At 37.4% G+C, this 72,089-nt stretch overlaps 2 pseudogenes; both read left to right on the top strand.

Moving 5' to 3' along the window:
- The first annotated feature begins 20,514 nt into the window (after window positions 1-20,514).
- On the top strand, window positions 20,515-27,374 carry LOC149148545 (large ribosomal subunit protein uL10 pseudogene; annotated as a pseudogene).
- Window positions 27,375-31,066: 3,692 nt separating this feature from the next.
- LOC149148544 (uncharacterized) lies at window positions 31,067-60,362 on the top strand (annotated as a pseudogene).
- Window positions 60,363-72,089: the final 11,727 nt, after the last annotated feature.

The raw sequence follows: 72,089 nt of genomic DNA, 5'->3' as shown, positions 1-72,089 counted from the left end.
TGTGCAATTTGGTGCTTGGCCATCCTAAAGTTTCTTACGTCAAGATCCTTTTCCAGAAGTTAAGGCCTAGTGTGCTATCAAATGTTGTAAGATGGTACATAATGATCGCATCCCAGTCTTGACTCATTCATTTTGAGGGGTTAAGTATGCACTCACCTTTAGTGATGATTATGCCTCTCTTGGGTGTACCTTCTCAAGTACAGGAGCAAGGTATTATTCCTTTTAATACCTTTTAAGTATTTTACTAAGAAATAATTATCCCTTACTATGAAGAAAATGTCCACAAAAAATGGGGGGAGTATGTCAGTCAAGCATTCGAATATTAACATCAATGTGCACACCTTTGAGAAAAATAGCATTGCTAAATAAGAACTAGTCACTAAAAGAGTGACCAATTGTAAGAACACAACCCCTTCTTTCTAGGTTAAAAGAATGAATTGGGCAAGGAGAGAAGAGGGAAGCATTTTGATTGCAGCCAGAAAAAAGAGTAGTTGGTGGCTCTTAAGTTTGGTTGTGGAGGTTGGTGCTACCCTTTGATTGAGCTCTCAACCATTGGAAAGCTAGTATTGTTCCTTCGCATTCATACTATTATTCTCTGCATTTTGTGTATGAATGTGGTTTGGGTTGTGTCAATTCTAAATCAGTTGTTGCCTATATGCCCTTGTTGATTCTAGAGCTTGTTCTAGTATGGGGAAGGAACATTGAGTTTATAATAATTATGGACAAAGGAAAATTGAGTATGTGGTGCAATTACCATTTGTTGGGTATGTTGTGGAGTTTTAGTTTTACTATCCAACTTTTAGTCTTTGAATCTATTGGTCTCTCTAAGGAATTTTTCCAGTGGCATGCACACAAGGCTCACTTTTGAGCCTAGTACTTTAATGTTTATTTCAAGTAACTGTTGGAGTATCATTCCAGTAGGGTGGCTTTTGAGCCCGGTACTTTAAGATTTATTTCATGTAACTGTTAGAGTATATGTCTCGTCAGCAAGAGAAATTAAGAAGCTAGAAATGTTAATACAAAATTGTTAAATTTAATAATAATAATAATAATATTTTGAAATAAAAAGTTAATAAATTTTATGTCATTTTATTTTGTATAAATAATTAATGAAATTAAAGGAATTGAATTTAAATTTAAAAAATGATATTGTGTTGAGACAATAGTAACACTGGTTAGAATAATTAAAGAGTGACCTTGATTGGAAATCATATTGGAAAAATGGGTTGTTGAGGACCTTGCCAAGTGGTAACACAGCAAGAAAGTTGTGAGATACACTGCAAGGAATGTGTGTCCATCATCGATAGAAATCAAGTGAATGCAATGGAACCTGCAAAGAGTTCCACACTTATTCACTATTTCACCATAGTTACACACTTCTTTGAAAATGCTAAAAAATATTATTGGGATTTTGCACATTTATTTCCATCATATAACGACGTTAAAGGTCTCAAAAATTGTGTCGAGTTGAGCAATTGAGCGATCTCTCTCACCAAATTAAAATAGAATATAAAAAAAAAAACCATTTTACTTTATCCCTCCAGCTATAAGAAATGAAAATTTCCAATCAACAACCATATCGTGAAACAACACAAATTGAAAACAAGACAATCCTAAGCTTATTCGAATTTTTAAATTTATATTAATTTGCAATTTACATTATTATAAGCTTGTGCATAAATAAATTTAAAATTTAATATATTTGATAAAAAAAATTAAAAATTAATAAATCAGTATTGATCTCTCTTATTATTAATATTATTTAACATTTGATTAATTATACACATGAAATTGGTAACTATGATTTATTGATTGCTCTTGTTATTAATATTATTTAACATTTGATTAATTACACACATGAATTTGGTGACCATGATTTACAGGGACTATCCTAAAGATATCATTGTTCTATCATCATTGGCTTGCCTTATAAACATAGATAAGCGAGATTCTCAGATTTACAATATTTCTATTCAGGAAATACAAACGAGTAGTGTTGATCATCACACACATAATGAACAAAACATAAGTAGTAGCTATAAATAAATATATAGATAAATAGATAGATATGCTTATATAATCATAGAAAGGGACCAAAAAATGAGGATTACATGCTTCGATAAACAACAAGAGTGATGTGAAGTGGATTCGATCAGATGTGAGTGACAGTTATGACACGTATACCTAATCGGTGGTGATTGCGAGTCTCATCCCAGCAAGAAAGCACTGCCAAGCAAAACTGGAAATAAAGTAGTTATGACCCTTATTCAGGGTAATCACGTCGTTTCCAGTGCCGTAGAAATTTGAATTCCCTGTAGTACATGTTTTATAATCGGAAAGGATTAACGAGTCTGTTATTGGGTATTAAATGTCTGTTTAGCTGCAAGCTCGATAGTTATATAAAAAAGATGTGCGAGGTGTTTTTTGAACACTTCATCCCCACCCCCGACGACCCCTTCACATTTCACATGACTTTCACGCTCGCTTTCAAGCCTTAGAGAGGGAGTTGTTCAGTTAGAGAGACCTTACAAAAGGCCCAACCAGTTAGAGATGCCTCCTTTATAAAGGGAAGAAGGGGGGCCCAACGGTACTTGAGGAAGGAATTATCCCTTTTTCTGACAAAAGGCTCGACCAGTTAGAGATAGGGCGCAAAAGGCTCGAGATAGTTAATGGCTATCGAACTTGCAGCTAAGCAGGCATTTAATGCCCGATAGCAGGCTCGTTAGCCCTTGCCTTCGCGTCCACCACCACCACGTCGTGAAATATCCAATAATAATTGAACACTGCACGTAATGATTAATTACTTTAATTTAATTAAATTTAATTGTGGATTTCAAGAATATTTTAAAATGTTATTAAATAGAGTGAGACCAAGAAATTGAACACCTTCACTTCTCTTTGGCTAAGTTAATTACATTATCAAATTCAAGAATATTTTAAAATGGAATAAACAAAGTGAGATGAATAAAGTGAATTCACTCACGTCTCTCGGAAATGTTTTGAAAATTTACAATAATAAAGATAGATTGATTAACTATCATAAACAAAACTCAAAATATTAGAAAATATTCTATACATTTACAATAATAAAGATGGTTCCATTAACAATCAGAAAGAAAATTCAAAATATTCTAGAAATTAACAATGATAAGGATGACCCCATCAGGCGCAACAAATAGCCCTATTCATCAACCAGATGCATGGCCTTCAAAACACATTAAACTTACCAAGAGTGTCACCAGACTTGAATTTCTTCACGGTAACCCATTGAGAACATAAAAAGGTTTAAATTTCTTCCTCGTAATATCATTGAGACGTCAAATAACTAATTTTCCCTCCCACATTCTCTTTCCATTTTTCACTATTTGTAAGTACATGTAAGTACATAATGTTGATCCTCATTTCATGAAAATATGCTATTATACTACTATACAGTCCGCTTGATTGGGCATGCATATATTTAAAAAGCTCCATCCCCACTCACGAAATGGATTGAAGCGAAATGTAGACTAGAGTAGTCTAGACGAAGTCATTATTACCAACAAATATTCTTGGTGCAAGAGAAAATTCTAAATGAAAATGGTATTTTAGGCAAATTGAAGATGTATAAATATGTTATTTGGTATTGTAGGCACTAGCGTTATCTAGCTTGAATGGTTTGGGGAGGAAACCTGTCCAGGTTATGAAATTGTTTAACCCTGCTTCAACACCTGGTCGACTGTTGTTGCTTGCTCTCACACTTCTGTCGATGTTTGGACGAAAGTTGTTGCTCAGTCTCACTTGTGTCCATGCGTTATTTCTCATTTAATAGTCCAACATAGGATTCAATCGAGCAGAGTGGAGTGAGATGCCCGAATGAATCCAATGGTGGAAGTAAATCAAGGAGTTCGATTGGCAATTCAAGCAACATAAATCAATGAATTCAGTTGAGTGTAAATCAAGGAAGTCAGTTGACAGTTCAAACATGGGATCAAACGATTGAAAACTTTATAATCGTCTAACAATTGATCAAATGTTGCAGAATAGTACAGAGTGGGAATTGAGGGGAGTGTTTCTTAGAGGGAACACCTTATGACATAATAACTAAATATGAGGGGAAAACTCATGTACGATTCATACTCTTTTTTGTTTTCTTTTTGCGCTCTATAGCCCAGTATTGGGTTATATCTCAAGTAAACATAATATTTAACAATTAATATATGGGGTAGATCTCATGTAAACACGTAAACATGTAAACGTAAATAGTTAACATGTAATGTTTAACATTCAACATTTTTAATCTAATATGGCCCTATTTAAAAATCAATTTAATTATTATTATGTATAAACACTATAAATTTAAAATATAAAGAGGTGTACGAACACTCAAAAGATAGGTATTGTAATGTTGACAGTGCTAGACCCACCGAAGATAGGTATTGTAATGTTGACAGTGCTAGACCCACCGACATGTCAGGCGATCTCCCTGGTAAGAAGTCCTAGCTAGACCTCAGACCATTTGGTGTAAAGTCCCAACAGTCTGTAGTGCGGTATTGTAATGTTAACAATGCTAGACCCACCCAAGATAGGTATTGTAATGTTGACAGTGCTAGACCCACCGACATGTCAGGCGATCTCCCTGGTAAGAAGTCCTAGCTAGACCTCAGACCATTTGGTGTAAAGTCCCAACAGTCTGTAGTAGGGTATTTTTTTGTTAGTTATATTTATTTATCCATTAATAAAAAATTTTAAAAATATTTGATTTTAATAAATTAATTTAAATATTATTTTTCAAAAACTATCCATTTAATATAACGGTTTTTTAATAAATTAATAAATCAATAATGTAATTAAAATATTATTTTTCAAAAATATTTACTGTCTCTACAATGCTCTTTATTTAAGGCTTTGTCATGATCTCTCAGAACCACACCGGTTGGTCCGAAAGTGTCAGCCAAAAATTTCTTTTATGTAATTTCTACTGAAAGAATAAATCAAAATAAAATAATAATAAAATATTAGATTGATATTATAATTATAAATATAAATAGTAATTAAAGTATCCTACATTTTAACTCCCAACTTATCAAGAGTTTAAAGCAATCAAATCTAGCAAAATACAAACCCTTTTTTTAGTGATTTTTTTTTGGTAAATCCAAAATGATTTAATCATAAAATGATGTTTTAATCTAACTAAACATGAGAAAAATAAGTGATAAAAAATTATAGCTTTAGTAAAAACATGAGATAAGAAATGATAGCCTTGATGAAGAAACATTGCCAAAATGTTTTGGATAATTTTCCTCTCTTTTCTTCTTTATACATGATGAATTTCTAAAGAAGTTGGAGAAATTGCAAGCATTTGAGTTAAAATGAAGAACATATGCATAATCTTGGTGGTGAATGTAACTATCTAGCTGTAGAGCCACCAAGAAATTTATTTGTATGGTTATTCATTTCCACCAAACACTTTATTTGCATGGTTATTGATTTTCACAGCCAGTGATTGTAGATTTTCGCAACTAGTAGCAACTTATAACGTTAGTTTTAATAAATTAGAGAATTAACATCTTTTCATTTTTTTATATGAATGGTTAACAATGATAATGAAGCTGGCTAAAATATGTCTCCATTTCACTTTCTTCACATTCCAAGGAGAAATATTTTAGCAAACATCACTTATTGTAGCCAATCTCTTCATGGAAAATTTTGAAAAGAAAGCCCTTGACACCTATCCTTTAAAACCTAAGTTTTGGATCAGGTTCGTGGATGACACCAGTGTTGATTGGCCTCATGGGGAGGAAGAACTTAAAAAAAAATTAAACCATCTCAATAGCATGTATAATGACATTAAGTTTACAATCGAGGTTGAGGAGAATAATTGCTTACCATTCTTTAACATCCTCCTCATTAGAAACAAGGATGGTTCCCTAGGACACAAAGTATTTAGAAAGAAGGCACATACTGATAATTACCTTCATGCTGATTCACACCACCACCCAGCTCAAAAAATGGGTGTTCTTCAAATCATATTTACTAGAGCTTGTAGAATATTAGACAATATCCATACTGAAGAAGAGATTACTTACTTAAAGAAAATATTCATCAGCTTATGATACAATAATAAAAATATGATTAGCCATTCAGAAAGCCAGATCCGGAAGCAAGAAAGATAAATCTGAGAACCAACTATCTGCTAATGCTTACCTTTCATACATTCGTAGAATCATTGACAAGATAGCTAAAATTCTCATGAGGAAAGATATCAAAACTTCATTCAAACCCTTGAAGACTATTAAACAAAGAATGAGATCTGTTAAGGAAAACCCAGAGCAACTCCAACAGAAAGGTGTTTATATGATCAATTGCTCTTGTGGAGAACACTATATTAGAGAAACGGGTAGGTTTGTCAAGATCAGGCTCAAACAACATGGTTTAGATATCTGTAATGAAAGAACTTGTTCTTCAGCTTTAGCTGAACATGCATGAAAGACAAACCACCATATCTGCCTTGAAGACGCAAAGGTCATTGCCATTGAAAAACATCATTTCAAGCATAAAGTGCGGGAGGCACTTGAAATCATGAAGCACCCACAGAACATCAATAGAGATGGAGGCCTAGAAGTTAGCAAAAATTGGATTTCCCTTCTCCCCCACATTGAATAAATTGATTCCCCCTTCTCATCAACCTTACCATTCTTCAGCATGCGCACCGTCTGCCCCTGCCCCTCACAATTACCTCCTATATCACATTCCCCCTCTCCTCCCAAAAATTTCCCTATCAACCTCTCATGACTTCCCGCACCCCCTCACCCCCCCATGAATTTTAGCCCCCTTCTATACCCCTCCCTTCTTTGGACCCATCCTTGGTTTCCAACTCCACCCATCTCATAACCCTAAAACTAATATTAAGCATTATTAAGAAATACCACTTATATAAGCTAATAGCATTAGGTATAATTAAATTGCATAAGTGAATATATTAGCAATAATCTAATAACATAGGCTTAAATAAATCAGAAATCTAAGCATTAGTAAAATAATACATAAAACAAAAGAAAATATTATTTAACCAAAATAAAATAAAATTAAAAATATAAATTATAAAAGAATAAAAAAACTCATTACAATATTTTGAAAACATAAAAGTAACAATGAAATTAACAATATCATGAATTTTATTATCAAATATAATAAATATAATATCGAAATATATATTTACAATAATTAAAAGTCATAATTCCATAAATCTTTAGCAAAATGGTATTAAGTTTCATAGGGAGGTTTAAAATAAATAATTTATTAGCCATAAATTATCAACATTATATTACCTTGATATTAGCATGAAACCAATAAAATAACTTAAATAACTCTATAATATTACCTTGATATCAGCATTAAACCAATAACATAACTTAAATAACTCTATAATCTAGCAATAATGAAGTAATAGATTAACTCCCTTAAACATTAAAACAAAAAATATTATAAATAAAAAAAATATAAATATAAATAAAAAAAATAAAAATATAATTTATTACCATAAATTAAAAACATAATGGTATTTATATAAATAATTAATAGCATCAAAATTTATATTATTAAATATAATATAAGTTCATAAATCATTATTAAACCAAAATAAAATAACAAGTAAGAAATTAAAAATAAAAATAAATTATTTATTAAATAAATAATGAAATATAATAAAAAAATTCTTTTATTTTGACATGGTCAGCTCCCCACTTTGACATCACTCTAGATCATATTTATATCATATTTATAGTTTACTTTTTTCTTCTTTGTAAATTAGTCTTCAGAATGAATCTTATTTTAGACTTGAAACTTAAACAACAGGAAATTAAGATTGAAATATCGAAATCCAAAATCATAAAAACCACACCACAAAAATCTATAAACCACTAATTATATATATATATATATATATATATATATATATATTAAATAATTTAAATTAAAAAATAATAATAATTTTTAAATTAAAATAATGGATTAACTTAAATGGACCACAATGTGATAATCGTTGGACTGAGGCAAGGACTAAAAAGAAGCATAAAAGTAAATGGGAAAAAAGGAAAAAGGAAAGAGAAATCAATATGGATAGGAAGATAACGTAATATAAATATATGGGAAAGTTGATATAACATAAACATATAATAATGTTTTTCATATGATATAAGAAGCGAAGGTGGCCGAGCAGGGAGTCCTTATTGTTTGCATGCGATCGAACGGAGAACAGGAAGAAACCAGGAGTGAATTGCAGCAAGGAGAGGAGGAGGGTTATAATTTTGCAGCAGACGATGACAAGCAGAATGGCCGTGAACCAAGATCAGGGAGAAGGCCGGTGGACGCGAAGCAAGGAGGTGAATTTAGACAAGAAAGGAAAGAGTCTTGCAGAGGACTCCTTTCAGCGGATTTATCTTGACATCTCGGATGAGTCAGAGGAGGAGTTTGATATACGACATTACTTCGCAGACGACGAGCCGAGACGAGCAACAGGTGGGAAAGTAGGAAAGGGCAAGCAGGATAGCAAGGGAACGGAAGAAAGGGATGAGGCGGATGAGGGTCAGGAAAGTGCTGAGGAGGGAGCGGGTGGAAGACGCGGTAGAAACAGAGGAATGCGAGGATGTGGGAAACAGAGGGGTAGAGGGAGGCAAGGTGGATATGGCGGTAGAGGGAGAAGGGCCCAAAGAGTTGAATTTGAGGAAGGATCAGCCAGTGAGGGAAGAGGCAGAAAAAGAGGAAAGAGAGATATGAGGAAAAAATTGCAAGAGGCAGAGGAAGCATATCTTCAAGAAACTAATTCAAACATCAGGAAAATTATTGACCATTTAGAGGAAGAGGCCATGCAGGAACTTTCAGACCCTGAAATGGAGGATTGGGAGAGATTTATCACTGATCCGGGCCACACAAGAGGAAGAATGTCTTTGTACAAGCAGTCTTTACATGTTTATTGGGGTATGAAGAGATTATTGGCCAAAGTTATGGAACAGGTAGCAATGGAGATGGTGGAATTGGCTCAAGGATTCCCCACCCTCAAAAGGGAGCTAAAGAACATCCAGGTTACTCTTCTGATGCAAGACCGCAATATGGACAAAATTCTGCAGCTCTTTAAAGCAAGTGGATTGGAGATCAAGGCAGAGAGCGGACCCAAGCCAGATACAATGAATCGGTAGGATATGGAATTGCTGCAAGGAGGTTTTTCTCTGTTTCTTTTTGTTTTTTTGTAATCTTGGATGGTAATGATTCAAAGAAAAAACAGTTTCACTGTAGAACCAATAGTTGGGCTTTTTGTATGGGTAGATAGACTGGTTATATACTTTTTGTGGATGGTTGTTAAAAACTTTCCATGGTCACCGGGTTTCCCTTAAGGGCGGGTTGAGACCTGCCTATGTATGTAGTATCTTTTATTTTCAGCAATAGAATATCGCCTCAGTTTACAAAAAAATATATATATATATTTTTTCCCTCATATTAATTAATTGTTATTTTTTATTTATTTTATTTATTATGTTTATAAATATTTTTATTAAAAAAAATGAAGTTTTAAAAAAAATATTTTTCCATTATTTATATTTATAAATAGATAAAAAAAAAAAACAATTAGTTATCGCTCAAAAGCCCTCAACTATTGCTCCATATATTTGACAACTTCCCCAGCTGTTTGTCCTTATTTTTCGTCTTTCGCCTGAGAACTGGCCCTGCAGTAAACCAACGAATTGGTTCGTAGATTCTAGCAGGTCAACGAGTTCAGTGAAGCAATTTTTCAACATTCAACACACCAGAAGAAGCCGCAGCTGCAACAGAGATGAAGGAAAGATTGTCACAAATGAATTCAGAATCATGCAGTCTCAGGGCCTCAAGCGTTCCAGATATTCATATTATTAAAAGGGAGCCATGTTTCTATAACAGGGCAGAGGTGGATTCGAAAACTGAACCTATCGACTGTAAGACCGATTTGGATTCAGATTTTATGGAGGAAATAATTAGCGACAATGATACGTACTTCAGTTTCGTTAGTCATAATTATAATATGGATAATAGCGATATCCCAAATTCTGATGATGATGATGATGCAGCTTGATTGAGGCAATTCATCGTGGTTTATATTTTAAACCTGAAGAACTCAAGTAGTATCTTGAGAACAGTATTACAAAAGCTGTAGTATGATGTAGATTTTCAATCATCTTATGAATTCAAGTATATTTTCGAATTTTTAAAGATTTAATACCGAGTTGAAATAATTCAATATCTATATTGTTTCATGATCTCATAAAAACTAATTAACTAATTTAGTTTTGGCATACTGAATTTTATATTCAAATATGTTTTTGAAACTTTAATATATTTAGTTTATGTCCTAGTTTTATATTTTGATACCAAGTAATTTAGTGTTTTATTGCAATTAAAGAATTTAGTAATTTTGATACGAAGTAATTTAGTGTTTTTATTTAGTTTATGTCCTAGCTTTATATTGTGATACTAACTAATTTGGTTTTAGGCATTAAAGAAGGCAAGTGATTTTATTTTTATTATCTGTTTAGGTAGTTTGAGTCGTAATGATTCATTGGCATTTAAGTTGTCAAAATTAATGGCAGTATATCTTACTTGGACCACACCGGCCTTTGGTATGGCTGAATTTTATTCACAAAGTTGTAAACGTGTGACTTTCACATCACAATGTACCTTAATAAAATACTCTATCACAATCTTGGACCACACCAGCCTTTGGTATGGCTGAATTTTATTCACAAATTTGTAAACGTGTGACTTTCACATCACAATGTACCTTAACAAAATACTCTATCACAATCTACTCTACAACCTATGGAATTATAACACTCCATTTTATTGTACATTGTTTTAAATACCTTGAATAAAATTTTAAAATATTTTTTGTAGTAATCATAGGTTAAAGGTTGTCATTTATCCCAAAAATAGTTATTCATTTCTTAAGTTTTAATTAAGTTAATCAATTAAAACAATGATTGTTGTTAGGATATTGTGACACATACGAAATAGTTAAAGTATAACTTGGCCTAGTGTAGAGTTAGGTAAAGTGTGTTTCTTTACTATGTACTTTTGTAACTTACAATCTGACGGTCACGATATGTTCTAGACATGAAGTGATCCAAATGTTCATTCTCTCCTCAATATTATCAACACTTGATCTGTGGCTTAACACCCGATTGGTCCATGATCTCTATTTAAAGAGCACGAAGGGTCATTTGCAGTGTGGCCGTTCATAAGAGAAGCTTATGTAAATTTTCTTTCTTTTATTAACAAATTGTTTGAAGTGGCCGCGTTGGCTCAAGCCATGGATTGTTTCCCTCTTTGAGGGTTTTAACCACGTCAAGAATATTGGTGTATTGATTTGTGATCTGTTTGTGAGCGGTGTCCTTTGGTGTTATATCTGAAGAACTTACCATGTCAATTCCTACATGGTATTAGAGCTATTTGAGGGCCGCATCCAATGGTGATCCAAATCTGAAGCCATTACAATCGCATCCGACTGTCATGTCCTAAATGTACTATTTCTAACTGCTTTCGAGCCGAGAGGGTTGCTCTATTGTGTTAAGGGCATCTGTTTCAGTGAGCAACCCCTTTCCTTTCATGAAAAAAGCTTTCGAGTAAGGCCTAGCTACACTATTTTTAAGATCTTGAGGTATATAGTCTTTATTTGCAATTTTAATTATTTATCTCTCTGTTTATTTCCATTTATTTATCTCTCTGGTTTTTTAATTACTGGATCTATACCTTTTACTTCTACGTATGCTCTTTGCCCTGCGACGTTGTGCGATCTAGGCAAATCAAAAACATAAAGGAAGGATTTTTCTCATGTGTGTGCTCTTTTCCATCGCACGTTAGTGTGATCTCGGAAAATCAGAAACATTGATGAAAATATTTAGGTTCTGGTGAAAGTTAACTTCAAGCCATAAGGTTTTTTTTTTTTTGTATGTCCGTGTTGGGTTGTGTGGTTTTTTGTTTTGTATGAAAAAATAGATTTTTAAAGTAAGCACACACCCCAAAGCTTCAAAAGAAAACTTCCTCTTTTTCAAAAATTACTAACCTTTTAAACTAACTCACTTGGTTCAAAGTTAATTTATGAGAATAGAGGTCTTGAGTTCAGGTCTTTCTTTTTGTTGAGTTACCTTTTCAAAAAACACATATAACTTATGTTTTAAAGTTACTTTATGCAAAAGTGTTCTCACTAATTATAAAAAGTGAGTCACTTATAATTCTAAAGTCTCTTTATCTTTTATTTAAGTTAGAATTTAATGGGTAGTTCATAAAGTAACATTGTAAAAGTGACTTTCAGTTATTTAGTCACATAAGTTTTTTAAATATAATATTATCATTCGCTTCCACACATTCATGCCCTTCATCGGAATTTTAAACAACTTTTCTTCAAAAAGCCATAACTTCTTCATTTGGAAGCCTTTTTCAGAGTCATTTTATTTTAATCGACCTAATTTTTGAAGATCTTTTCATTGGAACAATTAGTTTCAGAATCATCAGTTTCTGTTAAAATGGAAATTCCATACCAATTTATTCTTGACAGCACCAACTACTTCCAATGGTGGTCCTACATTGTGGATTTACTTAGAAGTAAAGGTCTTTACAAAATAGCCTCAGGCCAATAAACTAAACCTAAAGATGAAGATAAGGCAGCCAAATGGGAAAATAGGCAAGATCAAAAATGTGGATTGATAGGGATGTCTATTTCTGTAGTCCTTAGATTCCAGATCGCAGAACTTGATACCCCTAATGAAGCAATGAAATAGCTCACTAAAATTTCTGGAATTAAAAATGAAATTAGAGCCCATCACCTCAAAAACTAGTTGCTTACATTGGACCCCAATAATTTTTCTTCAATTGAAGAATTTTTGTCCAAATTCAAGACCTTTAAACTTCTCTTGGAAGGTGTTAAGGTAAAGAAAGAAGATGGTAGCCTTATCTATTCCATTCTTACTAAGTTGGGACCGACCTACTCTGTGTTTGTTTCCACCTTCCATTCTACTAGAGAAGCCTTTATTTCTCAAGGACAAGACTACAAGTCCCCCTCTTTTAATGCCTTTTATGATTATTTAATAAAAGAAAAAAAAAAATCTTACATCTTCGTCTTCTTAATCTTGGAAACTCTTCTAAGAGAGCCTTAGCTTCCCATCAACAACCAAATTCAAAGAATCCTAAGAAGCAGTATCCTAAATAGAATGTTCCTAAACCAAACAAGGGTCCTAAGCAATTTCAGTTTCAAAATGAAAAATCATTTCAACAAAATGATAAGGCAAGTAAAAACAAAGGGAGGAAGATTGATAGATATTGTCACTTTTATAATCGAGATGGCCACTTAGAATCCAAATTCTTTATGAAGATGGAAGCTTTGGAAGCAACAATGAAGATGCATAACATCCATTTGAAGCACTCTTCAACTTCAACTTCATCTTCAAAAATAACACTTTATGCATGTGGTTGTCGAGCATCTCGGTCTTTTTATGCACTAAATTTGTCTTCTTCTTCTCATTCTCATGAGTGGCTCATTGATTATGGAGCTTCTTATCACATGACAAAAAAAAGCCATGTTTTCTTCTATAAATAATTATAACAACAAAAATATATATCTTGGTGATGATAGATCTCTTAGTGTTGGAGGGACTTGAACTGTTTATCCAGACAATGGTAAATTTAATGATGTATTATGTGTTCCAACCTTATACTATAATCTCCTATCTGTATATCAAATAACTTATTCAGGTGAAGGTAAAAATATTGAATTTTCACCTCATGATGTTGTAATTAAGGACCTAAGAGATCCTAAACAGATTTTAGCTACTGGCATTTTTTATGATTCGACAACGTTGTATAAGTTTAACAAATTTGGGTCATCAACTCTTCCCTTGGTATTTGTTCCTCATAATGATGAATTGAAGAAGCTTTGGCATGAGCGATTTGGTCACTTAAACTATCGCTCCCTTCAAAATCTATGTAAAGAAAATATGGTGACAAGTCTTCTTATGGTATCTTGTAGAGATGGTGTTTGTTCTGGATGTGTACTCAGGAAACATCATCGGGATAGTTTTGAAAAATGTGCCTCTTGGCACGCCTCAGCCCCTTTACAACTTGTGCATAGTGATTTATGTGGTCCACTTCAAGTTGTTTCATTCTCTCACTACAAGTATTTCTTAACATTCATTAATGATTTCTCTAGATGCACTTGGGTATACTTTTTAGAACTCAAGAGTGAATTATTTAGCATGTTCTTGGCCTTTAAGGCCTTTGTTGAGAAACAATCTGGACATCAAATTCTTAAGCTAAGATCTGATAATGGTGGAGAATATGTTAACAACAAATTCATCAATGTTTGCACTGAGCATGGAATTCAAATGCAACATAATGTTCCATATACTCCACAACAAAATGGTGTAGCTGAAAGGAAGAATTGCACCTTAAAGGAAATAGCTAATTGTATGCTTCAATCTAAAGGACTTAGTCTTAATTTTTGGGCTGAAGCAATTAACTATGCTAATTACATAGTAAATCACACTCCTACTAAGGTTTTAAAGAATATCCCTCCAGAAAAAGCATGAAGCTCAATTAAACCAGATTTAAGTCACTTTCGTGTTTTTGGAAGTGAAGCATGGACCCATATTCCAGATGAGAAACACAAAGCTTTAGAACCTAAGAGTGAAAAATGTATTTTTCTTGGATATTCTAAAGATGTCAAAGGATATAGACTTATTCCACTTGCCACCTCTCTCTATCCCTTCTACTTCTGAAAATATTTCTTCTTCAGATGATGGCAACGAGGATGACAATCCTCCCACAGCTTTTCAAGAGCCTCCTTCAACTCCTCAGCTTCCGAAATGGGTTCGTGCTACTCGGGATGCAACAGGTGCTCTGAAAGGTGATCCTACAGATCAATGACGTCAAAGTTCTCAGTTTGATAGAGCCTCTTCTTTACTCACTCAAGCTTCATCGAATTATTATCCTGACACATTTACAGAAGCTTCATACCATCCAAATTGGGATGCAGCTATGAATGAAGAATATTGTTCATTATTGGCAAATGACACATGGGATCTTGTTCCTCTTACAAAGGGATGAAAACTTTTTAGATGCAAATGGGTTTATAGAACCACGTATGGACCAGATGGAAAATTTGATAAACATAAAGCTCGTCTTGTTGCTATGGGTTTTTCACAAGTTGAAGGAATTTATTATACTAAAACATTCTCCCCTGTTACCAAAATGAACTCTATCCACCTTATTCTTTCCCTTGCTACCTATTTTAAGATGGATGTTAAATCTGTCTTTTTGCATGGGGACTTGTATGAAGAAATCTATATGGAACAACCTTCTGGTTTTATACAAACATACTCCATCCTTGTGTGTTAGCTTAAGAAATCCCTCTATGGTCTCAAGCAAGCCCCTCGGGCTTGGTATGCCAAAATGGATAGCTTTCTTTTAGATTCTAGATTTTCTAGGTGTCATTCTAACAATACTATCTACACCAAGAAAGTGAGTAAGTATATTATCATTCTTTTTCTTTACGTTGATTATCTTATCCTTACTGGTAGTGATTCCAACCTTATAAACCATGTGAAGTCCAACCTTAAAAAGAAGTTTGAAATGACAAACTAAGGACACTTGCATTATTTTCTTGGTCTTCAAGTCTTGCAAACCAAGGAAGGTATTTCCCTTTCCTAGTCCAAGTATGCTTGTGATCTTCTACGCCATTTTCACATGGAAGACTATAATCCAGCCCTTCTCCCTTTCAATCTGGAGCAAAACTTTCAGTCACTTGTACTTCCCCTGAAGTTGATGCTACCTTATACTGTCATCTTGTAGGAAAACTTTTGTATCTGACCCATACTCGTCCTAGCCTTTCCTTTGTTATTGGCCTCATTTCTTGGTTTATGCAAGACCCACATGAAAGTAATTTGAAAAAAACTAAATGAATACTTCATTATGTTTGAGTTATAGTTTAGTTTGGGATTCATTATAGTGCAGAAGCATCTCCTCTATTAGTTGGTTTCACTGATTCCGATCGGGCTGGTGACCCTGATGATTGGAAGTCTACTGCAGGTTATGTCTTCACTCTTGGTTTTGGACCTATTACATGGGCTTGCAAGAAACAAAGTGTCCTTTCTCATTCTTCAACATAATCAAAGTATCGTGGTGCCATAGAAGCTAGTAAGGAAGCCCTGTGGCCTTGTCAAATCCTGTCATTATTTTTCTTTCAGCAGCAGCATCCGACTACACTTTGGTGTGATAATCAAAGTGTCATTCAACTATGCAAAGATCCAGTCCAACATCAGTATAGCAAACAAATTGAAATACACATCCACTTCATTATAAATCTCTTTCATGACCATGTTCTTGAAGTGCAATATTTTTCAACTAATGATCGAGTTGCATACATCTTTACAAAGGCTCTCATAGAGGTGAAGTTTACTAAATTTCGATTTATGGTTGGAGTTCAAGAAGTTGTGACTAGGGGGGATAACTTATAATGCCTCCTTCCTTATCCTATTTTTTCATATTTGTAAATTCTTCAATCCTATCCCAAGTTGTTCTTAAGGGGGGATGTTAGGATATTCCGACACAGGAAATAGTTAAGTATAACTTGGTATAGTGTAGGGTTAGGTAAAGTGTGTTTCTTTACTATGTAATTTTGTAACTTACAATCTGATGGCCATGATATGTTCTAGACATGAAGTGATCCAATGGTTCATTCTCTCCCCAATATTATCGACACTTAATCTATGGCTTAGCACCCGATTGGTCCATGATCTCTATCATGGAGGGTCATTTGTAGTGTGACTGTTCATGAGAGAAGCTTGTGTAAATTTTCTTTCTTTTATTAATAAATTGTTTGAAGTGGTCGCATTGGCTCAGGCCGTGGATTTTTACCCTCTTTGACAGTTTTAACCACGTCAAGAATACTAGTGTATTGATTTGTGATATGTTTGTGAGTGTGTCCTTTGGTGTTCTATTTGAGGAACTTACCCTGTAAATTCCTACAATTGCAAAATCTATTCTTAAAAGAGGGGTGAAAATTGGTCATCAATTTTTCATAAATGGGTATCAATGTACATTAAGTTTCAAAATTAAACTTTGACATAAATCAATAATTAACTATGAATTGGAAACACAACAACCCCATCTTCATGAAAAATACCATTGGTTCCTGGTAATTAAATGTTACTTTATGTTTTAATACATTTGTGGTCACATAATGACAAGGCCAAGGAATGAAAATGGATGTATTTTAGGTTGGTTTGCCTATCCTCCTAGTAATTTATTAAGTCCCTTAATTAGTTTCCACTGGTTTATTAATATATCTTTTTTTGATATTAGGATCTTCCTTTTTGTAGCTTCTTATGTGACTAAGAAGTGAAACACGTTAATCCTTATGACATGTGTTTCCACTCTTTACTCCTTTGTTTGTGGGTTCTCCACAACATCCTCAGGTTCTTCCTTTGGAGCTAAAATCTCGTCATCTGCATGCCATTGAAGCTCCCTCTCAAGGGAACATATCATGGTCTTATATTCATCAAACTTCATATCTCTACAAACAACTGTTATCCTTTGAGATGGCAGGTACATCCGATAGTTGTGAAGTGTATCAGTGTACCCCACAAATATGCCCAACTCAGCTTTTGGCTCTAGATTTTTCCTTGCATCCTTGGAAACATTAAAGTAAACTACTGAACCGAAGATCCTCAAGTGTGACACATCTAGTTTCTTCGTTGAAAAATCTTCTTCTCGTATACTCATCCAGAGAATCTGATGACAACTCATGTTCTGCACATATACTATTGTGTTTCATGCTTCATCCCACAAGTGAAACGATAGGCTCTGATCATGCAACATCGTCTGTGCATCTCTCATAATACTTTTTTTATTCTTTTCAACAACCTCATTCTATTGTGGGTTATCAGATTTTATTGAGTCCTGTTGAATGCCTTCTTTTGCATGGAATTTATTGAACTCATTCGACACATATTCACCATCATTATCGCTCCTAAGAGCCTTCATTTTCCCACCAACGTATTGCTCAACAAGTTCTTTAAATTCACCAAATTTAGAGAATGGCTAGTCTTTCTTATACATGAAGAAAATACAACACTTACGTGAGAAATTATTTACAAATATAACATAATACCTATGCTTGGTCGTGCAAGCTATCAAGAAAGGTCCACACACATTTGAGTGAACATTTTCAAGGACCACTTGCACTCAACTATCCTTATCATGAAAGGCGACTTTTTTGTACTTCCCCACTGTACACCCTTTACACATATCTCATTTCTCTAGTGCACCCTTGGGAAGTCCTGTAAAAATCTGTTGAATGATCTTCAAAGTTCCATGTCGAAAATGGCCAATTTGTATATTCCAGAATTGAGCGATGTCTTGGCTCTACACCTTCTATTATTTCGTGCTCAAAGTAGCACAGTCTTCTACATCCAATTTGTAGAGGTTCTTCACCCGAACCTTGATCCATTTTACATGTCATGTGGAATGTGACAAAGGAAAATCTTTCCTTTTCTAAATATCATGTCATAGCCACGATCTTCCAAAGTAGCAACTGAAACTAAATTAATCTTCAGATCCAGAACATACATGACATATTTTGATGTGAAAGGAGAACTAGTCTCCCTCTGAAAAGTAACTTTATCGATGTTGGAAACACTATACCTTCCATCATCTCCCATATCAATGTGCATCTGGAGGCCCTTCTCCTCCAACTCACTGAAAAAAATATTTGTTTCCCATCATATGGAATGAGGCTCCACTATCTAGATACCACAAACTAACCATCACTGATGAAAACAGGCATTTTTTGAATTTCCCCTTTAGCACACCTTATCGTAGCACTTCATGTGACTTTCCTCATATGACCGGGAGCTAGGACCAGAGGTTGAGCTCTCAGGCACTACGACCCTCACACCCGTTTCTAGAGACCTTTTCCATTTTTATCGATTTCTCCCCCATCTCGGTGTTGAATGCACTTAAATAAATAATTTTAATAAAAAATATAAATTTAATTATAGTTTTTAAATTTAAATAAATTAAAATAGTTGATTAATTTAACTTAACTACCATGTGATTGCTATAGTCGTGAGGTAAGGATTTGTTGGAAACCTAATCCTCTAAGGGTTGTTGTGGAAACTGAACAACCAAAAAGAGTCCAAGAGACCACTTATAATATGAATTGAAAGGTCACACCATGTACTATAAATGTATATCATTTGTACTCTCTTTCTTATCTTTAATATTTTGTTGCTACCATGTGTGTTTAACATGGTATCAAAGTTGTAGGCTTATTCCTACCCTGCTTAAATTTGAGCCATTGTTTTGTGGCCTTTGTAGATATGAGCATTTTTCCTTATCGGTTTTGTGCCTTTCGAAACTGCTTCACTGTCACTTCCGTTCTTCTCCACTCTGGATACTCCTTTACCAGAAAATTTGGTTCTTCTCTCTCCTGAGCTACCCAACGGCATAACTGTGCCACAACTGTCATCTTCCATAACCGTTCCTACATGAAATCATTTTCCATCCAAGTCGTTTCCTTAGGCTACGCCTACTTTAACGCTTCGAAATCTGTGGCTACTCCCTAACTCTAGTAGATTCCAGAAATGCTCTCTCCCATTGTAGAAGTGTAGCTCTACCATTCTGGACACTCTCTGACACACTAATTTGTTGCTAGCATTAGTCGTGGTATTCAATCCATTATGCAGGAGCTTGCCAGAATAGTGTGTCAATTTCGCAGGTGGATGTAGTGGCGGATGGAACCATCCGTTCGAACACATTACAAGGGTTTTCTGAAGGGAAGCTTTATGATTCATATTCTCAATAGATGAACACATTGTAATGATGCATATTCTCAATAGATGAACACATTGCAAGGGAGTTTTACGATGCATAATCTCAAAAGAAGGTCAAAAGATCCTTTGCCCCCCATAAAATTATGTGTACCAAGCCATTCCTGTAAGGATAAAATCGGCAGTGAAGCACTCTGAATTGGTGTGATCGGTGAAGCACTCTCAATTGGTGCGATCGAATAGTTGCAAGGGTTTTAGCTTTACACCAACTTATTTGCCCTTGCGTTGTCGTCTTTAACACGGTAAATACACAACTTGATGAAATTCTATGCTTTTCGAATTCGCCATGGCACTTTGTAATTGCAATTAGAGTAGATAATTTCTATTGTATCACCCAGGATTCATCGAATTGAGTATTGACCTCATAATCGCTCTCATCAAGTTACTTGATGAACGTCTCTGCCCAACCTTATCATTCGCTTCAATCGAGCCAAACAAAACTGTGGCGCATTTGAATTTTTTGAGCCCTAGATAACGCTGTGGTGTCTGCTTACGTCCAAAATTCTTGAGAGGAGTTATTAGCTAGACTAGGGGAAGAGGTTGTGCCTTTCTAATTCTCCATTATTTTTCTAGGCGTTTGTATCAACGAATTCAAGCTACACTGGTGGTGCAATAAACTCTTAACAAAGGTAAGGTTGAAAGTATAACACCCGTGGATCTTATTAGGAAAGGAGACAAGGTTGGTTATTCTGAGGAAGTTTTGCTAGAAAAGCTTGACATTCGGCCATTTTCCTATGGATTGATTGTGCAGCCTGTATACAACAATGGATCGGTATTTGATCCTAAATTTCTTGATCTCACAGAGGATGATTTAATAGAGAAATTTGTTGCTGGTATTTCTACTGTGACAGTTCTTTCTCTAGTGATCAGTTATCCCACAATTGCAGTTGTTCCACATGCTATCATTGTTATGCTCTTGACCTGCAAGAAGATACCTGAATACCAAATATGCGAAGAAATATACCCAAAACATAGAACAATAAGAAATAACAGCAAGTATTTTATTATTCAGAAAGGAAAGCAATGTTCACTTGCCTCTTCAAGGGGGCAACCTCCAATAGAGTTGGGCTCAATTACAAAATAAGACATGATGCTCCTCGAGGGGAGTCTCTATCCTTTATATAGGATTCATACATGCAATACCATGGGTCAATACCATGGTTCTTATTAATACCATCTATCTAATACCATGACCCATTTGCAACTAATTGTGGTCCCTTCCTTAAATGTGGGTCAACCACTTACAATTATTAATATGTGCTTTATTGAATCTTTACTTAACTATACTATGACTCGATCCTATTACCTAGATAAGGGGGTTAGGGTTGGACCCTAACATGCCCTCCCCTATAAGAATAGCCTTGTCCTAAAGGCTGAAGCTATAGAAACTGTTGAAGGACAGTGGCTGGTTCCCAAGTCACATCTTCTGGAGAGGTGTCTTTCCACTTGATGAGTACTTACTTGATCTTGCGGCCTCACAGGTGCCTTTCTCACATGTCAAGAACCTATTTAGGTTGGAGCCAGATTGACCCTTCTTCAACCAATTCGGATAGACTGGTTTGAATTTGGCAATGGTTCCCAATCACTTTCTTGAGGCATGAGACATGGAAGACGGGATGGATTTTTGCAATGGGTGGAAAAGCTTGCTTGTAGGCGACTTCTACGATGCACTGAAGTACTTGAAATGGTCCATAGAATTTTGGAGATAATTTCTAAAAACCCTTGTCTTTGAGTGATGTTTACTTATATGGTTGCAGCCTCAAAAATACCTGATTCCCTTCTTGAAATTGGCATTTTGAACGATGTTGATATGCTTGCTTCTTCATGCGGTTTTGAGCTTGATGGAGATTCTCTTTGAGGTGGGCCAGCATGGTTGTGTGGTTCTATAGGAGTTGATCCACTTCTTGTACCTTCAAGCATCCCTTGATATAAGAAGTAGGTGAAGGAGGGAGTTGACCATAAAATGCTTCATATGGAGTCATTTTGGTGGTGGCATGATAGTTGGTGTTATACCACCATTCGGCTAGAGGTAACCACTGCACCCATAGATGTTGCTTTTCTGAAGTGAAACACCTAAGGTAGGTCTCCAGACATTTGTCGACTGCTTTAGTTTGACCATCAGTTTGGGGATGATAGGAAGTATTGAGTTGTAGTTGGGTACCTTGTAGCCTGAAGAGTTCCTGCCAAAAGTTATTGGTGAAGATCGGGTCACGATCAAACACAATGGAAGTGGGCATGCCATGCAATTCGAAGATCTAGTCCATGAAAGATTGAGCTACCAAAGTCGATGTAAAAGGGTGGGGTAGGGAGGAAAAATGAGCATACTTAGAAAGTCTGTTCACAACCACCATGATGACTGACTTGTTGCCTGACTTCGGAAGACCCGTAATGAAGTCCATAGAAACCTCCATCTAGATTGAGGCCGGGATGGGCAATGGTTGTAATGTTCCTAGGGATTTGACTGTTTCTCCTTTGTGGCATTGACATACGTTGCACTCAGCTACAAAAGTAAGAATGTCCTTTTTCATGCCTATCTAAAAGAATAAACGTCGAGCGTGAGCATAAGTCTTCTGAAAGCCTGAATGGCCTGCAGTGGAAGATGAGTGCAACTCTGCCAAAATGTGACTTTTTTGGTTGGATTTTGGTGATATCATGACTCTGTCCTTGTAGCGAAGATTCTCATCCCGCCAAGAGTAGCCTGTTGTGGAATTTGGATCTACCTGCAATTTATTAATGAGTTAGGAGAGCAAAGGATGTGAAAACCATTCCTTGCGAGCCTCTTGAATCCATTCTAGAATGGGAAGGGAGATTGAGAGCAGGGTGCTTTCCTCCTCAAATTAGCATGATAACGCATCCGTCATGACATTTTCGCACCCTTTCTTGTAAATTATCTCATAATCATATCACAACATTTTGGTGAGCCATTTAAGGCTTTGATGGTCTGTGAAGATTTGGAAATGTTGCTCCAATAAGTATGGTGCCCAGGTATCTACTGCATGTAAGATGGCCATCATCTCCTTCTCATAGGTAGATTGTCCCAGATTTGTCCCACTTAGTTGTTGGCTAGTGAAGGCCAAGGGTCGACCTTCCTGCAATAAGACTGCCCCAATACCCATACCTGAAGCATCACATTCAATCACAAAATATTTGGTGAAGTCGAGTAGTGTTGATACGAGAGTGGAACACATGGCATGTTTGAGAGCTATAAATTCCTGTTGCGCTTCATCATTCCAGAGAAATGAATTTTTCTTGAGGAGGTGAGTGAGGGGTCTAGAAATGCGACCATAATTGCGGACAAATTTGTGATAGTAGCCCATGAGATCCAAAAATCCTCTCAAGATCTTCAAGGTCTTTGGTTGAGGCCAATCTTGTATTGACTGGATCTTTTTGGGTTCCACCCTAACACCTTCACGCCCCATAATGTGGCCCAAATACTCAACGTCTTCCATGCCAAAAGAGAACTTGGACATCTTGACTAATAATTTATGCTTCCGGAGCAGTTGCAAGAGTAGATCTACATGCTGAAGATGAGTGGCCCAGGTGCGGCTGTAGATGAGGATGCCATCAAAGAAGACAAGGACAAATTTTCTTAGATATAGTTTGAGCAGGTGGTTCATGAGGCTCTAAAAAGTGGATGGGGAATTACAAAGGCGAAATGGCATGACCAGGAACTCATAATGGCCTTCATGAGTTTGGAAAGCAGTCTTTGGAATATCCATAGTTTCTTTCATGTGGATTTGGTTATAGGCCGAGCGAAGGTTGAGCTTAGTAAAGAATTTAGCCCCATTTAGTTCATCCAGCAAATCATCGATAACCAAGATGGGAAATTTATCTTTGACCGTCAACTTGTTGAAAGCCCTGAAGTCTAGACACGTATGTCATTCCCCATCTTTCTTGATCACCATGACCACAGGCGATGAATAAGGACTAATGCTAGGACGAATGACGCGTACTTCCAAGAGTTCCTTGATGATTTTTTCAATTTCATTCTTTCGGGAAAACGGATATCTATATGGGCGCATATTTTGTGGTTGGGCCCCTGGGACCAAAATAATGTTATGATCACGTTCCCCTCTCGAGGGTGGAAGCTCATGAGGCTTGTCAAAGACAGGAAAATGGTTGTTTAAGATTTGTTGCATCTCAGGATGAATATGAAGAGAAGTGGGTTCGAAGGCCTGGATGGAATTAAATTGGGCTATAACTCCATGATGGCCCTTTTTTAACAATTTTTCCATCCTATGCAAGCTGATGATAGAGGGATCACCCACTTGCAGTCTGCAGAGGGTATGTGCGTGGTTGTTCTGCTTAAAGCTCATATATAACTCCTGGAAATCCACTGTGATCGGATCGAGTGTGTAGAGCCATTCATCACCGAAGACAATGTGACACCCTCCCATGTGTATGGCAAACATGTGGGTCTCTAACTGATGATCCCCCATTTGAAGTTTGACATTTTCACAACGGCCTTCACATTTCATTGTCTCCCCATCAGTAATTTGGACCTAGAAGTTAGAGACTGCTCTGACAAAACAATGCACTGCTTCTGCGACCCTTTGTTGGATAAAGTTATGCATACTGCAACTATCAATCAAGACTACTACAGGGTGATTCTTAATAAAACCTCTGATTTTGAGAGTTTGGGGAGAAGAAATCGCTGCCAAGGCATGAAGTGAGATAACTGGTTCTACAGGTACATTGTCCAGTTGGTCATCCTCATCTTCCTCCTCTGGTTCGTCAAGAGGCAAGGCTTCCTCTAATGAACTGTGATCAATAGCATCAATTTGAAAGAATTTGGGCTCCTTGCATTTGTGCCCGGGGGAGTATTTCTCATCACAATAGTAACACAATCCTTTCTTTATTCTTTCCACCATTTCCACTGGTGACACCTTTTGAACCTTGAGTGTTTGGGTAGTGCTTTGAGCCTGGGTGGGGCAACCCTTGGCTATGAAATTTGGGCGATGGGACTGGGCCACTAATGCACGTTCTACTTCAAGAGCTATCGTGCAAGCATCTAGCCATGAGGTTGGGTGTTGCAGTCAGACCTAGGCTTGTATGCCTTCTTTAAGACGTCTGACAAAACATTCCAAGTAGAATTGATCGTGTAGACCTCTTGTGCGGAATGCTAAAGCTTCAAAGGCTGTAATATATTCGTTCACTGTTCCTGTCTGTTGAAGCTTAGTGAGATGACCCAAAAAGTTAGATTCATGGTCAAAGCGATCCGTAAGAGCTTTTGAGAATGTCTACCAAGTCACGAACCTTCCATAGCAATGTTGATGGCACTGCCACCACTGTCATCTTTCATTATCCAAGTACATGCTACCCACACTAAGTTGAGTCACATCATCTCTGATGTGATTCAATGTGAAATATTGCTCCATTTGTGCTAGCCATGTGGCCGGATGAGAGCCATCAAATTTATACATGTCCAGCTTGGGTGGTTGTGTCTGGGACTATTGGTGGTTGCTAAAGAGGTGAAGAGAATGGCTAGACTTTCCCTCAATGTTTTCATTGAAAGCATATGCCTCCGAGTGTTCCTCTGACTTGCCCTTTGTGAGTGTGTCAACTACGGTCTTGAGCGACGTCAGTACTGCGTCCAAATTTTATTCAAGGGTGTCGATCTTCTCATTGGCCATAGCCTGAGCTCTGGTTTGTACCATGCACTGATCCAGTGCACTTAGAATTTGGGACCACTCGAAATTTTTGACGCTAACAAGTGAATGGTACCACCTTGCTCAGCTCGTCGACTTGATTCTTATGGGCTAAGTCTCCTATAAGCATCCCCGGAGGGTCTTAGACTTTTTTCTCTTTTTTTTTTTCTTTTTTTTTTTAATTTTTGGTTTATTTATTTATTTTTACTCCAAAAGGAGTTTTACTTGTTTTTTTTTTTTTTTTTTTTTTGCACTCCGAAAGGAGTTTTACTCCTCGCTTAGGAATACTGCAGTAGCCGAATCCCATAAAACTCAATTATGCCTAATGTCCTACGAGAATCATGCCCAGGTATAGGGGCCCACACAAATAGTTTGATTTGTCGACTAACCCTCAATTGCAGAGTATGAGTAGGAATGTGGTAGTGATCGAACCCCTACTACTAGATTTGAATGGCAGATCTAATTGTGGCGACTGCTACAAAACCCAAGGGCTAGATCTGAATGACGGATCTGATAAATCTGATTGGTGGATTTGATAGCTCTGAATGGCGGATCTAAGAGATTTGAATGGCGGATCTGAGAGATTTGAATGGCAGAACTGATTGTTTCCGCTGCGATAGAACCCCACCTGCTAGATCTGATAAAGATGATGCGTGATCTAGAGAGAGACAAGGGAAATATGGTCTCAAGGAGTGTCAGGTGCTACAGATCGCAATATACATAAGGGTCTGATAGTAGTACTCAGCCTAATCTTTTAGGGAACTAACCAATGAGGATCAACTGTACCCTTAATCATACGCCACAACTACCCTACCGTATGCATGAGTAATCTCACCGAGTGTTGTTCTCGGTGTACTGTAGTAGCAAGACAGCCGACGGTTTATCTATGACGAGGTTTCAAGAGAGCCTAGGGGGCTTCTGATATACCCAGAGGGTACTTGGAAGACATTCCGTGCGCGGTTTTATCTAATGCACTACTACTTGAAGGGGTACCCATAGGGGTTACAAGGGAGTCCAACAAGTGTGACCACCTTTTGTATTTCCTGTGTGCATGCCTCCACAAATCCGTAGGTTTATGCGCTCAATGACAGATCCTGTGGTTTAAAGACGTCGGAACACGTCTCTAACTAATTTTTCTTTTTTTGCTAAACATGAAGATCCCACCAGCCCTAGAAAGTGCTCTGATATCACTTGTTGTGCTCTTGACCTACAAGAAGATATCTGAATACCAAATATGCGAAGAAATATACCCAAAACATAGAACAATAAGAAATAACAACAAGTATTTTATTATTCAGAGAGGAAAGCAATGTTCAGTTGCCTCTTCAAGGGGGAAACCTCCAATAGAGCTGGGCTCAATTACAAAATAAGACATGATGCTCCTCAAGGGGAGTTTTTATCCTTTATATAGGATTCATACATGTAATACCATGGGTTAATATCATGGTTCTTATTAATACCATCTACCTAATACCATGGCCCATTTGCAACTAAGTGTGATCCCTTATTTAAATGTGGGTCAACCACTTACATTATTAATATTGGATTTATTGACTCTTTACTTAACTATAATATGAATCAATCCTATTACATAAATAAGGGGGTTAGGGTTGGACCCTAACAATCATCAACGGTTACAAGAATGTATTAGTAGTCACTATTGAACTTGACTATTCTTTTCCACTAGCCGAGAAACTTAAGGAGTATTTGAAGGATCCAACGAGTTGCCGATGCTACAGAAGTTGTACCTATTGTAGCTACTCCAGAGGAAGAGGAAAGGAAACCTAAGCCAGAGGAAGAGTCCGAAGAGGATATGGGTTTCAGTCTTTTTGACTAGATTGGATGATTGCACATCACAGATCATTAGAATTGATAATTTCAAGACAACTGTTATTCTTCAATTTTGTTGCAGAGTTAGTCGATCAAGTTAAGTTATATGTCAAGCTTTCGAATGATGGCTCTAATGTGGTTGTTCATGGCTCATTGTTGGGCTTGGTTCCATATACCACTGTTCAATTCCCTTACAATATTCCACCTCTCACTCCGGTTACAATATATCATTATATCATTGCTTGCTCCTCTGTGGTATTACCTCCTTCGACTCTTGCACCCTCTGACTCTCAATTCACACTTCAGTCCCTACCACTTCGGTTCGCACTTTGGTCCCTTGATGTGGTGTTCGTCATTCTTATTGGAATACTGGAGAAAGTGGCAAGATCAGAGAATATTGGTTCGTACCCTAGTAAAAGCATTTATATATGTGAGCATTCAAGTCTTGTCCATGACATGGTGCTATTGTTGTTGAAGTTTTGATAGCCATCATTTGTTCTTTGAAAGTGAATATGTTGGAGGATTAAATGGAACGACTGAGTTCAATGTTCATAAAAATTGGGGGCTGTTTAAATTATTTAAATTTGCGGTTATTTGGCATTGTGTGAGATATCCGTGCAACATTGTAATTAAACAAAGAAAATTGATGATGCATTACATTTATTGAATAGTCTAATCTTTTCCACTTTTGATGGGATGGTGAAAGTCAGTAAGGAGACTGTTTTTAACATTCAAACTTGCTTGCAAAATGTACAAGACAAAAAAAAAATTTGCAGCTTGAATCACAGCTACAGCAAGAAGAGCTAAATCAAAATAGACATCATTCTAAACCTATTTTTGTTCAGAACAATGAGAAAATGACCCATCAGCAGCAAGTCAATGTTGTTGAAGCTCATCCAGATCTAGTGCGCAATAAAGTAGCAGAGTTACATGCCAACACAGAAATTCAGCCAATACTTCTCAAGCCAATCATCAAACCCTTGGGAAGAGCTTGTCCACAACAAGCACAAAATTGGTCTTGGATATGACAAGGATGTGTCCTTTTATATTCTTGACTACTTCCAAACCAATCCAATTTAAAAGTGTTGGATTTCTTCTGGACAGTTCATATTCACCTACTCCTCATGACAGTTCACCTCCAGTTATTCCAGATTCTGCCTCTCTTCCACAACAACAGATTGTGAAATGCCAACACTGTGACCGAGTTGGCCATCTAAAAGATCAATGTTTTGATCTTCATCCATGTAAGCACTGTCATAAAACAAGTCATTCTTCAAACAGATGCTTTAGAAACAAACCTCCCACAAAAATAAAGATTCATCTTGGATGGATTGCTTCTTGGAAATGGGCATCAACAGCCAAGAATATATTTCAGTCATATGTCTGATCTTGTTCTAGAGTATTTAGCAATCTTACAGTTGAGTTTTCTCCATCATCTCACCTTGTATCTGACAGGGGGGGAAATGATGGTCATATACAAGCTTCAAAGCTACATCAAGCGAGCCTGAGCCACAACCTGTCACACCAAATTCAGAGTTGTAGCTACAGACAAAGATGCACCTGAGCATGCCTTCAGTTGCTAATGCCTCTTCAAAGAGTTGTGGACACTTCCTCTAGTATCTAAGACTTCATTTTTTTGTCAGTTTTGGAAGAGTTCCAGGGATTGCATTAAGCATTCTAGAGTTTTTGGTCATCCTTAAACCATCATAGGTTGAGACCTCCCTTTTCAGGATGAGGTTCTCCATTTTGTGCGGAGTGAGACTTCTCTTTCATGGTTGAAGGTTTCCCTCTTCAAAACATCAGGAACACTTCCTCTAACAGAAGACCTGAGCTTCATGCCAGACTTGGAAGAGTTTTGGGAACTGCACTAAGCATTCCATTGTTGGTGGTCATCCTTAAACCACCATCCTTTATACCAGCATTTCTGAGAGCACATTCAACCTAGTGCCACCTTGCATTTTTGCACTTTTTGTATTATAGCTCTCTTCTTGGACTCATACATAACCCTTCGCATTAAGGGGGGCAATGTTGGACACCTAATCCTATAAGGGTTGGTGTGGAAGCTGAACAACCAAAAGGAGTCCAAGAGACCACTTGGAATATGAATCCAAGGGTCGCACCATGTACTATAAATGTATATCATTTGTTAATAATAAATCTACTCTCGTGCTTATCTTTAATATTCTATTGGTGCCATGTGTGTTTAACAAGACCAAAAGAAACTATAAAATTCTAACTATTAAAAGAAAACATAAAAATATTATAACAAACATCAACCTAATCATTTAAATGTAAATGAAAAAAAAAAAGGAGGAAAGAGAAATCAACATGCATAGGAAAATAGTGTAACATAACTTTAAGGGAAAGTTGATATAACATAAACATCTGATAACACTCTTGGGTGCTTTAAATTAATAATTTTCATTACTTTGCTTAATTTTTTTATATTAATTGTTATTTTTTTATTCTATGTTTTATTATTTTTTGTTATGTTTATAAAAAAAATTATTTTAAAATGAGATTTAAAAAATAAATTATATTTTCATTATTAATATTTTAGTAAATAAATAATATGAAATTTTTAATTAAATTAATTAATTAAAAGATGTCATATGAAGTGAATATTTTAAGTAATATAGCAAAATTACAAAACCTAACATAAAATGACTAAGAACTTCTAGGCCTCCCACCGTCCACGTTGACATTTTTTTCTTTATAATTAAAAGAGGGTATTTTGAGCCGATTAAAAATTTAAAACCTAAGTTAAAGTGCTACTCTCTCTTATCGAATGAAGCTAAATAAGTTCCCCTTATTTTTATATTTGTGGAGTTAAAATAAGGCACTAACGTAGCAAATCTCACTGTTAATAATGGAATTTTTCTGAATTTTAAATAAATTCGGAATTAAGAAAAATTTAAATTGGTTTCATAATTGTTAATTATATTATTTACTCTACTCTATTTTATTTTATTTTATTTTAACTATTCTATTTTATTTTATTTTATTCTATACTATACTATATATAGAAAGAAATATATGGAGAGCAACCCTCTCAATTAAAAATTGGAAACTCTTGAATTTAAAAGTGTCGTTAACTATTAGTCAGCAAATACATCTTTAGTTCTTGAATTTATCTCGTAGTTCTAATATATATATAAAATAAAAAAACATTTAGTTATCGCTCAGAAGCCCTGACCCATCGCTCCATATATTTGACAACCTCCCCGGCTGTTTCTCCTAATTCGTTTCCTTACTTTTCGTCTTTCACCGGAGAACTCTATCGCCTCCAAACAACGGACTGGCCCTGCAGTAAACCAGCAAATTGGTGGGTACATTCTAGCAGCAATTTTTCTCTTAATGCGATCTTTCCCATGAAATTATCTGCTCCTCTAATCCAGAAGCTTCTGCACATTGATTCAAAATAATTCATCCCTGGTAATGGTAGTCTTTGATATCACAAAAATAGTATATATGTAATTTCTCTTAATATGTTGCAGGATGATTTTTTTTAATTTGATTGTTATTTGTGTAATTTCAGGATATTTTTGAAATTTCCAATCTGAATAAACTGAACATCTTTGCTATTGTTATTTCAGAAACAATAACATTAGAGACCAAATTCTGCACAGAAACTTGCAATCAAAAGCAGTTAGCAGTTTATTGAATAAGGTCGGAGGGTCAAATATGTCAAAGAAAAACATGAATTATAAAGAAGCCCAACGGCTTGATTCTTCAGAGAGGATGTCCAGAGAAGATTTCGTTGAAGGCAAAAAGGCAGGGAAATATAAAGGTGTCAAAAGAAATCCCTCTGGTCGTTTCACTTCACAAATTAGAGATTCAATAGCCAAAAAATGGCGCTGGCTTGGAACATTCGACACACCAGAAGAAGCCGCAGCTGCCTATGCTAACGCTGCAGCAGAGATGAAGGAAAGACGGTCACAAATGAATTCAGAATCATGCAGTCTCAGGGCCTCAAGCCTTCCTGATATTCATACTATTAAAAGGAAGCAATGTTTTAATAGGGCAGAGCTGGATTCGAAAATTGAACGTATTGACTGTAAGACCGATTTGGATTCAGGTTTAATGGAGGAAATAATTAGCAACAATGATACGTACTTCAGTTTGGATAGTCATCATTATAATATGGATAATAGCGATATCCGAAATTCTGATGATGATGATGATATGGGTTGGGCACATGCAAAATGGTTGATTGAAGCAATTCATCGTGGTTTATATTTTAAACCTGAAGAACTCGAGTAGTATCTTGAGAACAGTATTACAAAAGCTGTAGTATGCTGTATCTTCGATTTTTTTAAGATTTAATAGCGAGCTTGATTGATCTGATGGCTTCATAATCTGATGAGAAATAATTCAATATTTATATTGTTTCATGATCCCATAAAAACTAATTAACTAGTTTAGTTTTGGCTTACTGAATTTCCTATTCAAATATATTTTTGAAACTTTAAGTTTATGTCCTAGTTCTATATTTTGATACCAAGGTAATTTAGTGTTTTTATTGCTTCATAAGAACTAATTTGGTTTTAGCAATTAAAAAAGGCAAGTGATTTTATTTTTATTATTTGTTTGGGTAGTTTGAGTGGTAATGATTTATTGGCATTTAAGTTGTCAAAATTAATGGGATTGTATCTTACTTGGATCACACCAGCCTTTAGCATGGCTGAATTTTATTCAAAAAGTTTTAAACCTGTGACTTTCACATTGCAATGTACCTTAACAAAATACTCTATCACAATCTACTCTACAGCCTATGGAATTATAACATTCCATTTTATTATACATTATTTTAATTACCTTGAATAAAATTTTAAAATATTTTTTGTAGTAATTATAGGTTAAAGGTTGTCATTTATCCCAAAAATAGTTATTCATTTTTTAAGATTTAATTAAGTTAATTATTTAAAAAAATGTCACATAAACCAATGGGCATGTGGTATTAATAGGCCATGGTTTTGGCTCATGATCTTGTAATAAAGCCTAAAGTTAAGAAGCTCCAATTGGAATGAATCTCCATGGTTAATAATCTTGCTACATGTTTTTCCTAAATGTATATATCTCCAATTTATATATTAAATCTTTTTGTATTCAATAATAATAATAATAATTTAAACAACATTGTAATTTTATTAATTTTTATTGTTTTTAAATCCTAGCAATGCCAGATGTATTATGAAGTAATTGTTTTGATGCTTATCATGCACTGATGTCTATCTTGATTAACTTATATGGTTGTATTAGTATTTCTTATATATATATATATATATATATATATATATATTAGGTTGTGTTATATTCTTTCCATGACTAGCTCCTCTAGTTAAACCAAGGGGTTAGAAGAGGGATGGAGCCCCTCCTTCGTTGTGTCAATGCAAAGTGGAGGGGTCACAGGGGGTTTGAGGGGGGTGGTTAGGCCCCCCTTCATTGCGTCGATGCATAGCGGGGGGCTGACAAGGGGTTTGAGGGAGGTGGTTAGCCCCGCTCTACAAGGTCCGAGGCAATGCCATGGGGGAAATCTTTTTGGACCCTATATTAGATGGGCAGACCTACCTATGGTTTTGTGCATACTTTTCACACATGGTTTTGGGCATGATGATATATATATTCAAATTTTAGAATTATATATTAAAATTGACATTATTAAAATAATAATAAATTGTAGACGTTGAGATTTGAAATTCAGTGATCATCATTAAAACAATGATTGTTGTTAGGATATTCTGACACATCAAAAATAGTTAAGTATAACTTGGTCTAGTGTAGAATTAGGTAAAGTGTGTTTCTTTACTATGTACTTTTGTAACCTACAATCTGACGGTCACGATATGTTCTAGACATGAAGTGATCCGATGGTTCATTCTCTCTTCAGTATTACCGACACTTGATCTATGGCTTAACACCCAATTGGTCCATGATCTCTATTTAAAGAGCACGGAGGGTCATTTGTAGTGTGACCATTCATGAGAGAAGCTTATGTAAATTATCTTTCTTTTATTAATAAATTGTCTGAAGTGGTCGCGTTGGCTCAGATCGTGGATTGTTTCCCTCTTTGAGGGTTTTAAGCACGTCAAGAATACTAGTGTATTGATTTGTGATCTGTTTGTGAGTGGTGTCATTTGGTGTTATATCTGAGGAACTTACCATGTCAATTCCTACATGGTATCAGATCTATTTGAGGGCGACATCCATTGGTGAACAAAATCTGAAGTCGTTACAATCGCATTCGACTGTTGTATCCTAGATCTACTATTTCTGGCTTCTTTCGGGCCGAGACAACTGATCTATTGTGTTAGGAGCATCGGTTCTAGTGACAAATCCCTTTCCTTTTAAGAAAAAAGGTTTTCAATAGCTCTAGCTACATCATTTTTAAGATCTGGAGGCATACAGTCTTTATTTACAGTTTTAATTATTCATCTCTCTGTTTATTTCCATTTATTTAGCTCTCTATTTTTTTTTATTACTGGATTTATACCTTTCATTTATGTGTATGCTCTTTTCCCTGTGACTGTGCGATCTAGGCAAATCAGAAACATAAAGGAAAGATTTTTCTCATGTGTATACTCTTTTCTGCCACACGTTAGTGTAATCTCGGAAAATTAGAAACATTGACGAAAATATTTAGGTTCTGGCGAAAGTTAACTTCAAGCCATAAGGTTTGGTTTCTTTTGTATGCCCATGTTGGGTTGTGTGGTTTTTTGTTTTGTATGAGAAAATAGATTTTTAAAGTAAGCATGCACCCCAAAGATTAAAAAAAACACTTCCTCGTTTTAAAAAATTACTAACCTTTTAAACTAGCTCACTTGGTCCAAAGTTAATTTATGAGAATAGAGGTCTTGAGTTCAAGTCTTTCTTTTTGTTGAGTTACCTTTTCAAAAAGCACATGTAACTTATGTTTTAAACTTACTTTATGCAAAAGTGTTCTCACCCATTATAAAAAGTGAGTCACTTATAATTCTAAAGTCTCTTTATCTTTTATTTAAGTTAGAATTTAATGGGTAGCTCATAAAGTACCATTGTAAAAGTGACTTTCACTTATTTATAAAAGTGGATCACATAATTTTTTTTTAAAGTGAGCTAATTAGATTAAGTTTGAAAAGGGGAGCAGGAGATTATTTTTAAATATAACATTATAATTTGCTTTTGCACATTCACGCACTTCGTTGGCATCTTCAACAACTTTTCTTCAAAAAGCCATAACTTTTTCATCCGAAAGCCATTTTCAGAGTCGTTTTATTTTAATCGGCCTAAATTTTCGAGATATTTTCATTGGAACACTTAGTTTGAGAATGTACAACATCAGTTTCTGTTAAAGTGGAAATTCCATGCCAAATTATTCTTGACAGCACCAACTACTTCTAATGGTGGTCCTACATTGTGGATTTACTTAAAATTAAAGGTGTTTACATAATAGCCTCAGGCCAATAAACTAAACCTAAAGATGAAGATAAGATAGCCAAATGGGAAAATAGGAAAGATCAAGCACATGGGTTGATAGGGATGTCTATTTCTCGAGACCTTAGATTCCATATTACAGAACTTGATACCCCTAATGAAGAAATGAAATAGATCACTAAAGTTTTTGGAATTAAAAATGAAATTAGAGCTCGTCAACTCGAAAATTAGTTGCTTACGTTTGACACCAATAATTTTTCTTCGATTGAAGAATTTTTATCCAAGTTGAAGACCCTTGGACTTCTTTTGGAAGGTGTTAAGGTAAAGAAAGAAGAAGGTAGCCTTATCTATTCCATTCTTACTAAGTTGGGACCAACCTACTCTGTGTTTGTTTCCACCTTCCATTCTACTAGAGAAGCCTTTATTTCTCAAGGATAAGACTACAAGTCCCCCTCTGTTGATGTCTTTTATGATTATTTAATAAAAGAACGAAAAAAATATCTTACATCTTCATCTTCTTAATCTTGGAAACTCTTCTAAGAAAGCCTTAGCTGCCCATTAACAACCAAATTCAAAGAATCCTAAGAAGAAGTATCCTAAATAAAATGGTCCTAAACCAAACAAGGGTCCTAAGAAATTTCAGTTCCAAAATGAAAAATCATTTTAACAAAATGATAAGGCAAATAAAAACAAAGGGAAGAGGATTGATAGATATTGTCACTTTTATAATCGAGATGGCCACTTAGAATCCAAATTCTTTATGCAGATGGAAGCCTTGGAAACAACAATGAAGAAGCATAACATTCATTTGGAGCACTCTTCAAATTCAACTTCATCTTCAAGAATAACACTTTATGCATGTGGTTGTCAAGCATCTTGGTTTGGTTATGCACTAAATTTGTCTTTTTCTTCTCATTCTCATGAGTAGCTCATTGATTCTAGAGCTTCTTATCACATGGCAAAAAAAAAGGCTATGTTTTCTTCTTTAAATGATTATAACACCAAAAATATATATCTTGGTGATGATATATCTCTTAGTGTTGGAGGGACTGGAACTGTTTATCTAGACAATGGTCAATTTAATGATGTATTATTTGTTCCATCCTTATCCTATAATCTTCTATTTCTACATTAGATAACTCATTTAGGTGAAGGTAAAACCATTGAATTTTCACCTCACGATGTTGTAATTAAGGACCTAACAGATCCTAAATAGATTTTAGCTACTAGCATTGTTGATGATTCTACAAGGTTGTATAAGTTTAACAAATTTGGGTCATCAACTCTTCCCTCGATATTTTTTGCTCATAATGATGAAGTGAACAAGCTTTGGCATGAGCGATTTGGTCACTTAAACTATCGCTCCCTTCAAAATCTATGTAAAGAAAATATGGTGACAAGTCTTCCTATGGTATCTTGTACAGATGGTGTTTGTTTCGGATGTGTACTCGGAAAACATAATCGGGATAGTTTTGAAAAATGTGCCTCTTGGCACGCCTCAGCCCCTTTACAACTTGTGCATAGTGATTTATGTGGTCCACTTCAAGTTGTTTCATTCTCTGGCTATAAGTATTTCTTAAATTTCATTGACAATTTCTCCAGACGCACTTGGGTATACTTCTTAAAACACAAGAGTGAATTATTTAGCATGTTCTTAGCCTTTAAGGCCTTTTTTGAGAAACAATCTGGACATCAAATTCTTAAGCTAAGATCTGATAATGGAGGAGAATATGTTAACAACAAATTCATCAACATTTGAACTGAGCATGGAATTCAAATGCAACATAATGTTCCATATACTCCACAACAAAATAGTGTAGCTAAAAGGAAGAATTTCACCTTAAAGGACATGGCTAATTGTATGCTTCAATCTAAAGGACTTAGTCTTAATTCTTGGGCAGAAGTAATTCATTGTGCTAATTACATAGTAAATCATACTCCTACTAAGGTTTTAAAGAATATCCCTTCAAAAAAAGCATGGAGCTCAATTAAACCAGATGTAAGTCACTTTCGTGTTTTTGGAAGTGAAACATGGGCCCATATTCCAGATGAGAAACATAAAGCTTTAGAACCTAGGAGTGAAAAATGTATTTTTCTTGGATATTCTAAAGATGTCAAAGGATATAGACTTATTCCACTTAAGTCCAAAAATGTTATCATTAGAAGAAATGTAAAGTTTTTTTAAAATATATCAGCCTATGAGCCTAGTTCAGCGGATGTCCCACCTCTATCTATCCCTTCTACTTCTGAAAATATTTCTTCTTCAGATGATGGCAGTGAGGATGACAATCCTCCCACACCTTCTCCAGATCCTCCTTTAGCTCCTCAGCTTCCAAATGGGTCTATGCTACTCGGGATGCAGCAGGTGCTCTTGTAGGTGATCCTACAGATCAACGACGTCAACATTCTCAGTTCGATAGAGCCTCTTCTTTACTAGCTCAAGCTTCATCAAATTATTATCCTGACACCTTTGCAGAAGCTTCAGGCCATCTAGATTGGGACACAGCTATGAATGAAGAATATCATTCATTATTGGCAAATGATACATGGGATCTTGTTCCTCTTATAATGGGATGAAAACTTGTTAGATGCAAATGGGTTTACAGAACCAAGTATGGACCAAATGGAAAATTTGATAAACATAAAGCTCGCCTTGCTGCTAAGGGTTTTTCACAAGTTGAAGGAATTGACTATACTGAGACCTTCTCCCCTGTTGCCAAAATGAACTCTATGCGCCTTGTTCTTTCCCTTGCTACCTCTTTCAAATGGGAAGTCGATCAGATGGATGTTAAATCTGTCTTTTTGCATGGGGACTTGTATGAAGAAATCTATATTGAACAAACTTCTAGCTTTATAAAAACATACTCCATCCTTTTATCTTAGCTTAAGAAATCCCTTTATGGTCTCAAGCAAGCCCCTCAGGCTTGGTATGCCAAAATGGATAGCTTTCTTTTAGATGTTGGATTTTCTAGGTGTCATTGTGACAATACTGTCTACACCAAGAAAGTGAGTAAGTATCTTCTCAGTCTTGTTATTTGCGTTGATTATCTTATCCTTACTAGTAGTGATCCCAACCTTATAAACCATGTGAAGTCCAGCCTTAAAAAGAAGTTTGAAATGAAAAACTAAGGACACTTGCATTATTTTCTTGGTCTTCAAGTCTTGCAAACCAAGAAAGGTATTTCCCTTTCCCAATGGACCAAGTATGCTTGTGATCTTCTATGCCATTTTCACATGGAATATTGTAAGCCAGCGCCTTCTCCCTTTCAATCTAGAGCCAAACTTTCAGTCACTTGTACTTCCCCTGAATTTGATGCTACCTTATACCGTCAACATGTAGGAAAACTTTTGTATCTAACCCATACTAGTCCTGGCCTTTCCTTTGTTGTTGGCATTATTTCTTGGTTTATGCAAGACCCACATGAAATTCATTGGAAAGAAACTAAAAGAATACTTTGTTATGTTCGAGGTACAGTTCAGTTTGGGATTCATTATAGTGCAGAAGCATCTCCTCAATTGGTCGGTTTCACTGATTCTGATTGGGCTAGTGACCGTGATGATTGGAAGTCTGCTGCAGGTTATGTATTCACTCTTAGTTTTGGACCTATTACATGGGCTTGCAAGAAGCAAAGTGCCATTTCTCTTTCTTCAACAAAATCAGAGTATCGTGGTGCCGTAGAGGCTAGTAAGGAAGCCTTTTGGCTTCGTCAGATCTTATCAATGTTTCGCTTTCAGCAGCAGCATCTGACTACACTTTGGTATGATAATCAAAGTTCCATTAAACTATGCAAAGATCTAGTCCAACATCAGTACAACAAACACATTGAGCTACACATGCACTTCATCATAAAGCTCATTCATGAACATGTTCTTTAACTACAATATTGTTCAACTGATGATCAAGTTGCATATATCTTTACAAAGGCTCTCACAGAGGCAAAGTTTACTGAACTTTGATTTATGGTTGGAGTTCAGGAAGTTGTGACTAAGGGGGGATAGGCTCTAATGCCTCCTTCCTTATCCTATTTTTTCATATTTGTACATCCATCAATCCTATCCCAAGTTGTTCTTAAGGGGGGGTGTTGGGATATTCCGACACAGGAAATAGTTAAGTATAACTTGGTATAGTGTAGAGTTAGGTAAATTGTGTTTCTTACTATGTATGTTTTTAACTTACAATCTGATGGCCACAATATGTTCTAGACAGGAAGTGATCTGACGGTTCATTCTCTTCTCAGTATTACCGAAACTTAATTCGTGGCTTAACACCCGATTGGTCCATGATATCTATTTAAATATCATGGAGGGTCATTTGTAGTGTGACTGTTCATGAGAGAAGCTTATGTAAATTTCCTTTCTTCTATTAATAAATTGCCTAAAGTGGTCGTGTTGGCTCAAGCCGTGGATTGTTTCCCTCTTTGATGGTTTTAACCATGTCAAGAATACTGGTGTATTGATCCATGATATGTTTGTTAGCGATGTCCTTTGGTGTTCTATCTGAGGAACTTACCCTGTAAATTCCTACAATTGCAAAATCCATTCTTAAAAGGGTGAAAATTGGTCATCGATTTTGCATAAATGACTATCAATGTACATTAAGTTTGAAAATTAAACTTTGACATAAATCAACAATTAACTATGAATTGGAAAAGTGTGGGGACACATAACAACCCCCTCTTCATGATAAATATCATAGGTTCATGGTAATTAAATGTTACTCTAATGACAAGGCCAAGGAATGAAAATGGATGTATTTATGTTGGTTTGCCCATCCTCCTAGTAATTTATTAAGTGCCTTAATTAGTTTCAACTGGTTTATTAGTATATCTTTTTTTGAGATTAGGATCTTCCTTTTTGTAGCTTCTTATGTGACTAAGAAGTGAAACACATTAACCCTTGTCACACGTGTTTCCACTCTTTTCTCCTTTGTTTGTGGGTTCTCCACAACATCCTCATGTTCTTCCTTTGGAGCTAAAATCTCCTCATCTACATGCCACTGAAACTCCCTCCCAAGGGAACATATCATGGTCTTATATTCATCAAACTTCATATCTCTACAAACAACTGTTATCCTTTGAGATGGCAAGTACACCCGATAGTTGTGAAGTGTATCAGTGTACCTCACAAATATGCCCAACTCAGCTTTCAGCTCTAGCTTTTTCCTTGCATCCTTGGAAACATGAAAGTAAACTACTGAACTGAAGATCCTCAAGTGTGACACATCTGGTTTCTTTGCTAAAAAATCTTCTTCACGTGTACTCATCCTGAGAATCCGATGACGACTCATGTTCTGCACATATACCGTTGTGTTGCATGCTTCATCCCACAAGTGCAACGATAGTCCCTGATCATGCAACATCGTCCGTGCATCTCCCATAATACTTTTGTTCTTTCTTTCAACAACCTCATTCTATTGTGTATTTCAACATGTGGTACCTGTAAATGGTCCCATGTCATCCCCAAAAACACTAAAATTGTGTGAGACGTGTCATCTGCCATGTCATCAACTATACTGCCATGTCACTGTTGATGTCATCTTCCCTGTAAGCTCTAAAGACCAATCGCATGCCACCACGTGGTCCCTTGGAGAAGAGAGAAAAAAGGTCTGCAGTGCCCTGTTTTGCAAGCAATTCATTTGTTAATGAATTTCAACCTTCCCTGACGATACAATGTTAAGATCCCTTCCGAAGACTCACTGAATCTTATAGAAAAGTTAAGATCCCCTCCCAATATGAAGTTTTCAGTAGATGACAAGGATAGGTTAAGGAGGCGGTTCCAGAAAACCTCCCTTCCTTGGCACGACCCATAAACATTCATGACCCTGAAATCCATTCCTAATGCGGCTAAGAAAAAATTAATGCACATGTAACCCTTTCCTCCCCAAGTCGATATGGGTTTTATGGTATAGGGATTGTATCCCATGGCCAAACCACCAGATCGTCCCATGGAATCCAGAGCAGTGAAGATCCACCCAGGGCATATAGCTTGCAAAATCTCTATAGCATGACGTGCTTCCCTTAGGGTTTCTTGAAGGAGGATTAATTTGATCGGTTCCGCCGTGAAGAGTTTGTGAAGGGCTAGCTTTTTTAGAGAACTAGCCAAGCCCCTACAATTAAAGGAGATGCATTTCATGGGGGAACCATGTCTAGGGTTTGCTTTGCTCTAAGAACTAGATCTGAAGAGGATTTTCTGCCCGAGATCACCTCTACCCCAGCGCGAGGGGTAGCATGTGTGAGGTATGATTTGCGCCCTCTAAGAGGTTTAGCAGAGGATGCAGGTAGTGTCAAGCCAAGGCCTGTGTTGTAAAGATGAGAGTCCCCAAAGGGAGTTCACAAATGAAGGTTATAGGGATGAGAGGGTGCCAAGGGAGATGGATGGAATGAGGGGGATTTCACCGAGTGGATAATGGGGGGGGGGTGGTGGAATCAACCAAGTGATGAGGGAGAGGTGAGTAGGTGATGGAGGCAGGGGAGATGATACCATGCGAAAATGGTGCGATATGCATATGTTGTGCAGTAGATGCATTAACATAAGAAAGAGTAGGGGATGAGGGAAGAGGAGTACCCACTGAATGAGTTGCTTCTGCAGTTGGTTGAGCTCGAGTCAGAGGAGGGGATGGTGGTCCCGAAGATCTTCCAAATTTGTGCTGCACCGGCTTGGATGAGTTCGCCTTCTGGGGAGGTTCTGGGCCAGCCTCTAGATGCTTTCTACTGATGACAGGGGTTCCTTTGTCGATGCCAACTTCTTGTCCTGTTGCTGTCTCATGGGATTTCACTACCAGAGGGCACTCTTTGAATAGATTACTGACCTTATGACATCTTCGACATCTAAATGGCACTCCCTCATAGTCCAAGATTTGTACCGGGGTGAAATTCCTCCATTGCAGAGTTATCCTTTCTTCCAAACCCTCTCGAGTGTCCAAATGCACTAAAATATGGGCTAATGTTTGGTTTTTGGATTGGATAATGGATTTGTCATAATCTAGAAACATACCTAGGGTATTCCCTATTTTGATAAACACCTATTCTGACCAATACTGTAGGGGTAAACCTGGAAACCTCACCTAGAGAGGCCCTGCACCGAGCTGCTCTCTTTTAGGATAAAATAGAGGGCTCCATCTTTTGAGTAAAACCAGCGCCATCTATATGTGCAAAAATCAAGCCAGTGCCATATTTGTGTGTTCTTTGAGTGCAAAGTGAAGCGCGAACCACCCTCGACGTAGATTTTGAACCTATTATAGGTGAAGGAAGATATGCCCCCAAATCTTTTTCACCCATTGCCCTATTTGATCCACTGTATAGGTTCTGCCATGAACCCTACCCACCAGAACTTTGCTTGATCTGTCGGTGATATCCCCCATGGTGAGACCTTCGCCAGATTTAATAGTGAAATCTTTTCTGAATGCTCTGATGCACTTGGAGTTCTTCTTCCCTGTTGGAGGCGCAGTAGGATGGTCTTGTAAAGGATCTACTCGATTTTTTGTTGCGAAGGAGGGCTTCGCCGACCTGACCCTAATAACAGGGGTATCGAAGCATCCCGATGGAATTGCGGATTCCTGTGATTTATTGCCTAATCGGGGGAGATTAGCTGGTAGCTGAGATTGATTGGCCGCTTCAGAAGCAAGTCCATGGCAGGGGTTAGGGTTCTGAGAGAAAAAAAGGTCAACAAGGGGTGTGGGATCGAAGAGCCGAGATGAGCATGAGGCGAGGAGGTTGAGGGTTGAAAGGGACAAGGGTGGACTGTTGAGGGAGGGAGAGTCGATGGAGAGAGAATCGATGCAGAGGGAGTTGTCCTTATGCCTAGGAAGGGAGACAACTAGCGTCGTTAGCGAGCAGGACATGGCAGATGTAATGGTGGTCGATTTGGGAATAGGGACCCGACGAATAATCCACAATGTCAAGTTCCATTCCCTCCATACTTATCTGCTGAAAACGACAGTTGTGCAAGCTAGGGCCAGCGTGCTATAGGCTATAGGAGCATAACCGCTACGGGTGCCTGCAATAGTTAACCAGGGTCAGAGTAGCAGGTAGGGTGTGCGCAATAGTGCTCCATCCTCTCCCGCAATCCCACATGACCCTCGTCATATTCTTCCTTAAAATAAGAAAATTATATATATATATATATATATATATATATATATATATATATATATAAGTTCTATATGATATGTTTAAATTAAAACATATATAAATATAAAATGTAAATTAATGTCAAATAGTTCTACTTCACAATTATCTATCTCAATCATCTTAATTTATTGAAGAAACTTTGATAAACAAAAATTAATAAATTAGATAAATATAAAGTACAAAACCATGGAAAAAAACTAATAGATTAAATAAATATAAGTTACCAAAACACTATAATCAAACCATGGGAGAGAACACTTTTGTCAAAAGATACTTTAACAAAATCAAATAAAAGGTGATTTATATATAATATTTAATTTAATAGAAATTAATAATTAATAATTTAAAGATATTTTTAAAGTCAATTAAGATTAATAAAAAATAATTGCCCTAAGTGCTCTCCAACCTCGAGAGATGTTGTATTGTAATGTTTAACATTTTGATTAAGTTAAATTACATAAAAATAAAGATAAAATAGAATTTAAAAAATAAAATAAAATTCAAAAATTAATGTAATGTAACGTACACATTTTAATTTCGTCAAAATAATGTAATGTTTAACATTTTGATTAAGTCAAATTAAATAAAAATAAAAATTAAATAGAGTTTAAAAATCTAAATAAAAAAATAATAATGTAATGTAACATAAACATTTTAATTTGGTCAAAATAATGTAATTTTTAACATTTTGATTAAACAAATTACATAAAATAAAAATTAAATAGAATTAAAAATATTAAATAAAATAAAAAATGTATTTGAATTTGGTCAAAATAAAATAAAAAATAAAAAATAAAAATAAATTATAAGTCATTTGGTTTATTAGTCTACACATAATTATGTTTAAGATTTACTAATTTACAAGTTTAAGTTTCAACGATTAAAAATTAATAATTTAAAAACTAATTTTTTTCCAAAATTTTCATCATAAATTATTATTAATATATTATAATATATATCAATTTATAAAAGTAATATGTAACAAACAAAACACTAATATATTTGAGACATGAAAAAAAAACTATAATTTTTATTATTCTTAAAGTTAACTACTGAAAATGAAGGATTATGATTGAAGAGATTCAAGTTGAAATCTCAGAACTAACATCTATCTATGGAAATGGCATAAATAGGCATTTAGGCGTTATAATGGTAGTGGTTGGAATTGACCCGTGTCAAGTGAGTATGAGTATGAAACCATCCCTCCCCTAATCACAAATAATAATAATAATAATAATAATAATAATAATAAATTATGCCCTAATTCAATTAGTGATCATTGTGTCCAAAAAGCTCTCCACCCCAATATGTTAATATAATATAATTTCTTGTAAATATTTTGACTAGATCAAAACAAAATAATAATGAAATAAAATAAATTATTAATCTAATAATTATAGTTATAATTATAATTAACAATTAATAATTAAACTATCCTAGATCCATTCTAATTTGAAAATTATTAAGAGTCTAAAATTATCAAATCTCTCAAAATATAAACTTTTTTTCAAAAAAACAATTTTATCCTTTTCAATACTTAGTAGATCCAAAATTTGAATAAATTTAAATTACTTTAAGAGATTTAATCAAAAACAATGTTTTAATCTAACTAAACATGAAAAAGATATATAATAATAAATGATACCTTTAGTGAAAGCTTGAGGCAAGAAATGATAGCATTAATGAAGAAACAGGGCCAGAATGTTCTGGATGTTTTTCCTCTTTTTTCTTCTTCATTATGCATGAAAAAAATTCTAAAGATATTAGAGAAATTACAAACATTTAAGCTAAGATGGAGAACATTGTTCAGATTATGCACAACAGAAAAATAAATAAATTCACACACAACATAAAACATGAGACAACATTTAACGTGGTTCACCCAACCAATCTGGGCTACATCCACCAAACAGAGGTATCGGCTTATCAATTATTCAACAAGAGATTACAACAGTAGATTTCCTCTTCCTCACACCTCACATATACATTTGCCTCTACAGGCTTACAATTTATAGATGTAGAGAAGAAACTGAATAATAAATTCTATCACAACAAAATAGGATAGAATATCTCCTCATCAGGATTTGATGCAATCAGTTTAGGAACAAATCCTATTGTTGGCATTATCCATGAGATTTTAGCCAAATTAATATATACAAAATCTCAACAATCTCCACCTTGACAACAATTAGCCTAATACCTCGTTCTTGTTTATTCTTTTCATTTTATTTGCAAGCTAAGAGAATCCAGACACCATCGTAGTTTCTCTCATAAAACTGGTTTCGTGAACATGTCTGCACAATTTTCCTTTGTATGCAATTTTTCAAGAGAGACTCCCCGTTCAATGATAACCGGTCTTACAAAAGAGTACTTTATAGGTATATGCTTTGATTTACTATGATAGGTTGGATTTTTAGCCAAGTGAATTGCACTTTGACTATCACAAAATAACTTAATGTTGTCTTGTAAACTACCAAACTCACCAAACAAACCTTTCAACCAAACCGCTTCTTTGCAAGCATGTGTAGCAGCTATGTATTATGCTTCTGTAGTGGATAAAGCAACAATTTTTTGTAGCTTTGACATCCAGCTAATAGCTCCACCTGCAAGAGTAAAGACATATCCTGACGTTGACCTTCTCTTATCCCAATCACCTGCAAAATCAGAATCAACATATCTACAAACAAATTCACTACTTCTGTTATAAGTGATACAATAATCACCTGTGCCTCTCAGATACCAAAGCACCCATTTCACTGCTGACTAGTGTTCTTTCCCTGGATTTGCCATATACCTCCTGACAACCCCAACTGCATGTAAAATATCTGGTCGTGTACTAACCATCGCATACATCAAACAACCTGTTATAGACATATTTCGGCACTGCAACCCCAAACACACATGTCCATAAAAAAGGGCTTCTAAACCCCTAAAAGTGTTGTTTCATACCCTAAAGGAACAAGGTCAGCTGACTACATCATTTCCCAGAAGTTCTCCCTGAAAAACTGCTCAGAACTAGTCAAAACTGGACCATACAGACTGCTCCATGCTAAGAGTGTGATGCATCTCACTTGCAGCACACAAAGGGTGCGATGCATACTGAAAATCCCTTCTGTAGGGTGTGATGAGCGAGAGCAGACAAATGATAGAGGTATTTTGCTAGGTGGAAACCCAAATAATCTTCTAGAAACTGCTCATATGACACTTGTCTCTCTGAATTTGTCCAGGGATGAGTAAGAGATTATGAAATCTCTAAGTGGAACCAAGAACCAGTGAAATGACACTAATCAAATCCCAGAAGCTGACTCATCCACCTACAAATATCTATATATGGATCCCTCATCCTAGAGATCCAGAGGGGAATTTTGTATTTTTTAAGGAAGTGTTGTTGGTTTCTCTGTGAAACATTGTATTGTTGGGTGATCTAGCTTTTCGTGAGGTTAAGAGGGCTTTCATGCTGGGAGGATAGCGTTGGATCAGACAGCTGGGTTGTAATCCTCTCTTCTACATCTTCTATCAATAAAGCTATTTGAGTTTTCCTCCATATACTTGTATATTTCTGAATCTTGTATTCGTGTATGCATTTGTATGGTTAATGTACATCTGATTCTACATTGTTTATGGTTATAGATCTCTATGCTTTGATGGTATTTTGTTGCTTTGACTCTACAGGTGTTCTTTGAAGCGAGAAAAGTGAGAAAGGAGTGGCGAAGCTCTATCAAAGGAGAGAGGAAACAAGCAAGGAGTCAAGTGAACGACTGAGGTTGGTACTCTCTGCTTCTCTCTCATCTATCTCTCATAAAGGAAAACATAAGTTACTTTGAATTTTTTGTTTCTAAGATAGCTACCCGTCTTAGTGGGACTAGCAGCTCTGAATGGACACTACTTTTCCCATAAACAAAATGGTGACTCCACTAGGGAATGAATAGTTTGTTTTTTTTTTTACTGTTGTTTTCTTTATAAACTACAGACAGAGCCTGAAGTTAAGCCAGCTAGCCTCCGAACTGCTTTTGCTATGCAACTGCAAAGTAGATCAACGCTGCTTCAGTCAATCTCCGAGATGGTTTATGAGTTGAACATATAACTTCCAAACATCCTAAGTGCCCTGGTGGTAGCTCAAATAACCTCATTAGATTAACCCCTATACTTTTTGTTTACTACCTATCATAAACTCATCCTAAACCCCTGAACTTAATTGCAAGCTATGAGTGAAAACCAAGCTTAGTCTTGTCCCTAGACCATCGCACTATCTCTCATTGGAAGTCTGGATGCATCACACCTCCTGTGTGCTGTAGGTGAGATGCATCCCTGCTCCCTGTGTTACAGGTGCGATGATTGAATGAGACTATTTTTGCCTCCAAATTTTGGTTTTTTTCTTCATTGTTTTCAGCTCTATTCAGTAGTTTTGTTGTCTATGATCAGTATATCACTGTTGAAACCTTCTTCCTTTACATTATTTAGCCTCCATTGATAAGGAATTGTGAATTTTTTTTATGTATTTTTCATCATTTATAGTCTTCCTTTGCAAAAAGTAGCTTAATCGAACTGTCGTCTTTTGATTTGGAAGTGTCGCAATTGTCATTTCAGTGAAGAAAAAGAGTGTCGTAAAATATTCCTCTTTTAGATAGTTGATTACACTTTTTTCATTGTATTTGATTTGTATTTTCAATTGTTTGAAGTGTCGAAAGCAGTTTTCCAGTCAGAATTGAAAGTGTCGTCTTAGTCTTCCTTTCGTTTTTGAAAAGAAATTGCTAAAGTGTCGCTTTGAGGAAAGATAGTTTAGACCTGTACTTAGTTTTCTTTTTGTCATTCTCACATTAAGGGAACTGAAAAATAAATACATGCATGTGCATTTTCATTTAGACTGCATGAGAAAATTGATTTCTAAGGAAAAGTGCATTTAGTGTGTGCTCTCTGCTCTATGTTGAAAGAATTTTACTCCTCTTTCCTTAGTAGCTAGGATTTTCATTGCTAAAAGAAAGTAAACGATTGTTTATCATCTTAGATTGCATATTTAGGAATTGTACATCTACATCACGTGGTGAACCTTGAAAGGAAAACTTCTTAAGAAATATCAACTGTAAAATAAACCTCAATGAACATAAAAGTGCTTTGGAACCTAACACACAACATCTAGAAGTCTAGGCTAGAGACTTATTCTGGTGTCGTAAAGCCTGGTAACTATCATTTTCATAGTAGGTTGGGTGATTCCTCCCCTTTGATACGACAAGTGCCAGTACGGACTTGTGCTCCCACGTACCATCGAGTATATATTGGGAGACCACAATAGGCTGATATCCATTATTCTTAGGAAGCCATATCTGCTACCCTATTGATTGCAATGCACTGAACACAACATGCGGGAAGATTGACTGCCGTACGTAAAAGTATATTGCAGTTTTGCGATTGGTTTGGTAATCCCTCTCTCTAGATTTCCAGAGTAGTCACTTTCATTCCTTTTTAGACTCCTTAAAAGAATATTTCCATCTGAGCACTTGTCACTTTAGGCTCATTAAAAATCAAAGGTGACTAGAGTCATCTTTAGATTTTTCGCGACTCTTAAAAATTGAAAAAGCAAGTTGTGTCAAAGTGTCATAAAATTTATTTCAATCGGAATAAAATCATTGTTCCCTCGTTGGTATTAGGTTGAGATAATGGAGTCTACCAATCAAGGATTTCCCCTTGGGGGGAATCCTAGTCCTTTCTCTTCTTGGGGAGATGTTGGTGCTCCACACATGGCTACATTGTCCCTTCCAGGACTCACAATTGGCCTGCCAATATGGCTATTCTCGACCTTTGTCATTCAAAACACCATAATTCCTGAGCAATCAAATCAGTAACCAAGTGATACTATAGTTTCCCCCCTACCTTCTACTTCGTTTGTTTCTCCTTATCCTTCTTCCTCTTCGCTTGGTGAAACTAGTAACACTAAAAACCAAGTAACTAAGAAGAAGAAGAAGCCAATGGCAAAAGGGGGCAACCATGCATCGTCCAGCGAAAATCTACACACTGCACCATCCAAGCCTAAATATCCATGTGTCATTTGCAAGGGAGACCACTATCATCGAGATTGTCCCTGCATCCCACGGATCTTAAGGGACGGGTCTCCCCACTTGCACAATCTGATGTCTTCAACCTTTGTCGATCATGTTGAGAGTACACTATCAACTAGTGAAAATGAAGTCAATGGGCAGAAAGGAAGATCTAAATTTCCTTGTAGGCTTTGTGAAGGCAATCATGCCCTCCACCGTTGTCCTTTCCTGGATGAAGCTAAAAGAGTCTTGGATATCCGTCTTGCTTCACCGCAGCAACTTCCTCCTCGATACAAGAAACTCTTACCAAGTCCATCGCTATTTGAAAATCCGACTGACACACCTCTGTTGTCGTTAGAAGCATCTATCATTGAAGATAAACCCTCTGAGTCCACACTGGAGCAAAGTCAACAGGTCGAGACGGCAGTCGACCCAGTCTTGTCTTCAGAAGGTACATCTTTAGATGATACAGTCTCCAAAGAGAATGAGAATGACACCGTTCAAATTCTTTTTGTTAGCACCGAGTCAGATGAGCATGGGGGCAATCTACCCATTCCTTTACCACAGGAAGGAAGTTCATCATAGATTCATCTGGCCATTTATTCGATCCCTCCTCCGAGCAATTTAGTCATTTCCTTCGATTGCAATCTACTAGCGAGACCCCGCTTACCATCTAATGTGCCATTCTGAATCATAGTACAAGCTTACAAAATGATCATGGCTAGCACTATCATAGGTGAAGGGGCTTCAGTGAGTATCCTTTCCTCAACTGCTTGGAAAGCGCTTAGCTCACCATCGCTTCTGCCTGAGATTCGAAATCTGTTAGGCTTCAATAAAGGAACCAGTCGACCATTAGGGATCCTTCCAAATTTGCCTATAACTTTGAGAAGGAAAACCGTTCATCTAAACGTGATGGTAGTCCAAGGGCCTCTAGATTACAATCTACTCCTTGGGCGTGACTACATTTACAGCATGGGAGCTATTATTTCCTCACTCTTTCGAGTGATGTGTTTCCCGTATGAAGGCAGAATGGTCCAACTCGTTGACTAGCTTTCATTCCCCGGTTCAAACACGGCTACTAGTCAAATACCATCCCTAAATGGTCTTTTTGCACAAGGAATGTCTCATCAACCTCTAGTCCGTCCACTTGATGATCGTGAGTGATTCGGTGAATGCGACTAAACTCAGGAGGCATGCGCCCTGGTCTGCATTAGCAGGAAAACCCCAGATATAAGGTAGGTTTCCACGTAGGATATATGACCAATCTGACACACCCGTCTGTTTAGGAAAATGGGATTAGACTGGAAAAGGATTTCCTCGTTGAAGGTTATGTGAGTGGAAGCTCCCACCGTTCACCTTTGTCTATTTTTATGGACAAAGCCAAGGAAGTGTCTTGTCTGCTACGTGGATGGAACAATCTTGCTAATGCAAGAACTTCCGAATGGTAAACTGGAAACTTTATTCTTCTTTATACCTGGGGTCATGCAAACCTTTTTTTATGCAAGTGAAAATCGACCAGCATAACTCTAACCCCATAGTTTTTTACTAACTTTAGCTGCTTAAGTTAGGTGATTGGTTTGGTCAACCATTCACCTTTGCAAGGCCAAAATGGCATCGGCAAAGTAAAGGAAGAGTTTTCCTACCCTACCCCAATAGTTCTTTAACCCTTAGGACAGTAGTTGGTCGTTCCTAGCTTGCATACAAAAGGATCGGAGCAAAGTTTCGCATGGGGAAAGATCCCTAAAAAAAGAACCTACTAATGAGATAAATCCTTATTATACGACTAGCATGAGTAGGTTTACACAAAGTTCAAGCTCGTTAAAAAATAAACCTAGCGATGAGCATATGTTTCCCCTAGAGTTCAAGCTCATTAAAAAATGAACCCTCCTTTCAGTAAATAACCTTTGTGATCGCATTACTATCAGCTTTTGAGCCTTGGTCGTGTTCTTACCATCACCTCCACTTTTTAGTTGATCATACGCCTCCACTTGATTGTTTACCCTTTTTAGGAACAATTGCAGGGAGTGATTCTGTTAGCCACCTTCTTTACACTACCATGATAGAAAAGTTCCAAACTTGCCTGGAACCAGTTGCTACCCGAAAATATCACTCATTCCTAAAAAACGAGTCTCTTTTAAGCTCTTTTTAGACTCATAAAATATAAAAAGATTGCTGAGAAATTGGCCTCTCTAGCTCTTTAAAGTGATTGGAAGTGCCATCCCTCTTGCATTTTAATCTTTTTGGACCTGAGGGATCATTACATGAAAAGATCGAGTGCTTATCTTTTTCAGCTCACTAAAGTGATTGAAAAAGTCATCCCTTTCGTATTATTTTATACTTTTTCAGACTTAAGAGATTATATTATGAAAAAGGACTACTGGAGTTCCCTTTCCGTCTATTTTAAGATTCTCTAAAACTGAAAAGTACCGAGTTATATTTGTCGTTAAACTCGTTAAAACAATAGCAACAAACTTGTCCAATACAGACAAGAGCGAGTTTCACTGTTGCTAGGCTCGCTAAAACATAGCGACAGGTTTGCCCGAAGGGAAAATTATAGAACAAGCATATGTTATCCTCCTCAAGCTTGACAAAAATAAAGAGGTATTGGTCATCAATGACTGGGGAAAAAGGGAAGAAAACTTGAAGAACTTCATTGGTAGTAGGTCGCTCTTGAACATGACACTTTCACTCTGTCACCATGAGAGTCGGGTTGGAATATTCCGTTCACCGGTCATATCACCATTGGTCCTCCATATCATCCATTTTTGGGGTTAACACTAATAATCCATTTTAGTGTTGTCGATATGTTCAAGAGAAGTCATTTAGAGAACTCACCAACCCAGCTAACGCCTCATCCACTGCAATACCTTCACGCTCCATTCTTTCATGGCCGCCACCACTGAACCTTGTATCATCAGATTGTTTTCACCTCCACAAAATCATTTGCTCCGTTTCATGTCATAGATGTGGGATTCATTAAGGCCCTCCTACGACGGGTCACTTCTTGTTGACATCATCTCATTATCCAAGAAGTTGACCTAGGAATAACCCTTTCAGTACTTTGAAGCTTGCATGCCTCAATGGAAAGTTTATCACTTTCGGCGATAGGTTTACATCAATGACCTTCGATCGAAAGATTTTGCATGGTGTTCGACATCGACTCATGTATTCCCACCATGTGAATTATACTACAGTACCTTGAGGGTCATTATCATTATTGGTGATTCCTCTCGCACCTGTTAACAGCTTTCATCATTGGCTGGTAATCAAGCGATGTCTTTACATGTTCAACATCAGAACATCTTTTCACATGGATCGACTTGTACTTCAAGCGAAGATTGAACTAGTTTGAAGACCTCGGATCTAATTTCATCCATCCAGGCTGCGATATATTCAGGAAAATAAAGACATCAAATGCACTCCATAGCTTCACAAATAATCATCCGATCTAAGGGACGATGGCTCTACCAGAATCATCAGTCTACCACATAAACGATTGTTTGTCCTATGTACATGAAAATGGCTTTATAAAGCTGAGCATGGAAATGCCTACCTCAGCTAGATCATGAAAATATTATGAAGATAATTTATTGTATTGTATCTTATTACAGGTCACCTTCCAGTTCGAAAAACCTCGGATCCTCATGATAAAGCATTTCACCCGACATAAGAAGATTTATGACCTCATGCTTTAGGGGGCAACTATTATAGACATATTTGGGCACTGCAACCCCAAACACATATGTCCATAAACCAAGGGCTTCTAAACCCCTAAATGTGTTGTTTCATACCCTAAAGGAACAAGGTCAGCTGATTACATCATTTCCCAGAGGTTCTCCTTGAAAAACTGCCAAAACTGGTCAAAACTGGACCATACAGACCGCTCCATGCTAAGGGTACGATGCATCTCATTTTCAACACACAAAGGGTGTGATGCATACTGAAAATCCCTTCTATAGGGTGTGATGAGCGAGAGCATACAAATGGCAGAGGTAGTTTGCTAGGTGGAAATGCAAAGAATCTTCTAAAAACTGCTCATATGACACTTGCCTCTCTGAATTCACCCATGGATGAGTAAGAGATCATCAAATATCAAATTGGAACCAAGAATCAGTGAAATGACACTAATCAAAATCCCAGAAGCTGACTCACCCACCTGAAAATATCTATATATGGATCCCTCATTCTAGAGATCCAGAGGAGAATTTTGTATTTTGTAAGGAAGTGTTGTTGGTTTCTCTGTGAAACATTGTATTGCTATGTGATCTAGATTTTCATGAGGTGAAGAGGGATTTCATGCTGGGAGGATGGCGTTGGATCAGACAGCTGGGTTGTAATCCTCTCTTCTACTACTTCTATCAATAAAGCTATTTGAGTTTTCCTCCATATACTTGTATATTTCTGAATCTTGTATACATGTATGCATTTGTATGGTTAATGTACATCTGATTCTACACTGTTTATGGTTATAGATCTCTATGCTTTGATGGTATTTTGCTACTTTGACTCTACAGGTGTTCTTTGAAGTAGGACAAGTGAGAAAGGAGTGGCGAAGCTCTACCAAAGGAGAGAGGAAACAAGCAAGGAGCCAAGCGAAAGACTGAGGTTGGTACTCTCTGCTTCTCTCTCATCTATCTCTCATAAACGAAAACACAAGTTAATTTGAATTGTTTGTTTCTAAGATATCTACCCATCTTAGTGGGCAGCTCTAAATGGACACTAGTTTTCCCGTAAACACAACCTACTACATTGGCATATGGAATTCGAGACATATATTCCTTTTCTTCAATTGTGTTAGGATATAAACTTGAAGAAAGCTTAAAATGGGAAGCTAAAGGGACTGAAACCGGCTTCACATTGTTCATACCAAACCTTAAGAGTATTTTTTGAATATACTTATTTTGTGATAACCACGGCTTACCATTGCTCCTGTCTCTGAAAATCTCCATGCCCAAAATCTGTCTTGTTGCTCCTAGATCTTTCATATCAAACGTCCTAGCCATCTGAGCCTTTAACCTGTTGATCTCACTTATGCTTTTTCTTGCAAAAAGCATATCGTCAAAATATAATACTAAGATAATGAACATGTCACTACTTAATTTCTTAAAATAAACACAATGATCATATTCACTTCTTATATAATTTTGGCTCATCATGAAAGAATCAAATTTCCTGTACCATTGTCTCGGTGACTGGTTTAGACCATACAATGATTTCTTGAGCCTGTAGACAAATTTCTTGTTGCGATTTTGAACAAACCCTTCAGGTTGTTCCATATAAATCTCTTCATCTAAATCTCCATGTAAGAATGCAGTCTTAACATCTAGTTGTTGTAATTCTAAATAAAGTAAAGCAACTAATGCTAAGACAATCTGAATTGAAACAATTTTAACAACTGGTGAAAATATCTCATGAAAGTCAATTCATGCTTTCTGAGAAAAACCTTTCGCAACCAGCGTCGCTTTGTACATGTCTTCTTTATCATCAACACCCCTTTTCAATTTGTAAACCCATTTACATCCTACAGTTTTTCTGTCATTAGGAAGTTCTATGAGGTCCCATGTGGCATTCTTGTCTAATGCCTTCATTTCTTCCTTCATAGCTTCTTTCCACTTATCACTGTTAGAACCTTCTACAGCTTCCTGATACAATAAAGGCTCATCATCATTAGCGGTTAAAGCAATTGATGTAACATAATCATGATACCCTTTAGGATGATATCTGATTCTCGTAGACATTATTAAATATGTTTCTGGTTCTTCCACAATTTGTTGATTATTATCTGTAGGAACTTCTTCATGATCTTTATCTGAAACTCGTTCTTCTTTACTATCATCAGTGTTTGAACTGGTTTCAAACTGAATATGTTGAAACTTAGGTACATTTTCTTGTTTCAATTTAATATCTACATCTAGATTATCAAGTGAAGATTCATTGAATTTAACATCTCTGTTAATGATGATCTTGTGAGTAGTAGGATCCCACAACCTGTATCCCTTAATCCCAACACCATATCCAACAAAGATATATCTTTTTGATTTAGGATCTAATTTAGAACGCTGATGTTTCAAAATTAGAGCATATGCATCACAACCAAAAACTTTCAGTTTAGAATAATCACAAGGATGACCTTTCCATACCTCTTGAGGAATTTTGCATCCTATTGCAGTTGATGGTGATCGATTTATCAAATAACAAGCTGTAGATATTGCTTCTGTCCATAATTCCTTCTGCAAATTGGTGTTACTTAGCATACTTCTTGCTCTTTCTAAGAGAGTCTTATTCATGTGTTCAACGACTCCGTTTTTCTTAGGAGTATAAGCAGTAGTTCTATATCTTTCGATCCCAACTTCCTTGCAATAATTATCAAATTCCTTTGAAGTAAACTTACCAACATTGTCAGTTCTTAAACATTTAATGGTTCTTCCAGTGATATTTTCTACTAATGGTCTAAACTACTTGAAAACTATGAATACATCGGACTTTCTTTTCAACATGTAGACCCATAATTTCCTAGAGAAATCATCTATAAAAGATACAAAATATGATGATCCTCCATATGAGGTTGTAGGAGATGGACCCCAAACATCAGAATGGATATAATCAAGGATTCCCTTACAAGTGCATTTTCCAATTTTAAATTTCTACTTACTTTGTTTCCCATATATACAAGGTTTGCAGAAATCTAACTTAAAAGATTTTAAACTAGGAAGTAACTTACCATCAGATAAAAATTTTAATCCTCTTTCACTCATATGGCCCAACCATTGATGCCATAGTCGAATAGAATCACTATCTTTTTCAGATACAATGGAAGCATGATCTGACTCTGTTCTTCCTTCTAACCAAAAAAGATTTCCAACCTTCTTTGCTTTCATTACTAGTAGGATTCCTTTATAAATTTTCATTACTCCACCTTGAATAAAATTTGTATATCCATTTGTGTCTAGCACTCCTAGAGAAATAAGACTTTTTCTGAGTTCAGGCACATGTCTTACATCAGTTAAGATTTTAATTGTCCCGTCAAACATTTTAATCTAGATGCTTCCAATTCCCACAACATTACATGAGACATCATTTCTTATGTAAACTACTCCATCATTGATTGATTTATAAGATTTAAACCACTCTTTATGAATGCACATGTGATTGGATGCACCAGAATCTAACAACCAATGTTGATCATGATTTAACAAATTAACTAATAAAACTTCATCACTAATACCTGAACCAGATGCTGAGCCTGTTTCTGTCGTGTTTGTTTCATTATTTTATGTTGAAGAGTCTCCTTTGGATGTTTGTTGTCTCTTCCAACAGTCCTTCAAATGTCTCGATTTGTTGCAAGACCAGCATTTTAGCTTACTCTTCTTCCCTTTTGATTTTGACCAAGAGTTGTTTCACTGACTTTTGCGTCTTTCTTTAGATCGACCTCTAACCATCATTGCTTCTGATGTAGAGGTTTCTAAATTTGACCCTTTTTTGGTTTCTTCAGATAGCATAGCTCCAACAACATCATCAAATTCAAGGGTTTCTGATGAACTAAGAATTATAGAAGTAACAAAATGATCCCATGACTCAGGCAACGAGCATAATAAATTTATAGCTTTATCTTATGAATCAAATTTTACTTCTATGCTATCTAACTGCACCAAGGGAGTATTAAAAGTATTCAAATGATCAGTTATTGTTGTACCTTCCTTCATGCGCAAGCTATAAAACTATCTTTTCAAAAGAATCCTATTTGTTAAGGATTTAGTCATGTATAGTTTTTCTAGCTTTGTCCATAGACCAGCGGCTGTTTTCTCTGACACGATGTTAAATAAAACATCATCTACCAAACACAATCATATGCCACTTAGTGCTCTATCATCGATGTCACTCCATTCGTCATCTGTCATGGCCAAAGGTTGTTTGGATTTTCCCAAAAGTGCCTTCGCCACGCCTTGTTGCATGAGTAAATCTTGCATCTTGACTTTCTAGATTTCGAAGTTATTCCTCCCATTAAACTTTTCGATCTCAAATCAAGCACTTCGAGTTTTTTCCATGTTTAATTTAAGTTTTTCTCTATGGTTCCTTAATTAACTTTTTTAATCAAATTAACAATTTGAAAAAATTCCCCTTTTCAAACATGCAATTATTAATAATTGGATACCATTTCCAGGCTTCTTAAACAACAATGATTTCACCAAATTATGCAGCCACAAACTGTAAATTGCAAATACCATTTGCAAATACCACCAAATTGCTCTTAGCACCTGATTGTTAAATAGCCAGAAATAAATATTGCCTGAAAAACTTAATCAATTGATTATTTAAAAACATTACGAACCGGCATTACCTTGTTTCCATTGATTAGATTTTCCACATGAATGGTCGATCATCAACAAATATGGAATGCAGGAAACAACATATAAAACAATCTACATTAAGTCACTGTGTACAAACTTAACCATTCTATAATCTGCTTCTCTGTGATCTGAATGCCATTGTAGATTTATTGCTACATATCTGCTCAAATTTGGCCAACACTCTTCCTATGTGCTCAACAAATTCCAAAAACCAAACAAGCTACTCACCTAGTGATCTCAATTTACACTTCAAGCACCATACAAAACCAGAGATTTGCACCAGCTCTACAAATGAGAGATTTGTGCTAAATAGCTCCACTTCAAGCAGAGATTTGCAATAGCTCACAATGCTCCTCTCCACACAGCATATACTTAGCAAGCAGGCAGCGTATAACGTGGTTCACCCAACCAATCTGGCCTACATTCACCAAACCGATGTATCGACTTATCAATTATTCAACAAGAGATTACAACAACAGATTTCCTCTTCCTCGCACCTCACATATACATTTGCCTCTACAGGCTTACAATTTATAGGTGTAGAGAAGAAACTGAATACTAAATTCTATCACAACAAAATAGGATAGAATATCTCCTCATCAATATTTGAAGCAATCAGTTTAGGAACAAATCCTACTGTTGGCATTATCCATGAGATTTTAGCCAAATTAATATATACAAAATCTCAACAAACATATGCATAGTCTTGGTGGTGAATGTAATGTAACGATCTAGGTGTAAAGCCACCAAACATTTCATTTGTGTGGTTATTGATTTCCACAGCTCGTGGCTGCAGATTTTCGCAACTAGTAAAGGCACTCTACTTGATATGCACATCCATTGCAGAGATGGATAGAAGAACAGCTCATAATGTTGGGTTTATCTAATTAGAGAATTAACAGTTTTTCAATTTTTAAATGAATGGTTAGCATCGACAATTATATCCTATCAAACTGTTAAAAAAAATTAGAAATTTAAATTTATTAAATAATATATATATATATATATATATATATATATATATATATATTCAAATAATTCAATTTAAAAAAATAAAAAATAAAAATTTAGTTATAGTTTCTAAATTTAGATAAATTAAAATAGATAATTAATCTAAATTAACTACCATGTAATTGTTATAGTCCTACTTGTTTGACACTTAAGCCTCTAAGGGTTGGTGTGGAAGTTGAACAACCAAAAGGAGTCCAAGAGACCACTTGGAATATGAATCCAAGGGTCACACCATGTACTATAAATGTATATCATTTGTTAATAATAAATGTACTCTCCTTCTTATCTTTAATATTTTGTTGCTACCATGTGTGTTTAACATGGTATCAGAGTTGCAGGCTTATTCCTACCCTGCTTAAATTTCAGCCATTGTTTTGTGGCCTTTGTAGATCTAAGCACTTCTCCTTATCGGTTTTGTGCCTTTTGAAACTGCTTCACTGTCACTTCAGTTATTCTCTGCTCTGGATGATCCTTTACCTGAAAAACTGGTTGTTCTCTCTCCTAAGCTACCCAACGGCATAACTATGCAGTAGTTTTCGTCTTCCATAACCGCTCCTGCATGAAATCATTTGCCATCCAAGTCATTTCCTCAGGCCACGCTTACTTTAACGCTCTAAAATCTGTGCCTACTCCCTAGCTCTAGTGGATTCCAGAAACGCTCTCTGCCATTGCAGAAGTGTAGCTCTTTCACTCTGGATGCTCTCTGACACACTGATTTGTTGCTGGCATTAGTCGTGGTATTGAGTCCATTATGCAGGAGCTTTCTAGAACAATGTGTCCATTTCGCAGGTGGATGTAGTGGCGGATGGAACCATCCGTTCGAACACATTGCAAGGGTTTTCTGAAGGGAAGCTTTACGATGCATATTCTCAACAAATGAACACATTGCAACGATGCATATTCTCAACAAATGAACACATTGCAAGGGAGCTTTATGATGCATATTCTCAACAGATGAACACATTGCAACGATGCATATTCTCAACAAATGAACACATTCAAGGGATCTTTACGATGCATAATCTCAAAAGAAGGTCAAAAGATCCTTCCCGCCCCTCGGTAAAATTATGTGTACCGAGCCATTCCTGTAAGGATAAAATCGACAGTGAAGCACTCTAAATTGGTGCGATTGAACAATGACAAGGGTTTTAGCTTTACACCAACTTATTTTCCCTATACACAACTTGATGAAATTCTGTGCTTTCCGAATTCGCCATGGCGCTTTGTAATTGCAATTAGAGCAGATAATTTCTGTTGTATCACCCGGGATTCATCGAATTGAGTATTGACCTCATAATCACTCTCATCAAGTTACTTGACGAACGTCTCTGCCCAACTTTATGATTCGCTTCAATCGAGCCAGAGGAAACGGTGGCGCATTTTCATTTGAATTTTCTGAGCCCTAGATAAGTCTGCGGTGTCTGCTTACGTCCAAAATTCTTGAGAGGAGTTATTAGCTAGACTGGGGGAAGAGGTTGTGCCTTTCCCATTCTCCATTATTTTTCTAGGCATTTGTATCAACGAATTCGAGCTACACTGGTGGTGCAGTAAACTCTTAGCAAAGGTACTATTGAAATTATAACACTTGTGAAGCTTATTAAGAAAGGAGACAAGGTTGGTTCTTCCGAGGTAGTTTTGCTGGAAAAGCTTGGCATTCAGCCAGTTTCCTATGGATTGATTGTGCAGTCTGTATACGATAATGGATCGGTATTTGATCCTGAAGTTCTTGATCTCATAGAGGATTATTAATAGAGAAATTTTTTGCTAGTATTTCTATTTTGGCAGCTCTTTCTCTAGCGATCAATTATCCCACAATTGCAGCTGTTCCACATGCTATAATCAATGGTTACAAGAATGTATTAGTAGTCACTATTGAACTTGACTATTCTCTTCCACTAGCCGAGAAAGTTAAGGAGTATTTGAAGGATCCAAGCAAGTTTGTACTTGTTGTTGCCCGAGTTGTCGGTGCTACAGAAGCTACAGCTGCTCCAAAGGAAGAGGAAAAGAAACCTGAGCGAGAGAAGAGTCCGAAGAGGATATGGGTTTCAGTCTTTTTGACTAGATTGGATGATTGCACAACACAGATAATTAGAATTGATAATTTCAAAACAACTTATATTCTTCCATTTTGTCACAGAGTCAGTCCATCGAGTTAAGTTATATGCTGAGCTTCTAAATCATGGCTCCAATGTGACTGTTCGTGGCTCAGTGTTGGGCTCGGTTCCATATACCACTACTCAATTCCCTTACAATATTCCACCTCTCACTCCTGTTACAATATATCATTATATCATTGCTCGCTCCTCCATGGTATTACCTCCTTCAACTCCTGCACCCTCGACTCTCAGTTAACACTCCGATCCCTACCACTTCGGTTCACACTTTGGTCCCTTGATGTGGTGTTTCTCATTCTTATTGGAATATTGGAGAAAGTGGGAAGATCAGAGAATATTGGTTCATACCCTAGTCAAAGAATTTATATATATGAGCATTCAAGTCCTGCCCGTGACATGGTGCTATAGTTGTTGAAGTTTTGATAACCATCATTTCTGCTTTGAAAGTGAATATGTTGGAGGACTAATTGGAACGACAGATTTCAATGTTCATAAACATTGGGGGTTGTTTATATTCTTTAAAGTTGTGGTTATTTGGCATTGTGTGAGATATCCGTGCAACATTGTCATTAAAAGGAGAAAATTGATGATGCATTACAGTTATTGAATAGTCTAATTGATGAGCCCCAAAAATGTACAATTATTTGGGCTCATTCAACCTCCTAATTTGGCTTAGTCCACCATTCTCATTTGTTTATTGCATGTTTTTGATTATTTTTATGTTAATAGAGTGAATTTGGTTAGTCATTATGCCAACAAGTCTAATGGGTGCTTTGTGTAGCCTTGTTGGTCAACTTGGAGACAAATTTGAAGGTCTTAATGAGCACTTGGCAGCCAAATTCGTGGGAGAACAAGCTAGAGGATTTATAGGAAGGTGTCCCCCTCATTTATGGGCCCTTACCTCGAATTCTCCACCATCAGCTCGGAGTTCAAGGGCCACCGAATCAATCAGCTCAAGGGCAGCCAAGCAAGTCAAGTTGGACTGCTGTTAACTCCAAGTCTTGGGCAGCCAAGTCCCTAACTTTTAGGAGGACTGTTGGGTCCTCAAATTGTATAAATAAGAAGGCTTGGGGCCTCATTTTGGTTAGCTAGTTGGTAGTCATTTTTGTAGCTAGTTAGTCATTTTGTTTTAGCCATTAGTTAGCTAGCTTGTAGTTCGATTTTTAGGCCATGGATTAGCTTTGCTTTCAGCTCATTCTCAAGCTCTCCTTATGGACAGTTTTGATGTACTTTTCATTTCTTGGTTAATAAAGATGGATCTAGCTTTGCACCAGCTCTAAATCTTTCATGGGAGGCTGTCGCTCTTGGGTTTGGGCCCATCTCAAGCGCCCAGTACCTCCCTTGTGTATCTTTATGTGTTTGCTGCGTTCTTGAAATAAAAATCTGCTCTTTAGATCTTTCTTTGTTATGGTAGTTGGTTTTGATGGGTAACATAGCTTTTTATGCTCAGAATCGATTGGTAGGAGTTTGTTATGCATTTAGATCTTTTGGAACGCTCTTTCTCACGTGAAGTACATGGTTCTCTTTCCAAACAAAGCTCCTGTTCATTTATTTCATTGACAATTAGATTAAGTTAGCTAGGACTTGGTTTGTTTGCAAGAATTCATTGATTCGTTTAAATGAGCATTGTGCAGGGTATCTCTATCATCTTCATCACCTCCTCAAGTTCTATTTAACCTCTGTCTCACTCATTTACCCTCCAACTCTCTCATTTCCCACATAGCTCCATCTCCTTCAACTTTCGTTGGTTCCATCCTTCCAATCATCAAACCATTGCATACACTCTTCCTTCATCTGATTTTCCAACTTCTGACCCGTCACCAGCCTTATTCCTACCTTACACATCTCCCCCTATCATTACATCACTCCTCCATCACTTCAAACACTCACGGTAGGTCATCCTGTAGCCATTTGTAGACATCCTGTAGAAACCAGAGTATCCTGTAGGATCCCCTGCAGACATCCTGTAGGAGACCACTCACTCGGTTGCCGAGCTTCTGAATGTGAGGAACCTTTGTGGATGGATGCTAAGGATCCCTAGGGACCTCTCCTAGCCTTCCCAACCTGTCCCACGCTTTCCTTCCTTCTCCATCCCATCTGCACAACCAAACCCTAGTTAGCACAAGATCACAATCATTCCACACACTTAAAGGAAAAATACAAAAACATAACTTTCATGATGCAAGTAGTTTAGATCCATGCATTTTCACTTATTAGAGGTAATGACAGCATTGGTAGAGGTTTCATTCATATTCTTTGCATTGTAGAGGTTATACTAGTTAAATTAGGGTTTCCTAGGTTTACATGCTTTGATTTGCTTTCAGTCCATTTTGTCAAGTAGAGTAGTTTTCCTTTGAGAATAGCTTTCGTCCATCAATTAGCAAGCTTCTTCTGAGAGCCTATAGAAGTTGGCTTGAGCCCTAGCGGACTTGTGCCAGCTGACCAAGTGACAGCTGCGACAAGAGCTAGTACTTGTGCATATAGCACCGCCGCTTCCAAGTTTGTACGAACTACCGGGTTGATAAAATTAAGAGACAGGAAGCCCCAGGAGTTGTAGCATTATTGCTACAATACTGGAGCTCACCATCTTTTTGGCGCAGTTGCCGGGGAAGCGGCAGAGTATTGGTGATTGTTGCTATTCTTCTATTTTCCACTACAACCTTCTTCTAAGTAGTTTATTTCATTTCCGTTATGCAATTTCATTTATGCAAAAGTAGATTAGCATTTCTTGCTTTCATAGATTAGCATTTCCTGCTTTCATAGATTAGTATTTCCTGCTTTCATAGATTAGCATTTCCTGCTTTCCTAGAATAGCCTTTCAATTCCGCATTTCAATTCTGCAAGCGTAGATTAGCATTTCAATTCCGCAAGCGTAGACTAGCATTTCATTCTTGCAATCTCATTTGAGCAAAATAGATTAGTCCTTTCCTGCTTTCATTTCAATTTCGCAAGATAGTTAGTTGCAGTTCAATTCATTTCAATTTTGCAAGTAGAAGTAGAAAAAAGCAAAAATCAACCAAAAAGATTTCATTTCATGCTTTGTAGGGGTAGAGATAAGTTAGAAAAATGATTGCACAACACCCCCACTGCCTCACACAGCCAACGTTCTTCTTCGATGGCTGTGATGAAAGGACCCCTGGGTGGACATCAAGACATATCTGAAGAACCTCTAGGGGAGAAGAAGAAAGAAACACTCCTCTGAAGCAAATGGCTACAAGCAGAAATGATTGGAGCAATCCCTTGTCCAAAGATGAATTTGAAAATCAGATCGAAGGTTTCAAGAGTGATATGAGGCAGCTTCTTGCCATGCAACTGGATACCTTGCGGATCCAAAAGAAGCAAGAAGAAGCCAAGAGGGCTTTGGCCATTTTTTGTCCTAGGTGCACTAGAAAGCATCCTTGGAACGAATGTCCAATGCACTCTCTAGAAGTGTGTTTCATCTGTGAAGAATACCATCCTACAGATCAGTGCCCTTCCTTACCCAGAATCAAAGCTACCTATCAAAGAGCCAAGGGAGCCACTGAATCACTCTGTTATATGAACCAAAGGAGGCCACATGGACCCATACCCTACCAGCAAGAACTACCAGGGACACCCGAGACCTGTTATGACCCTTATCAAGCCACCTTCATGCCTTCTTGGGGTCCCCCTGCTCATCCTTCCTGGTCTACACCTCCTCCTTGGTCATATCCTCCTTGTTCCTTCACAGATCCATATTATGCCCAACCCGTTGCTCATTCATTTCACTCTTATGCTCAGCCACAGCCTCAGTGGGATGCACCTTATCAGGAGTGGAGGCCCCAGTACAACTCTCATCCCGCTCATTTTCCTCCACCACCTTCTCATCCACAACCATCGCCTCCTCCTCCATCGAGGCAACCCCAAATTCCTACCCAACCACAATGCCATCCATCTCCATCTCAATTTCACACCTCCACTCAGCTACCCGTACCTCCATTTCCAAAACCATGCAATGGAGCAGCTCAACCCAATTGCAAATCTGAGGCACAACATGTGCAAATGATTCCTCGTGAGCTCAATGATGTTCACCAAAGCTCAGGAAAAGTAATGCAAAAAAGAGATCATCTTGAAAGCATTGAAGGATCACATCCAGCAAAAGAAGATTCAAAATATGAGATCAAAGAACCATGGGCTGCACTTGATAAAGATAAGACATCAGAAGCAGAGATAAAGAAAGATCCCTCATGGTTACTATTAAATTCTCCATGTACTCAAGAGAAAGATCAGCAAAAAGAGGAAGATGAGAAAGTCATGATAGAAAGTGACATGAAGAATGATCCAAATCAGCAAGATGACCAAGGATATCAAAGCTATATTGAGATATGGTTTCAGAAGGTCACTAAGTTGCAACGGTAATTTCTTCCTCAGTTTTGTTTGATCCCTCCAAAGTCAAATCATGTGGTCTCTGAGATCTGGATACCTGTCAAAGCATGCATCTTGAGCCTTCACATCATTTTTTCTCTAATCTCGATGTGCACATGGCTCCATTGGAAGTATTCTTATACTTGAAAATGATTTTGTTTTTCAAGTAGGGTAGGGTAGAAAAAAAAAAAGAAAAAAAGAAAAAAAGAGAAAAAAAAAAGAAAAAGAAATGAAAAAAGGAAAATAGAAATCTAAGGTGAAAACCTCCTCGGAGGCGCCTTAGGTTGGCTCATTGATTGAAAACCTCCATGAGGCGGTCAATGGGTTGAAAAAAAAGAGGAAAGAGAAAAATATCTTTGGGTGAAAACCTCCCTTGGAAGCGCCCAAGGCAGGCAATTAGGGTGAAAACCTCCATGAGGCGCCCTAGTTGTTTTTCAAAAAAAAAGAGAAAAAAAAAGAAAAAATAAAAAGCTAATCTCCATTTCATGTTGCAGCAGTGACATTGCAGGTTGCAAGAAGGACATTGTAGATCAGGTGGATCACTCAAAACAAAGACAAAGGAGTTTTTGTGCCTTCTACAGGAAGTTTCGTATCTTCTACAGGAAGCTTACAAAAAAGCCAAATTGATCTCCAAAGAGGACCCGAAGGCTTGGAATATGTCCATGAGGCCTACACTCATCTATGTTTCCACTCCTCACCCCTTTTTCATCATTCTTTTCATGTCATTATGCTTCTTTCCTCAAAACTGTGTTTTCTACAGGATGCTCTATATTTCTACAGGAAACATCCTGTAGAACCTTTGGACGAGCCAAATTCAATCTCAAAAATGAATCTAATGGTAGGAATCTGTTGATTAGGCCTACAAGCACTTGTGTGTCCATCCCTTACCTTCATCCATCATTTTTTCCACCTCCTTGTGCCTCTCATTGTGCTTCTACAGGATCTTCCTGTAGAAATTGTGGGAAACTAGGCATGCATTTCAAAAAGTGGTTTTGCAAGCATGGTAGCTTCCTCAAAGGTTCAAGAGTCCTCCTGCAGTCTTCCAACTCATCCTCCACCATCTCCATACCTGCATCACAAACAAAATTCATTTTGTCATCCCATGCAAGCACATGCAAAAAGCCTTGAGGCAAAAATCCATAGAACCAAATTTGTTTTTGCCATAACTTGAGAACCATGCATCCATTTGACAAACCATTTTATGGGGGATTGTACAAGGCCGATGGCAACATGCTTGAGCAGTTTCAGCCAATTCCGGTGCACGGTTTCCAAGGAATCAGCCTCCATCACCATCAGCCATTTTTGCATTTTCTCCATATCCGTGCATCCGTTTCAAAACCTGTTTCATGGGGAGATGCACATGGATGATAGTAGCCTACCCAAGCAGTTTCAGCCGATTCCGATGCACGGTTTCTGAGAAATCGACCTCTGAAATCTTCAGCCATTTTCCATTTTTCTCGAAATCTGTGCATCCATTGATCACGAATTTGCTATGGGAGATGCATAATGATGGTGGTAACATGCTCAGCAAGTTTCAGATCGATCCGCTTTGGCGTTTGGGAGAAATGTCGAAAACAAGTTCTGGTTCGGGGAAGATGCAGCAACAACAGCTTGAATGTGCAGATTTGAACGTGGAAACAAATGTCTGGAGCTTGGATCCGGCCAGGGGACACCTGCACATGAAAAACACAATCAAAGGTTAGCAGCCAAGCCATCATGCAACCATAAAATCAAATGCATGCAGCAATGACAGCCCACAGCAGCTCACGGCAGCCATTCAACTTCGAGGTATGTGACAAACCCATTCTTCTATTGCATAAAATTAATTTGGAAACTGCATGAATGAATGAAATGGTGAGATTAAGCCACGGATTGGCGAGGCTCAACCGATTTTCTTCCCTAGCACTCAGCTGGAAGTCACGCAATACACGTGGATAGCTGACTTACGTGGAAATTAAAACAACAAGGAGTGTTGGTTGTTTAAACTTCAGTTCAATTCACGGCAGTGATTACAGGGGTAAAACATGCAGTTCGGGGACAACACTTCCAGTTGCATGTGGCCATGTACACTTGGCCACTTCACTCTCTCACGTGGATCACGCAACAATTAACGAACACTCAGCTGAAACTCACACTACCTGCTGTCCATTTGCACTTGACTGAAGTATGCATCCTCCGATTCCAAAAGTGATGAACTAGTCATCCTCCACTGGTTTCTACCTGTTTTCAAAATTATCCCACGTATCAAGCTCGCTCAAAGGCGCAGAGACTCTACAGGCGTTTCTACAGGGACGCAGTTCTACAGGAACGCAGTCTACAGGAAGGCGTTCTACAGGAAAGTACAGCAGAGCCTCCTAGAGCAGAAAAGCTTGGATTTTTCTTCGACAAATTGGAAATCCCGAAAGTGGTAGGCTTGAAAAAACTCTTCCATGCATGATACATCTGAAAGATGGCAAATTAAAACTGTTTTGAATAAGAAAGTATGAAACAAATCTTCTTGTGAATCCAGAATAGTAGTTTTCCTGTGTGTTACATGGAATGTTTTAGTTGGTCCTGCGTCAGATTCTCTTTCACAGTTCATGTTAAGAAATTCCTCTTCTAGAAACGATAAACCACTATGAGGGTTAACCTATGCATGAAGAATACGAATTTTATGTGATTGTACGCATGCTGAGGATGAAGCTCTACACTTTGTCTGTGGGAGCCTGATTCCCTTTTTGACAGTCGGGTTTGGGCACCAAAAGCATTATAACCAGGGAATTGGTGCAAAGTTGAAATACAAGCACCCGAGAAATGATCCAGGTGGATGTTGGTGGCCACCCACCAACCCATTTGGACCCCCACAACTGTCTCTTTCAGTCTTTTCAGTTTCCTAAATTGTAGCACAGTTTACTATTTTTAGCAGTTTTTCGGGTCCTGAACTTCCGGAGCCGTTTTGAGGCCCTAAACGACGTCTTTTTGGGATTCTAGGGCAATATGGGTCCATGGACCCATGTTGCCTCCCAAAGTGGTAGTACTCGGATAGATCTTTCTAACGAGCTATCGTGCGCGTCAAACGGAGATCGTATGCCAAAGTTACGACCCCGGGAAATTGATGTACCAATTTACCCAAACGGGGCCCACAATTTGGCGTTTCATCTTCTAGGGTTAGGTTTCGGGATGTGAAGGGTTTTCCATTGTTTCTCAACAATAAATAGGCCTTCGAGCCTCATTGTAACACAGTTCGGAACAGTTCAGAGGCATGTAGCCGCACATCTCTCCTCAGAGATAAGCTACCATCGCCCTAGCTGGTTTATTTCCATTTCTGGTTGTAAGCATATTTCGGTATTTTCCATTAATGAAATGAAGCATTATTTCCGTTGCATCTCTGTGTTTATGGTTATTGCATCTCTGTATTTATGGTTATCTCTGTAATCTATTGCGTTCCTTTCTAAATCCGGATCAGTGGTATCAGAGCGGTCTGCTTTTTCTCTGTTTTTCTTTGCATGTCCCCAACGAGGTCGGGATATAAGGAGTTAGGGCTTGAACTGGTCGAACCTTTGCAAGACCAGCCTCGAAAATCCCGACGGCCTCCCATGGCGGATGAGAAGAAAGACGAGGGGGCAGGAGATCCTATCAAAATCTTGCTCGAAGAAGCGCTCGAGCGGCAAAGGAACGCGATGATGGATAGCTTTGCGCAGATCCTTCAGTGGCTACTCAGAGGCGACGCATCGACTTCCAACAGCGACTCTGGAAATGCCACACCCTTCAAGGTACAAGTTAATTTTGAAATCCCCATCTTCGAGGGTCAAATAGACGCAGATGCCGTAGATAAATGGTTAAATCTACTAGATGGGTATTTTTCTGTTCATGAATTTTCAAATCGGGAAAAGATTGTTTTCGCTCTTCTCAAAGCAGCCCCCCACGTCAAGGACTGGTGGGAAACCTACTGCGAGCAGAAGGATGAAAGTACAGGCTCACTATTTTCATCCGCACCCACTTGGAATGACTTCCGGGATGCCATCAAGGAGCAGTACTACCTTGTCGGAAGCTATGAGGACAAATACATCAAATGGACCACACTGCGGCAGGGACGAGACCAAGATGTGTCGGAGTTCACAAACATTTTTCATACCCTTCGCACACAGTTGGGTATCAAAGATTCTGAGCTGCATCTGGTACTCAAATACCGTGGCTGCCTACATAGATACATCCAGGAAGAGATGGTGTTCTTGAACATCTCCTCACTCGGCACAGCGTACCGATACGCTGTCAAAATCGAGCAAAAGTTCAAACAGAAGAAGCGAGACTTTGGATCTGCAAATCCGAAGCCCAAAGGACAAAGCCAAGGCGGGGTAGCCCAAGACAACCCGCCGAAGTCGCAAGAAAAGAACAACACCAGAAAGCCGAAGAAGGACACAGGAAAGTGGTGTGAGTTCCACAAGAGTCCCACTCATAACACAAGTGAGTGTCGGACCAAGCAGTCGTTGGTGGCCGAGTTGAAGGCTTCCGAATCAGATGCATGTTCCGACCCTGAGCCAGAACCCGACAAGGGGAATGGCAAAGGGAAGCAGATCATTGATGCGGATCCCAGCGCCACTGTTGCCACCGCCAAGATCCAGAAAGATGAGCCCGAAAATCCAGAGGAAGGGGAGCGTCTTTTCCACTCACAGATGTGGGTGAAGGGTTCGCCGCTACAATTCATTGTCGACAGTGGCAGCCAAAAGAACCTCATTTCAGCAGAGGTCGTGAAGCGGTTGGGCCTACCAACTACACCACACCCACAGCCATACAGTATCGTGTGGCTTCATGAAGGACGAGATCTGAAAGTTCGCCAGCAGTGCCGCCTTCCCTATAGCATCAAACCCTTCACAGACGAGGTATTGTGTGATGTTACACCTCTGGATGTTTGTGATGTACTATTAGGCCAGCCATACTTGTGGAGGCGACATGCTGTGTATGAGTCCAGGCCTCGTGCTGTCATTATTTCTTTGAATAATTCATTATACAGGATACCAGAGGTAGCCCCACCTACCGCCACATCTTTGATCACTACCAAGAAAGGCAGCAAGCTCATATCACAGACCAGGAAATTCATTTGTCTGGTTCACTCCCAAAATAAGGGGAAGATCGTTGCGACATCCATGACCCCTGCAAAGGGTTCCTCCATGCAGCAGCAGCAGCAAAGGGATACGGTCATGACAAAACACAGGAACAACTTCTCCTCACCCACATGGGTACCACACAAGTTTCAGGTGGGCAACAAAGTCTGGTTGCATCGACAGAAAGAACGCCTTACCAGAACCCATCAGAAGCTCAGACCACTCCGACATGGTCCTTACAACACTACCAAGGCTATGGGGAACAATGCTTTGGAGCACATCATTCCTCCATTCCTTCGCCTGCACCAAATGTTCAATGTGACCATCGTCGACCATGCTTCCCACCATCACTGGACACATCAGAGATTGCAGGACAAGTTCAGCAGATGGAGGGACTCAATGCAATGGGGACCATTGCTTCCTAAGGGGGGAGGAATGATCCAGGTGGATGTTGGTGGCCACCCACCAACCCATTTGGACCCCCACAACTATCTCTTTCAGTCTTTTCAGTTTCCTAAATTGTAGCACAGTTTACTATTTTTAGCAGTTTTTCGGGTCCTGAACTTCCGGAGCCGTTTTGAGGCCCTAAACGACGTCTTTTTGGGATTCTGGGGCAACATGGGTCCATGGACCGATGTTGCCTCCCAAAGTGGTAGTACTCGGATAGATCTTTCTAACAAGCTATCGTGCGCATCAAACGGAGATCGTATGCCAAAGTTACGACCCCGGGAAATTGATGTACCAATTTACCCAAACGGGGCCCACAATTTGGCGTTTCATCTTCTAGGGTTAGGTTTCGGGATGTGAAGGGTTTTCCATTGTTTCTCAACAATAAATAGGCCTTCGAGCCTCATTGTAACACAGTTCGGAACAGTTCAGAGGCATGTAGCCGCACATCTCTCCTCAGAGATAAGCTACCATCGCCCTAGCTGGTTTATTTCCATTTCTGGTTGTAAGCATATTTCGGTATTTTCCATTAATGAAATGAAGCATTATTTCCGCTGCATCTCTGTGTTTATGGTTATTGCATCTCTGTATTTATGGTTATCTCTGTAATCTATTGCGTTCCTTTCTAAATCCGGATCAAGAAATCTTGTCCTGAGGAACAAAAGAGGAAAGCATAAAAAAAAAAAAAACAGTCCCTTTCTGCTCAGAGCATTGAAACAGGGCACTCTCACCAAACCAGACCAACCAGCTTACATCCTTTTTGGTAGCAAGGTCAGCCTTCAAGTTATGAATTCACCTCATCCAGCAGCGCAGACAAGGAAGCATCTGATGAACAGCAGAGAAAAGACCCAAGACAGGCCACCACAGGAAAAGAAAGAAGAGAAACAAACAAAGGCCAAGCTACCAAGACCAAAGCTGTGGGTAGAATAAAGGCATAAATGCCAAGGGAGAAACAATTGCAACGCAGGGTAGAGAGGACTGAAAAAGTCCAAACAAGTGAAGACAAAACCAAGGCAACCACAGCAAAATTGAAGAAGAATACACCCCAGCCATGCAAGCCAAATCAGGAAGTGTAAAAACGGCTTCTACAGGAAGCCAGAAATCAGCTACAGGACTTCTACAGGAAGTCCTGAAAACACTATTTTGGCTTGGTTCTGATCGAGTGTCTTGTGTCTCCTTGTTTCACTGATGTTTGTAAAATTTATAAAAGAGGAAGGTCTATTTTTTTTGCTTAAGCACAATAACCTGCTTACCAAAGCCTTTGAAAAGTGGGGTGATTTGGTGATGGCTTCATTCTGCTAACTGGTCCAACTTAGCATTTGAGGATTGTTGGCAAGATGTTCATCTGTGATGATTTCTGTGAAGATCTTACTTTGGAGCTGAGAGGTGATAGTTTGATGGTACATTTGCTTTCACACAAAATGCTGGTGAATTGTCTTTGACAGAGAAGAGGGCACCATTTCTTCCATATGATTGTGCACTCATAACAAGGCTGAATACTCAGTAAGAAAAGCAGCAGACAGTGAGGAAGAAGAGCAGAAAGGGGGAGGAGATGAAGGTTGCCACAGCAAAGCTGAAAGGAGAAGGAACCCCCAACCAAGCAGACCAAAACAGTTGAAACGATTTCTACAGGAAGCCAAAACTCAGCTACAGGTCTGTTTCTACAGGAAGACAGAGTCTGTTTCTACAGGAAGACAGAGTCTGTTTCTACAGGAAGACAGAACAGTTTCTACAGGAAAGTTTGAAAAGAGGGAAGCCAAAGGA

This window comes from Pinus tabuliformis, chromosome 9 (genome assembly GCF_031772625.1).
Source record: "Pinus tabuliformis cultivar Carrire ecotype Pingquan chromosome 9, CPIR1, whole genome shotgun sequence".
Classification (NCBI taxonomy): domain Eukaryota; kingdom Viridiplantae; phylum Streptophyta; class Pinopsida; order Pinales; family Pinaceae; genus Pinus; species Pinus tabuliformis.
This window is presented reverse-complemented; position numbering and strand designations above follow the sequence as displayed.